This window comes from Phyllobates terribilis, unplaced genomic scaffold (assembly GCF_046119375.1).
Source record: "Phyllobates terribilis strain yellow unplaced genomic scaffold, ASM4611937v1 Scaffold_11__3_contigs__length_659146591, whole genome shotgun sequence".
NCBI lineage: Eukaryota > Metazoa > Chordata > Amphibia > Anura > Dendrobatidae > Phyllobates > Phyllobates terribilis.
In genome coordinates this window covers 571,524,375-571,596,116 of record NW_027362771.1, presented here as the reverse complement: position 1 = coordinate 571,596,116, position 71,742 = coordinate 571,524,375, and the positions used below count along the sequence as shown (strand labels likewise).

Below are 71,742 nucleotides of genomic sequence, written 5' to 3'. Positions count from 1 at the left end.
TTTCTAGATACCAGGCAGATTTCAGCATATACTTAAAAATAAAATAAAATAGTAGGTTGATACAGGGATTTATTCTGACTGCTGGTTTCAGAGTCGGGAGGGAATTTTTCCTCAGGTGAAGATTGGCTAAATCATTTGGGGTTTTTGCCCTCCTCTGGATCAACTTTAGCAATTACAGAACTAACAGGTCGAACTTGAGGGACGCAAGTCTTTAATCGGCTTTACAAACTATACTATACTATACTTTAGTGTAAAAAGGGGTGGTTGAGAATGAGTTGAGCTACGAATCCAAATTAAATCTTGTGTGAAGGGTCAGAATGAAATGCCAAAACGCGGGCGTTCAGCATTTTTGCCTGAAAAAAACAAATCCTACTTGAAATACATTTGACTTAAAAACATGCGTCAGTTTTTGAATGTTGGCAACGCTGCAGAGAAGGATGCGCTCCCATACTGGGAGTCGAACCCGGGCCGCCTGGGTGAAAACCAGGAATCCTAACCGCTAGATCATATGGGAAAAGATGCACTAATGTCTCAGTGACATTATGAAAAAAAAAAGTTTTCTGCTATGCACAATAAACTTCTGCAGATCTGTAGGTAAACTTGCCTTGTTAGCGCAGTAGGTAGCGCGTCAGTCTCATAATCTGAAGGTCGTGAGTTCGAGCCTCACACGGGGCACTGTTCCCTCCTTTTCTCGAGAGATTTTGTCACCAACTTAGAACTTTTCCATTCAATTCTACAACTTTTTCCATTAGAAAGGAAATGGGAATCCAAATAACTTACCGGACCCATGAGTTGTTGAGTCCCTTGACACTTTAGTGTAAAAAGGGGTGGTTGAGAATGAGTTGAGCTGCGAATCCAAATTGAATCTTGTGTGAAGGGTCAGAATGACGTGCGAAAACGTGGGCGTTCAGCATTTATGCCTGAAAAAAACAAATCCTACTTGAAATACGTTTGACTAAAAAACACGCGTCAGTTTTTCAATGTTGGCAACGGTGCAGAAAAGGATGCGTTCCCATACCTGGAGTTGAACCCGGGCCACCTGGGTGAAAACCAGGAATCCTAACCGCTAGACCATATGGGAGAAGATGAACTGCCAGCTCACTTACAATATGAAAAAAAAGAGGTGTACTGCTTTGCACAAGCAAGTTCCGCAGATTATTACGTGCATTTTGCCTCGTTAGCGCAGCAGGTAGCGCGTCAGTCTCGTAATATGAAGGTCGTGAGTTTGATTCTCACATGGGGCACTGGTACCGTGTTTCCTTAACTGATTTTGCCACCATCTTGGCTAGAGAGTCACAGCTCTTTTCCATTCAGTAGCAAAACATCACCAATTGATGGAAGGGGAGCTCCAATGACAAACAGGGATAAAGGCTTGTTGAGTCCCTTAACACCCGGGAATTAAAAGTGAGAGATATGAATGGTTTGAGATATGACATCAAATAAGCTTTTGTGCAAATAAATATCCAAAAAATCTGGTGGTCTGCATTTTTGGCTGCAAAGAGCAGTTCCAACCTAAACTGATTCTGTCTGCAAGGCACGTGTCGGCTTTGGAATGTGGACACTAGTCCCAAAAAAAAAGTCTCTCCCATAGCAGGAATCGAACCAGTCAACCAGGAATACTAACTAAGTCTTTCTCCACATGGTGTAAGCAGTACAGTAAACAGCAAGACAGGTGTAAAAAAAAATAAAAAAAGAGTGTTTTGCTTTGAATACAAAACATCAACATTACAAGAGCTGAAACACACTACATGGTCAAAGTTTTTGGCACGTCAGTTGAATAATTTGAATATCATGAGTTTTTTGCTCACACGTGGCATCCTCCTTTTCTCAAGAGATTTTGTCACTAACTCTGAACTTTCCAATTCAGTTCTAAACTGTTTCCGATTAGAAAGAACATGGGAGCCCTAATGACAGACAGGACACATGGCTTGTTGAGTCCCTTGACACTTTTTTGTAAAACTGTGTAGTTGAAAAAAGCTTAAGCTATGAAACAAAAGGAAATCTTTTGCAAAAGTCATAATGCATCGCCAATGTTAAGTATTTTTGCTGCAAAGTGAAAATCTACCAGAAACATTTTTGATTGAAAAACACATGTCAGTCTTTGAATGGTGGCAGTAGCTAAGATAAACATGCATTCCCATACCAGGAGTTGAACCTGGGCCAACTGGGTGAGAACCAGGATTCCTAACCACTAGACCATATGGGAAAAGATGCACTAATGTCTCAGTGACATTATGAAAAAAAAAAGTTTTCTGCTATGCACAATAAACTTCTGCAGATCTGCATGTACAACTTGCCTCGTTAGCGTAGTAGGTAGCGTGTCAGTCTCATAATCTGAAGGTCGTGAGTTCGAGCCTCACACGGGGCACTGATCCCTCCTTTTCTCGAGAGATTTTGTCACCAACTTAGAACTTTTCCATTCAATTCTACAACTTTTTCCATTAGAAAGGAAATGGGAATCCAAATAACTTACCGGACCCATGAGTTGTTGAGTCCCTTGACACTTTAGTGTAAAAAGGGGTGGTTGAGAATGAGTTGAGCTACGAATCCAAATTGAATCTTGTGTGAAGGGTCAGAATGAAGTGCCAAAACGCGGGCGTTCAGCATTTTTGCCTGAAAAAAACAAATCCTACTTGAAATACGTTTGACTAAAAAACACGCGTCAGTTTTTCAATGTTGGCAACGGTGCAGAAAAGGATGCGTTCCCATACCGGGAGTTGAACCCGGGCCACCTGGGTGAAAGCCAGGAATCCTAACCGCTAGACCATATGGGAGAAGATGAACTGCCAGCTCACTTACAATATGAAAAAAAAGAGGTGTACTGCTTTGCACAAGCAACTTCGACAGATTGTTACTTGCATTTTGCCTCGTTAGCGCAGCAGGTAGCGTGTCAGTCTCGTAATCTGAAGGTCGTGAGTTCGATTCTCACATGGGGCACTGGTACCGTGTTTCCTTAACTGATTTTGCCACCATCTTGGCTAGAGAGTCACAGCTCTTTTCCATTCAGTAGCAAAACATCACCAATTGATGGAAGGGGAGTTCCAATGACAAACAGGGATAAAGGCTTGTTGAGTCCCTTAACACCCGGGAATTAAAAGTGAGAGATATGAATGGTTTGAGATATGACATCAAATAAGCTTTTGTGATAATAAATATCCAAAAAATCTGGTGGTCTGTAGTGTTGAGCCACCCCCGTAGTGTTCGAGTTCGGTTCGGTTCGTCGAACACCCGTGTGTTCGCCGAACTGTTCGTCGAACACCTTCGAACACCGTTAAAACCAATGGCAGGCAAACAAAAACACATAGAAACACATAGAAAACACCTTCAAAGGTGTCCAAAAGCTGACAAACTGCTCAGAAGACACAACTAACACATGGAAAAGTGACAAGTGCATATAGTCATGCGAAAAGAAAAGAGGTGGAGGAGTAATAGGAGGGGGAGACACAGATATAGGCATGTCATGCCCTTCTAAAATCCAAAAAGTGAGAAGCCGAGACGGCCAGTCCGCTCCTGCCCGTGCCACCTCCGTGTCGCCGGGTTTGTGCCAGAGCCGCGGTGAACCCTGACGGCCAGCCCCCCTCTCCCAATACTGGTGCCTGTCCGCTGGTGGGTCGAGCGAGCCCCCCTGTGGTGGAGTCAGCTCTAAGCTTTTTAATTTAAATTGTCCCTCTAATTTGAATGAATACACTTTAAATCCATTTACAAGGATCTATTGGAGGCCAAGTCTCATGCCAGCAGCCGCGTAATTCCAGCTCCAGTAGCGTCCACTAAAGCTGCTGCAGTTAAAAAGCTTTTATAAGGATCGAGCTCGGCTGTCCACCGCAAGGCATCCTAGTGCCAGTCCCAGCCCCTATGCCTTGGGGTGCCTCCTGATGCTCTTCACTGAGTATCCCGTGGTCCCGAAGCATTTCCTTTGAAAAAATTAAGTGTCCAAACTACAGGTGGTGTAGCTTGCTTAACAGCCGGGATAATCCGCTGACTAGCAGACACTGCTACTAGGCACAAAGTATTTCCTGGGCTAGATGCAGTTAAAAATTTGTAAGTAGATACTCTCGTTGGATGCTGAGAAAGCATTCCATAGAGTCTCCTGGCACGCCATATATGATTCTCTTAAAAAGCTTGGGGTAGGGGTCTAGGGGACCCTTTTATAGCCAAAATCACGGCCCTGTATCACAATACGTCACCTAGGCTGAAGATAAATGGAACTGTAGCACCGAGGGCTCGGTTGCTACAGACGTATTGCACCTCACCCAGAGGTGTGATATCTCACTCTCAGATAAGGATGGAGTGTGGATCAGGACCCGACACCTGCATGCATTACACCACATTGCCGTGGGGCAAGGCAACCAATATGCCCCTGAGATGGGCACGACAGTCCCTGTCCCTGGCTGGAGTGGGGGGAGGGAACACTGAGGAAGGGGAACCCTGCAGTGCAGGAGCAGGGAGGAAGCAGTTCCTGGGTGCATTGAGAAGGGAGTATAAAAGGTGGGCACCATCTTAGTTCAGTGCAGAGAAGTCTGAGCAGAAGTGGCAGGGAGCAGGGGCTCTGCATGAGCTCTGCTCCGGAGGCGGGCCTAGTAACAGAGGCCCAGGCCTGCAAGAGGGAGAAGGAAGGAAGAGGAGCGGAGAAGGCTCCAGGAACGAGGAATGAAGGGATCCCAGGGGTGCGGACGGGCGAGTCGCCACTGCACGCCCGAATCCACCTGCGTGGAGGGGTCAGGCCAAAGGGGGAGACCGGTCCCCGAACTAGTGGAGGCAGGAAACGACCCTCAGCTAGAAACCGGAGGCTCTGACATTTTATGTGGCGCAGCCCCTTGCTCCACCCGCTAGGAAGGCACCACATAGGGTCAGGGAAACTGGCGCCAAGTTTACCAAGATGAGGCCCGAGGCAGCCGGACAGAAGTGTTGGTAAGAAAGGCCAGACAAAGGACACACAAAGGGGGTCCTGTGAAGCGCTCCAAAGTTATCTGGGAGTTGTCTGAGCCCCTCACCTGGTGAGCACAGTACGACGTGGGCAGCCGTTACCTGCAGACGTGGTCTGGATAATAAGAACTGTGAGTAAAGGCCCTGAACTGCATCACTGACTCCGTGTCGTTACTGCTGCTGCCCTGCACCATCACCCCCATCCTCCGCATACACTGCCCTGAGGCTATACTCCTCCCGTGGGGAGTTATGCTACGCTCTGCTGCACCCACAACACCAGCCTTAGCGGTCTGCCCTGTAGCGGCGGTTCACTCTGACCGCAATCCACGGGTGGCGTAGTCGGACATTTAAACATCAAAACCACATAAATAGTTCCGCCACTGGTTTGACCGCCCTGAGCCACGGAACCGGATCGCCGCCACGAAGACTACAACCACCAGCATCCACCAAAAAGGGTCCGGCTCCGGGTGTCCCAAGGCCCAGGGGGTGCGTCAGAACATTTTCATCACCTTTCACAATCACCAATGGGACAAGGCAGGGATGTCCTCTGTCCCCTCTCTTATACATCCTAGTGACGGAGCACCTGCTCTCATCAATTCGCCATAACCCCAATATTAGGTGGATTGAGGTGGGAGGCACCGAGTACAAGTGCTCTCTATTTGCTGATGATGTCCTAGTATATATCACTCAATCACATATATCCATCCCTGCTGTTATGGCTGAAATAGATCACTTTGTTACATGGTAAAATTTTAAAATCAATGCAGCGAAGTCTGAGGCCCTAGATGTCTCCCTCCCTAAATCCATATAGGATTCCATCCAGTCCAACTTTCCCTTTGCCTGGCCCTCACAGGGTATCAAATACTTAGGAATTCCTATTCATAGAGACCTCTCCCATCTATGTTATCTTAATTTTGGGCCCTTTATTGAACAATTCCATACAGACCACGGTTGGCAAGTTAGAACTGTAAGATTCACTACGTGAACCACTGGTGTTTTGTGGAAAAGCACATGTACACCGCGTTCCAAATTATTATGCAAAAAGTGTTTAGGAGTGATAAGGGAAGAATTTGTTTGTTTGTCAGTTAAACTCATTGATGGTGATGTGTGTCAGGGCTCTTTATATCACTGTAAGCAATTGCAGACACCTGTGCTAATTAGTTTGGCAGGTGTGTCCAATGAAAGGCAAGACTACTTAAGAAGGCTCTCTCACATTATTAAGCAGCCTACATTTTCTGTCAAAATGGGAAAGAAAAAGGATGTGTCGGCTGCTGAGAAGCAACAAATTGTGGAGTGTTTAGGTCAAGGCATGACTACTGTTATGCACACGCCCGGGCTAAGCGGCGTGTGCGTGTGATTGGTAGTGATTCCACTGGACCGTGCCGGAGAGTGAATGCCTGGAGGGGCGTGACTAAGTATTCACACGATCCGACCAGGGTCGCACGACGGCATACGACGCCAGTGCACCAAGGAGGAACCGAGCAGAGGGACCAGGTGCTACTCCAGGACAGACCCCGGACACGGCTGTTGACCCACACAGGGGAATACAGGAACAGGCTGGTAGGCTGGCACACAGACTGGAGGGTATAGGCAGGCACGACTGGTATGCAGGCAGGCGGGTATGCAGGCAGGGGGGTAAAGGCAAGCACAGCTAGAGTGCAGACAGGGAGGCACTAGCAGGTAGGAACACAGGCGGGATAGGACCCAGTACACACCGGGACTCAGGAACAATACAGGCAGAGGGTAACAGGCAAGCACAGCTAGAGTGCAGACAAGGCTGAGCAGGGAGGACAGGGCTCTGTTCACACGGAACAGACAGGAAGGGAAAGACAGAGCCAGATACTCACACAGTACTTGCAGAGACAACAAGCAGGAGTTAGGTACGAGTTCAGACTCTGCAGAAAAAGGAAGGGAACGGACATAGAGGCAAAACAGGTAAAGGACAGGAGAGAGTTCAGACTGGAACTGAGTGTACGGAGGAGACCGACACTGCAGAGGGATACAGGAGCGGGTCTGGGAATACGGCCCCCAGAGAGGCGGAACGAACAGGCAAGGAGCGTGTTCAGACAGGACAGACCAGACGCAGGAGCGGGTCTAGGAAATCGGCCACTAGAAGGCGGAACGAACAGGCAAGGAGCGTGTTCAGACAGGACAGACCAGACACAGGAGCGGGTCTAGGAAATCGGCCACTAGAAGGCGAGAGGAACAGGCTAGGAGCGTGTTCAGACAGGACAGACAAGAGAACACAGAAAGGAGTCAGTTCAGACACGGGAGCTGATACCGCAAAGCAGGAGACATACAGGACTCAGTTCAGACACGGGAGCTGATACCGCAAAGCAGGAGACATACAGGACACAGTTCAGACACGGGAGCTGATACCGCAAAGCAGGAGACATACAGGACTCAGTTCAGACACGGGAACTGATACAAAAAGCAGGAGACAAGAGACGGGACCTGGCACCTTCAGAGTGCAAGCACACACTGAAGGAAACACTATGCTCAGGCAGGGATAGAAGGGAGCTGCTGAGCTATATACCAAGTGACAGACAGCAATAGGCTGAGGACGCACAAGGGGTGTGACCCACAGCAGGTACAAAAGGCAGGAAGTGATCGGGCGCCGCCCTTAAGCAGCAGAAACAGACACAAACAGACAGCATGGAGGGAAGCCAGAGAGACATTCTGGACAGGAGATCAAGTGCGCCCTCTTGCACAGTGGGAGATGGACCACCATGCAAGGACGCCGCCAGGTATGTTACAGTACCTCCCCCCTTACGCCCCTCTTCTTCAGGCCTGCCAGAATCTTCCGCAGGGAATTCGAGGGCCAGTCGTTCACTGGGTTGGAGGGGGACAGAGACTTAAGGGTAATCTCTGCTTCGAGGTACATCTTGTCAAGCTCACAGGAAGAAATAGACGGGTTATCACGTACATAATGAGGAAAAGTCACTGTCTCTTTGTTATCTGGTGGTATCCCGGAGGATTCAGGAAACAACTGGAGGTCCTCCGCCGGGTCAGAAGAGTGCAGAGGCTCAGAGAAAACAACTGCTTCAGAGTACACTAGGTCGGACTCACTGGAGGAAGCAGGCGAGGTATCGGGTACCGAGTATAGGAAAGTCTCTGTCCATTCACCACCAGGTGGCACCCCGAAGGGTTCTGGAGACAGCTGGCGGTCCTCCGCCTGGTCAGAGGGGTGTAGAGACTCACGGGTAACCTCTGCTTCAGAGTACACTAGGTCGGACTCACTGGAGGAAGCAGGCGAGGTATCGGGTACCGAGTATAGGAAAGTCTCTGTCCATTCACCACCAGGTGGCACCCCGAAGGGTTCTGGAGACAGCTGGCGGTCCTCCGCCTGGTCAGAGGGGTGTAGAGACTCACGGGTAACCTCTGCTTCAGAGTACACTAGGTCGGACTCACTGGACGAAGCAAGCGAGGTATCAGATCCAGGATATAGGAAAGTCTCTGTCCATTCACCACCAGGTGGCACCCCGAAGGATTCTGAACACAACTGGAGGTCCTCCGCCTGGTCGGAGGGGTGTAGAGACTCAGGAGTAACCTCTGCTTCGGAGTACACTAAGTTGGACTCACTGGACGAAGCGAGCGAGGTATCAGGTACAGAGTATAGGAGAGTCTCTGTCCTTTCGCTACCAGGTAGCACCCCGAAGGGTTCAGGAGACAACTGGAGATCCTCCGCCTGGTCGGAGGGGTGTAGAGACTCGGAGGTAACTACCACTTTGGGGTACCCATTGTCAGGCTCACAGGACGAAGCGGACAAAGTATTGAGTACTGGGTGTAGAGAAGTCTCTCTCCATTTGTCATCGAGTGGTATCCCGGAGGGTTCAGGAGGCAACAGGGGATCCTCCGCCAGGTAGTAGAGGTGCACAGACTCTGAGGTAACCACAGCTTTGGAGCATCCTTGGACATGCACACCGGTTAAAGAGAAAGAAGCATCTGATGCCGGGTGCAGGAAGTTCTCCTGTGTGGAGTCTGGATGGGCAGAAGTCTCTTCGGCCAGGAGAACTGGTGCACTACCCACGCACATTACCCATTGGGGTTTCTCCGGGATACAGGGAGATGAAGCTTCAGTAGGGACTTCAAGGTTGGGGTCAGGAGGTCTCAGGGAGGACAGACCCTGGTGTGACGGCTTGCCTCTAAGTCTAGCACGTCTGGACTGCCTCTTGAGGTTGAGAGAAGTATTCCGGAAAGCGTAGTCACCCTGTGAGGATTCTGGGTGGGCAGTAGTCTCATTGGGCTGGAGGACTATTGCGCTACCCACACACATTACCCGTCGGGGCTGCTCCGGGATATTGGGAAGTGAAGCTTCAGCAGGGGCTTCAGAGTTAGGGTCCTCGAAGACCATACGAAAGGCCACCAGGAAGGCCTGCAGGTCAAGGATGACAGGATCCCATGCTTCCCATAGGGGGGTGACCCATTTCAAGGCATCACCCGCTAGGTAGTCAATCATAAAGGCCACTTTAGCCCAATCGGAAGGAAAATAGAGAGGGTAGGCCTTAAAGTGTAGCATGCATTGCTCCACAAATGCACGACACTGTCTTGGATCCCCATAGTAACGTGGCGGATCCGCAGGAACGAGGGCTGATAGATCCATCTGGACGGGTGCGTAACTCGCCTGGAACTCAGCTAAAGGGGGAAAAAAATTTATTTATTTTATTTTAATGCATGTATTCGCTGGAAAAACTTCTCAAAGAGCGAAGGCCGTGGGGCTCAACGGGAACCATGGCCTGAGCATGCTGTTATGCACACGCCCGGGCTAAGCGGCGTGTGCGTGTGATTGGTAGTGATTCCACTGGACCGTGCCGGAGAGTGAATGCCTGGAGGGGCGTGACTAAGTATTCACCCGATCCGACCAGGGTCGCACGACGGCATACGACGCCAGTGCACCAAGGAGGAACCGAGCAGAGGGACCAGGTGCTACTCCAGGACAGACCCCGGACACGGCTGTTGACCCACACAGGGGAATACAGGAACAGGCTGGTAGGCTGGCACACAGACTGGAGGGTATAGGCAGGCACGACTGGTATGCAGGCAGGCGGGTATGCAGGCAGGGGGGTAAAGGCAAGCACAGCTAGAGTGCAGACAGGGAGGCACTAGCAGGTAGGAACACAGGCGGGATAGGACCCAGTACACACCGGGACTCAGGAACAATACAGGCAGAGGGTAACAGGCAAGCACAGCTAGAGTGCAGACAAGGCTGAGCAGGGAGGACAGGGCTCTGTTCACACGGAACAGACAGGAAGGGAAAGACAGAGCCAGATACTCACACAGTACTTGCAGAGACAACAAGCAGGAGTTAGGTACGAGTTCAGACTCTGCAGAAAAAGGAAGGGAACGGACATAGAGGCAAAACAGGTAAAGGACAGGAGAGAGTTCAGACTGGAACTGAGTGTACGGAGGAGACCGACACTGCAGAGGGATACAGGAGCGGGTCTGGGAATACGGCCCCCAGAGAGGCGGAACGAACAGGCAAGGAGCGTGTTCAGACAGGACAGACCAGACGCAGGAGCGGGTCTAGGAAATCGGCCACTAGAAGGCGGAACGAACAGGCAAGGAGCGTGTTCAGACAGGACAGACCAGACACAGGAGCGGGTCTAGGAAATCGGCCACTAGAAGGCGAGAGGAACAGGCTAGGAGCGTGTTCAGACAGGACAGACAAGAGAACACAGAAAGGAGTCAGTTCAGACACGGGAGCTGATACCGCAAAGCAGGAGACATACAGGACTCAGTTCAGACACGGGAGCTGATACCGCAAAGCAGGAGACATACAGGACACAGTTCAGACACGGGAGCTGATACCGCAAAGCAGGAGACATACAGGACTCAGTTCAGACACGGGAACTGATACAAAAAGCAGGAGACAAGAGACGGGACCTGGCACCTTCAGAGTGCAAGCACACACTGAAGGAAACACTATGCTCAGGCAGGGATAGAAGGGAGCTGCTGAGCTATATACCAAGTGACAGACAGCAATAGGCTGAGGACGCACAAGGGGTGTGACCCACAGCAGGTACAAAAGGCAGGAAGTGATCGGGCGCCGCCCTTAAGCAGCAGAAACAGACACAAACAGACAGCATGGAGGGAAGCCAGAGAGACATTCTGGACAGGAGATCAAGTGCGCCCTCTTGCACAGTGGGAGATGGACCACCATGCAAGGACGCCGCCAGGTATGTTACAACTACAATCAACATTGTGCGATGATCAGGATGAAGTGTCTTGGCAATCAAGAAGTATGTAGCTGATTCACAGTACACACGTGTGCGTGCTGATAAGGGCAAATTGAGGACTCTTTCCTACAGGCAATTACGTCAGGTTGAAAGAGCAGCGGCAAAAAAGCCTTGTCATAGCAGCAGACAAGTTTTTGAAGCTGCTTGTGCCTCCAACGTCCCCCGAACAACAAGATGCAGGGTCCTTCAGAGGTTTGCAGCTGTGCATACGCCATCCTGTCGACCTCCTCTATCCACTTCACACAAGCAGAAACGGCTCCAGTGGGCCAAACATTACATGAAGACTGATTTCAAAACTGTTTTGTTCACGGATGAGTGCCGTGCAGCGCTCGATGGTCCAGATGAATGGAGTGGAGGATGGCTGGTTGATGGACACCCCACGCAAACACGGCTACAGCGCCAACAAGGAGGAGGTGGAGTAATGTTTTGGGCTGGAATCATGGGGAGAGAGATTGTCGGCCCCTTTAGGATCCCTGAAGGCGCTAAAGATGAACTCCATAATGTATGTGGATTTTCTCAAACAGCACTTCCTGCCATGGTTCAAGAAGAAGAACCGTGTATTTCACAGCAAGATCATTTTTCTGCATGATAATGCACCATCTCATGCTGCACATAAAACATCTGCATCTCTGGCTGATATGGGCATAAAAGGGGACAAACTTATGGTGTGACCCCCATGCTCCCCTGACCTCTACCCCATTCAGAACCTTTGGAGCATCATTAAAAGGAGTGTCTATGATGGCGGGAGGCAGTTCACATCTAAGCAACAGCTCTGGGAGGGTATTCTGTCCTCATGCAAAACAATTGAAGCAGAAACCATCCAAAACCTGACAAATTCAATGGACGAGAGAGTTCAGAAGCTCCTTTCGAACAAGGGGTCCTATGTGAAAATGTAACATCACCTAGAATAAAGTTTTGAGTTGAAAACTGTTTGATTTCAGTTTCTAACAACCTGCTAATGCTTATAATTTCAAAAATGACCATTTTTTTGGTCTTTATTAAAATGAAAAGGTTGATCGAAAAGTTTGGGGGATCTAAGAGTGTGGCAACCCAGTAGTCATGATTACTTCGAATTCTGACAATATGAGGGTCATGCTGCAGGTAGTGCAGCAAGAAGGCACTTATGTGTCTTGCGCATCTCGGAGCCCCAAAATTATTTTCCGGGCTAGATGCAGCTAAAAATTATTTTTAATTTTAAATCTGGTGAAGCTTATTATAGATGGCCTAATAGGATCAGTGCTGCACACTGCTACAAAGCCCAAATTATTTTCCAGTCAAGATACAGATAAACATGATTAGTAATTTGAAAGCTTAAAACGGTTGGTAGGGTGATTTTAACCAATCATCAAGCTTTTACTCTCCCCAGGATGACACAGGGGTAGAAAAGTCGTTTCGGATCCATGATTTGTTCATCTTTATGAACGTGAGTCTGTCTACATTATCAGTGGAGAGCCGTGTGCGCTTATCTGTCAGCACACCACCAGCAGCGCTGAACACACGTTCAGACAGAACGCTGGCTGCGGGGCATGACAAGATCTCCAAGGCGTAAGTGGCTAGCTCCGGCCATTTATCCAGATTGGAAGCCCAAAAAGAGCAAGGGTCCAGTGACACAGTCGTGGCTTCAATGTTTACTTGGAGATACTCCTGTACCATCGTCTCTAGGCGTTGACTATGTGTCAGACTTCTTGTCTCCTGTGGCCTTGCAAAGGATGGGCTAAAAAAGTGGTGAAATGATTCCGCAAAATTGATGTTACCAGCAGATACTGTGGTTCTGTTACGGTTTGAGTGCTGAACACTTGACGGTCCCACGGTTGGCAAGTTGGAACTGTGAGATTCACTACGTGCACCACTGGTATTTTGTGGAAAAGCACATGTAAGATTCTGCAACAGTCTCTGCTGATACTCCTGCATGCGTGCATCCCTTTCTATGGCAGGAATAATTTCTGCAAATTTACTTTTGTACCGGGGATCTAACAGTGTGGCAACCCAGTAGTCAGGATTATTTCTAATTCTCACAATTCGAGGGTCATGTTGCAGGTAGTGCAGCAAGAAGGCACTCATGTGTGTTGCGCATCCAGGAGCACCAAGTCCCTGTTGTGTTGGTGGCGAGGTAACAATCATGCTTCCTTCCTCTGTCCTCTCCCCCCAACCTCGCACAACAGAAATGTGATCAAGGTCTCCCTCATCTGATGAGTCTTCCATCAGTTCGTCCTCCACTTCTTCCTGGGCTCCTGCACCTTCCTCACTAGTTTGGCTGCTACCATGCGCCCTGGTAAAATCATCTCCCCCACCCTCACATGCCTGCCGCCTTGGTGCTGCCGACCGTCTGGACCTTGCAGATGTTAGCCCTTCCGCATACAACTCCTCCTCCTCTACTTCCTCCACCTCCTCTTGTGCCACCACCTGACTCCGAATTCTGTTTAACATGTGCTCCAACATGTAAATCACCGGAATAGTCATGCTGATAATGGCATCGTCAGCACTAAACATCTTCGTCGCCATTTCAAAACTGTGCAGAAGGGTGCATAGGTCCCTGATCTGAGACCACTCCTCCAGCGTGATTTGCCCCACCTCTGAATCTCGTTGGCCCAGGCTATACGTCAGAACGTATTGCACCAGGGCTTGTCGGTGCTGCCACAGTCGCTGCAACATGTGCAGAGTTGAATTCCACCGGGTAGGCACATCGCATTTTAGCCGGTGAAGTGGCAGGCCCAACGACTTCTGTAGAGATGTAAGTCGCTGAGCTGCGGGATGCGAACGGCGGAAGTGAGCACACAGCGACCGTGCCCTCTGCAGAAGGCCATCTAGTCTGGGATAGTGGGCTAAAAATTGCTGGACAACCAGGTTCAACACGTGAGCCATACAAGGCACGTGTGTGACATTGCCCCGGCGAAGGGCCGCACCCAGGTTTGCAGCATTGTCGCACACGGCCTTCCCTGGTTTCAGGTCCAGTGGAGACAACCATTCATGAAATTGGTTCTCCAGAGCTGACCACAACTCCTCAGCTGTGTGACTCACATTTCCCAGACATTTCAATGTAAAAACGGCCTGATGATGTTGAGCCCTACTGCCAGCATAGTAAGGAGGTGTGCAGGATCCCTTCTGCGCAGTTAGAAAGCTTGTGGCATGACCAGACAGGCTTTGGGTGCAGGTGGAAGACCGAGAGGAGGTTGAGGAGGCAGAAGCAGTGGAGGAACTTTGACATAAAGAGGATTGACGCACAACTCGTGGGGACGGCAAGACTTGGACAGCAGCCCCTTGTCCTGCTGTCACCATAGTTACCCAGTGCCCAGTCAGCGACATGTAACGCCCCTGTCCATGCCTACTCGTCCAAGTGTCTGTGGTGAAATGCACCCTGTCACACACAGAGTTTCTCAAAGAAGCGGTGATGTTGTGTGCGACATGCTGGTGGAGCGCAGGCACACCTTTCTTTGAGAAGTAGTGCCGACTGGGCATCTGGTACTGGGGCACTGCGACGGACATAAGGTCTCGAAAATCCTCTGTGTCCACCAGGCGGAAAGGCAGCATTTCTGTAGCCAAGAGCTTGCAGATGGTGAAATTCAACCTCTTAGCTTTCTCATGGCTAGGAGGAAATGGTCTTTTACTTGTCCACATCTGAGGGACCGAGGGCTGGCTATTGTGCTTAGACGGGGTTGATAAGGGTGTCCCCGGCAAACTGCCGGTCTGTGAGGAAGATGCAGGCGGACATGTTAGGTTGCCTTGATCCAAAGGTGGTGCTATCGATGTCGGACAGCGCTCAAGACCAGCTGGTGTTACCACCTCCAAAGAAAATGATGACCTGCCAATCACGCTGGCTGTTGCGGGTAAAGAGGTGGCAGGTCTGCGCCCCAAAACAGGTGTGACTGCTGTCCCCCCAGTCACAGAGGATGAAGAGGCCGCGGATGCACAAGATATGGCAGACGGTGGTTGGCCCGGCCGGCTAGGCCGCATTGTAGCACACTGAGCTTCCCACTGCAACTTATGCTTCATGTCCATGTGCCGGTTCATGCATGAAGTACTCAAACTATGTATTTTTTGGCCTCTACTTAGCTTTTGCTGACAAATGTTACAGATAACACGAGTTGGGTCATCTTTATCGATCTGAAAAAATGCCCAGGCTATGCAAGGCTTAGCACCCATGCGACCTGAAGAGCCACCACGACTTGTGGTGAGAGGCAGAGTTGTGTTTGAGGATGCAGTTGTTGACGTGCTTCCAGTACTACGTCTCTGTCCAGGAAGGCACAACCTGACCTCGTCGTCACTAGCATCTTCCTCCACCTCCTCTGCTGACCTCATCTCTTGGCTGACTGTGGGTTGACAGTAAGTGGGATCTCCGACCTCATCATCATCACCCTGTGCGTTATCACACCCGTCGTCCTCAGAGCCAACCTGTTCCTGCCCTGACAAAAAACTAAAGTTGTCGCTCCAATCAGGTATTTGAGTCTTATCATCATCTTCCTCATTGTCTCCACCAACAGGAGTTACAGTTTGGGAATGAGGGTCTACATTATGGTCAGAACCTTCTGCGTCTGGTCCTGAATCCGACTCATAAAGATTCTGGGCATCAGTGCAGATCATTTCCTCGTCTGGATTCACAGAAGCGCTGGAGTCGACCTCTGATTCCCAGGCTATAATATGAGTAAACAGCTCTGCAGACTCAACCATCTGTTCTACCTCATACTCAGACGGGCAGCTGGAGATTTGGGAGCTGTGAGGAAGCAAGTGCGATTTGGGTGACACCTTTGAGGACTGGAGTATTTGTGATGTTGAAGTTGATGTGGAGGAGAGCCCACTTAAAGGATCACTTGATATCCGTTGAAGCACCTGCTGTTTTTGTGCCTCATCTGGAATTTGTAGCGATTGGCGTGGCCGTAAGAAAGGGATCTTATCACATTGTCCGCTAAAAGAAGTAGACATTTTAGTTTGGCTGGAAGATGGTCTTTCTTCTGCACCTACCCCACGGACACAACCTTTTTTCCCCTTCCCAACACGCCTATTCCCCTTTCCACCAGCAGCAGGCCTTTTTCCACTCATTTTGGTGGTTAACTAATTCACAACTCTGGAGTTGTTTGCACAAAAAAACAATGGATGGTAACCGAGCAGAGCTGAGAGGCCAAACTGTGGTATTAGGCCAAAACTATTGGCTGGGTTAGATGCAGAAAAAAATTATTTTTAATTTGGAACCTGATGGAGGTCAGTATAGATGGACTAATAGACCAAGTCCCACACACCGCTAGAAGCCCAAATATTTTTTCAGAGCTAGATGCAGAAAATTTTTTTATTCAATTTGCAACCTGATGGAGGTCAGTATAGATGGACTAATAGACCAAGTCCCACACACTGCTAGAAGCCCAAATATTTTTTCAGAGCTAGATGCAGAAAAAAATTATTTTTAATTTGCAACCTGATGGAGGTCAGTATAGATGGACTAATAGACCAAGTCCCACACACCGCTAGAAGTCCAAATATTTTTTCAGAGCTAGATGCAGAAAAAAATTATATTCAATTTGCAACCTGCTGGAAGTCAGTATAGAAGGACTAATAGAACAAGTCCCACACACTGCTAGAAGCCCAAATATTTTTTCAGAGCTAAATGAAGAAAAAAATTATTTTTAATTTGCAACCTGATGGAGGTCAGTATAGATGGACTAATAGACCAAGTCCCACACACTGCTAGAAGCCCAAATATTTTTTCAGAGCTAGATGCAGAAAAAAATTATTTTTAATTTGCAACCTGATGGAGGTCAGTATAGATGGACTAATAGAACAAGTCCCACACGCTGCTAGAAGCCCAAATATTTTTTCAGAGATAAATGAAGAAAAAAATTATTTTTAATTTGCAACCTGATGGAGGTCAGTATAGATGGACTAATAGACCAAGTCCCACACACTGCTAGAAGCCCAAATATTTTTTCAGAGCTAGATGCAGAAAAAAATTATTTTTAATTTGCAACCTGATGGAGGTCAGTATAGATGGACTAATAGAACAAGTCCCACACGCTGCTAGAAGCCCAAATATTTTTTCAGAGATAAATGAAGAAAAAAATTATTTTTAATTTGCAACCTGATGGAGGTCAGTATAGATGGACTAATAGACCAAGTCCCACACACTGCTAGAAACACTGGTACCGTGTTTCCTTAACTGATTTTGCCACCATCTTGGCTAGAGAGTCACAGCTCTTTTCCATTCAGTAGCAAAACATCACCAATTGATGGAAGGGGAGCTCCAATGACAAACAGGGATAAAGGCTTGTTGAGTCCCTTAACACCCAGTAATTAAAAGTGAGAGATATGAATGGTTTGAGATATGACATCAAATAAGCTTTTGTGCAAATAAATATCCAAAAAATCTGGTGGTCTGTATTTTTGGCTGCAAAGAGCAGTTTCAACCTAAACTGATTCTGTCTGCAAGGCACGTGTCGGCTTTGGAATGTGGACACTAGTCCCAAAAAAAAAGTCTCTCCTATAGCAGGAATAGAACCAGTCAACCAGGAATACTAACTAAGTCTTTCTCCACATGGTGTAAGCAGTACAGTAAACAGCAAGACAGGTGTAAAAAAAAAAAAGAGTGTTTTGCTTTGAATACAAAACATCAACATTACAATAGCTGAAACACGCTACATGGTCAAGATTTTTGGCACGTCAGTTGAATAATTTGAAGATCATGAGTTTTTTGCTCACACGTGGCATCCTCCTTTTCTCAAGAGATTTTGTCACTAACTCTGAACTTTCCAATTCAGTTCTAAACTGTTTCCGATTAGAAAGAACATGGGAGCCCTAATGACAGACAGGACACATGGCTTGTTGAGTCCCTTGACACTTTTGTGTAAAACTGTGTAGTTGAAAAAGGCTTAAGCTATGAAACAAAAGGAAATCTTTGGCAAAAGTCATAATGCATCGCCAATGTTAAGTATTTTTGTTGCAAAGTGAAAATCTACCAGAAACATTTTTCATTGAAAAACACGTGTCAGTCTTTGAATGGCGGCAGTAGCTAAGATAAAGATGCATTCCCATACCAGGAGTCGAACCCAGGCCACCTGGGTGAGAACCAGGAATCCTAACCGCTAGACCATATGGGAAAAGATGCACTAATGTCTCAGTGACATTATGAAAAAAAAAAGTTTTCTGCTATGCACAATAAACTTCTGCAGATCTGCAGGTACAACTTGTCTCGTTAGCGCAGTAGGTAGCGTGTCAGTCTCATAATCTGAAGGTCGTGAGTTTGAGCCTCACACGGGGCACTGTTCCCTCCTTTTCTCGAGAGATTTTGTCACCAACTTAGAACTTTTCCATTCAATTATACAACTTTTTCCATTAGAAAGGAAATGGGAATCCAAATAACTTACCGGACCCATGAGTTGTTGTGTCCCTTGACACTTTAGTGTAAAAAGGGGTGGTTGAGAATGAGTTGAGCTACGAATCCAAATTGAATCTTGTGTGAAGGGTCAGAATGAAGTGCCAAAACGCGGGCATTCAGCATTTTTGCCTGAAAAAAACAAATCCTACTTGAAATACGTTTGACTAAAAAACACGCATCAGTTTTTGAATGCTGGCAACGGTGCAGGAAAGGATGCATTCCCATAACAGGAGTCGAACCCAGGCCGCCTGTGTGAAAACCAGGAATCCTAACCGCTAGACCATATGGGAGAAGATGTACTGCCAGCTCACCTACAATATGAAAAAAAAGAGGTGTACTGCTTTGCACAAGCAACTTCCGCAGATTATTGCGTGCATTTTGCCTCATTAGCGCAGCAGTTAGTGCGTCAGTCTCGTAAGCTGAAGGTCGTGAGTTCGATTCTCACATGGGGCACTGGTACCGTGTTTCCTTAACTGATTTTGCCACCATCTTGGCTAGAGAGTCACAGCTCTTTTCCATTCAGTAGCAAAACATCACCAATTGATGGAAGGGGAGCTCCAATGACAAACAGGGATAAAGGCTTGTTGAGTCCCTTAACACCCAGGAATTAAAAGTGAGAGATATGAATGGTTTGAGATATGACATCAAATAAGCTTTTGTGCAAATAAATATCCAAAAAATCTGGTGGTCTGTATTTTTGGCTGCAAAGAGCAGTTTCAACCTAAACTGATTCTGTCTGCAAGGCACGTGTCGGCTTTGGAATGTGGACACTAGTCCCAAAAAAAAAGTCTCTCCCATAGCAGGAATAGAACCAGTCAACCAGGAATACTAACTAAGTCTTTCTCCACATGGTGTAAGCAGTACAGTAAACAGCAAGACAGGTGTAAAAAAAAAAAAGAGTGTTTTGCTTTGAATACAAAACATCAACATTACAAGAGCTGAAACACGCTACATGGTCAAGGTTTTTGGCACGTCAGTTGAATAATTTGAAGATCATGAGTTTTTTGCTCACACGTGGCATCCTCCTTTTCTCAAGAGATTTTGTCACTAACTCTGAACTTTCCAATTCAGTTCTAAACTGTTTCCGATTAGAAAGAACATGGGAGCCCTAATGACAGACAGGACACATGGCTTCTTGAGTCCCTTGACACTTTTGTGTAAAACTGTGTAGTTGAAAAAGGCTTAAGCTATGAAACAAAAGGAAATCTTTTGCAAAAGTCATAATGCATAATGTTAAGTACTTTAGTTGCAAAGTGAAAATCTACCAGAAACATTTTTGATTGAAAAACACGTGTCAGTCTTTGAATGGTGCCAGTAGCTAAGATAAAGATGCATTCCCATACCGGGAGTCAAACCCAGGACACCTGGGTGAGAACCAGAAATCCTAACCGCTAGACCATACGGGAAAAGATGCACTAATGTCTCAGTGACATTATGAAAAAAAAAAGTTTTCTGCTATGCACAATAAACTTCTGCAGATCTGCAAGTACAACTTGCCTCGTTAGCGCAGTAGGTAGTGCGTCAGTCTCATAATCTGAAGGTTGTGAGTTCGAGCCTCACACGGGGCACTGTTGCCTCCTTTTCTCGAGAGATTTTGTCACCAATTTAGAACTTTTCCATTCAATTCTACAACTTTTTCCATTAGAAAGGAAATGGGAATCCAAATAACTTACCGGACCCATGAGTTGTTGAGTCCTTTGACACTTTAGTGTAAAAAGGGGTGGTTGAGAATGAGTTGAGCTACGAATCCAAATTGAATCTTGTGTGAAGGGTCAGAATGACGTGCGAAAACGTGGGCGTTCAGCATTTTTGCTTGAAAAAAACAAATCCTACTTGAAATACGTTTGACTAAAAAACACGCGTCAGTTTTTGAATGTTGGCAACTGTGCAGAAAAGGATGCATTCCCATACAGGGAGTCAAACCCGGGCCACCTGGGTGAAAACCAGGAATCCTAACCGCTAGACCATATGGGAGAAGACATACTGCCAGCTCACTTACAATATGAAAAAAAAGAGGTGTACTGCTTTGCACAAGCAACTTCCGCAGATTATTACGTGCATTTTGCCTCGTTAGCGCAGCAGGTAGCGCGTCAGTCTCGTAATCTGAAAGTCGTGAGTTCGATTCTCACATGGGGCACTGGTACCGTGTTTCCTTAACTGATTTTGCCACCATCTTGGCTAGAGAGTCACAGCTCTTTTCCATTCAGTAGCAAAACATCACCAATTGATGGAAGGGGAGCTCCAATGACAAACAGGGACAAAGGCTTGTTGAGTCCCTTAACACCCAGGAATTAAAAGTGAGAGATATGAATGGTTTGAGATATGACATCAAATAAGCTTTTGTGCAAATAAATATCCAAAAAATCTGGTGGTCTGCATTTTTGTCTGCAAAGAGCAGTTCCAACCTAAACTGATTCTGTCTGCAAGGCACGTGTCGGATTTGGAATGTGGACACTAGTCCCAAAAAAAAAGTCTCTCCCATAGCAGGAATCGAACCAGTCAACCAGGAATACTAACTAAGTCTTTCTCCACATGGTGTAAGCAGTACAGTAAACAGCAAGACAGGTGTAAAAAAAAAAAAAAAGAGTGTTTTGCTTTGAATACAAAACATCAACATTACAAGAGCTGAAACACACTACATGGTCAAGGTTTTTGGCACGTCAGTTGAATAATTTGAAGGTCATGAGTTTTTTGCTCACACGTGGCATCCTCCTTTTCTCAAGAGATTTTGTCACTAACTCTGAACTTTCCAATTCAGTTCTAAACTGTTTCCGATTAGAAAGAACATGGGAGCCCTAATGACAGACAGGACACATGGCTTGTTGAGTCCCTTGACACATTTGTGTAAAACTGTGTAGTTGAAAAAGGCTTAAGCTATGAAACAAAAGGAAATCTTTTGCAAAAGTCATAATGCATCGCCAATGTTAAGTATTTTTGTTGCAAAGTGAAAATCTACCAGAAACATTTTTGATTGAAAAACACGTGTCAGTCTTTGAATGGTGGCAGTAGCTAAGATAAAGATGCATTCCCATACCGGGAGTCGAACAAAGGCCACCTGGGTGAGAAAAAGGAATCCTAACCGCTAGACCATATGGGAAAAGATGCACTAATGTCTCAGTGACATTATGAAAAAAAAAAGTTTTCTGCTATGCACAATAAACTTCTGCAGATCTGTAGGTACAACTTGCCTCGTTAGCGCAGTAAGTAGCGCGTCAGTCTCATAATCTGAAGGTTGTGAGTTCGAGCCTCACACGGGGCACTGTTCCCTCCCTTTCTCGAGAGATTTTGTCACCAACTTAGAACTTTTCAATTCTACAACTTTTTCCATTTGAAAGGAAATGCGAATCCAAATAACTTACCGGACCCATGAGTTGTTGAGTCCCTTGACACTTGAAAAGGTACAAAGGAGGGCAACAAAATTAATAAAGGGAATGGAGGGACTGCAATACCCTGAGAGGTTGGCAAAACTAGGACTATTCAGCTTGGAAAAGAGAAGGTTGAGGTGGGACATAATAAATGTGTACAAATATGTTAGGGGACAGTATAGAGATCTTGCCCGGGATTTGTTCAAAAGGAGGGATATTACAGTAACAAGAGGGCACTCACTAAGACTGGAAGAGAAAAGGTTTCAGCACCAGCATAGTAAGGTGTTCTTTACGGTAAGAGCAGTGAGAATATGGAATTCACTGAGTGAGGAGACGGTAATGTCGGATTCACTACACCAGTTCAAGAGGGGACTGGATGCATTTCTAGATACCAGGCAGATTTCAGCATATACTTAAAAATAAAATAAAATAGTAGGTTGATACAGGGATTTATTCTGACTGCTGGTTTCAGAGTCGGGAGGGAATTTTTCCTCAGGTGAAGATTGGCTAAATCATTTGGGGTTTTTGCCCTCCTCTGGATCAACTTTAGCAATTACAGAACTAACAGGTCGAACTTGATGGACGCAAGTCTTTAATCGGCTTTACAAACTATACTATACTATACTTTAGTGTAAAAAGGGGTGGTTGAGAATGAGTTGAGCTACGAATCCAAATTAAATCTTGTGTGAAGGGTCAGAATGAAATGCCAAAACGCGGGCGTTCAGCATTTTTGCCTGAAAAAAACAAATCCTACTTGAAATACATTTGACTTAAAAACATGCGTCAGTTTTTGAATGTTGGCAACGCTGCAGAGAAGGATGCGCTCCCATACTGGGAGTCGAACCCGGGCCGCCTGGGTGAAAACCAGGAATCCTAACCGCTAGATCATATGGGAAAAGATGCACTAATGTCTCAGTGACATTATGAAAAAAAAAAGTTTTCTGCTATGCACAATAAACTTCTGCAGATCTGTAGGTAAACTTGCCTTGTTAGCGCAGTAGGTAGCGCGTCAGTCTCATAATCTGAAGGTCGTGAGTTCGAGCCTCACACGGGGCACTGTTACCTCCTTTTCTCGAGAGATTTTGTCACCAACTTAGAACTTTTCCATTCAATTCTACAACTTTTTCCATTAGAAAGGAAATGGGAATCCAAATAACTTACCGGACCCATGAGTTGTTGAGTCCCTTGACACTTTAGTGTAAAAAGGGGTGGTTGAGAATGAGTTGAGCTGCGAATCCAAATTGAATCTTGTGTGAAGGGTCAGAATGACGTGCGAAAACGTGGGCGTTCAGCATTTATGCCTGAAAAAAACAAATCCTACTTGAAATACGTTTGACTAAAAAACACGCGTCAGTTTTTCAATGTTGGCAACGGTGCAGAAAAGGATGCGTTCCCATACCTGGAGTTGAACCCGGGCCACCTGGGTGAAAACCAGGAATCCTAACCGCTAGACCATATGGGAGAAGATGAACTGCCAGCTCACTTACAATATGAAAAAAAAGAGGTGTACTGCTTTGCACAAGCAAGTTCCGCAGATTATTACGTGCATTTTGCCTCGTTAGCGCAGCAGGTAGCGCGTCAGTCTCGTAATATGAAGGTCGTGAGTTTGATTCTCACATGGGGCACTGGTACCGTGTTTCCTTAACTGATTTTGCCACCATCTTGGCTAGAGAGTCACAGCTCTTTTCCATTCAGTAGCAAAACATCACCAATTGATGGAAGGGGAGCTCCAATGACAAACAGGGATAAAGGCTTGTTGAGTCCCTTAACACCCGGGAATTAAAAGTGAGAGATATGAATGGTTTGAGATATGACATCAAATAAGCTTTTGTGCAAATAAATATCCAAAAAATCTGGTGGTCTGCATTTTTGGCTGCAAAGAGCAGTTCCAACCTAAACTGATTCTGTCTGCAAGGCACGTGTCGGCTTTGGAATGTGGACACTAGTCCCAAAAAAAAAGTCTCTCCCATAGCAGGAATCGAACCAGTCAACCAGGAATACTAACTAAGTCTTTCTCCACATGGTGTAAGCAGTACAGTAAACAGCAAGACAGGTGTAAAAAAAAATAAAAAAAGAGTGTTTTGCTTTGAATACAAAACATCAACATTACAAGAGCTGAAACACACTACATGGTCAAAGTTTTTGGCACGTCAGTTGAATAATTTGAATATCATGAGTTTTTTGCTCACACGTGGCATCCTCCTTTTCTCAAGAGATTTTGTCACTAACTCTGAACTTTCCAATTCAGTTCTAAACTGTTTCCGATTAGAAAGAACATGGGAGCCCTAATGACAGACAGGACACATGGCTTCTTGAGTCCCTTGACACTTTTGTGTAAAACTGTGTAGTTGAAAAAGGCTTAAGCTATGAAACAAAAGGAAATCTTTTGCAAAAGTCATAATGCATAATGTTAAGTACTTTAGTTGCAAAGTGAAAATCTACCAGAAACATTTTTGATTGAAAAACACGTGTCAGTCTTTGAATGGTGCCAGTAGCTAAGATAAAGATGCATTCCCATACCGGGAGTCAAACCCAGGACACCTGGGTGAGAACCAGAAATCCTAACCGCTAGACCATACGGGAAAAGATGCACTAATGTCTCAGTGACATTATGAAAAAAAAAAGTTTTCTGCTATGCACAATAAACTTCTGCAGATCTGCAAGTACAACTTGCCTCGTTAGCGCAGTAGGTAGTGCGTCAGTCTCATAATCTGAAGGTTGTGAGTTCGAGCCTCACACGGGGCACTGTTGCCTCCTTTTCTCGAGAGATTTTGTCACCAATTTAGAACTTTTCCATTCAATTCTACAACTTTTTCCATTAGAAAGGAAATGGGAATCCAAATAACTTACCGGACCCATGAGTTGTTGAGTCCTTTGACACTTTAGTGTAAAAAGGGGTGGTTGAGAATGAGTTGAGCTACGAATCCAAATTGAATCTTGTGTGAAGGGTCAGAATGACGTGCGAAAACGTGGGCGTTCAGCATTTTTGCTTGAAAAAAACAAATCCTACTTGAAATACGTTTGACTAAAAAACACGCGTCAGTTTTTGAATGTTGGCAACTGTGCAGAAAAGGATGCATTCCCATACAGGGAGTCAAACCCGGGCCACCTGGGTGAAAACCAGGAATCCTAACCGCTAGACCATATGGGAGAAGACGTACTGCCAGCTCACTTACAATATGAAAAAAAAGAGGTGTACTGCTTTGCACAAGCAACTTCGACAGATTGTTACGTGCATTTTGCCTCGTTAGCGCAGCAGGTAGCGTGTCAGTCTCGTAATCTGAAGGTCGTGAGTTCGATTCTCACATGGGGCACTGGTACCGTGTTTCCTTAACTGATTTTGCCACCATCTTGGCTAGAGACTCACAGCTCTTTTCCATTCAGTAGCAAAACATCACCAATTGATGGAAGGGGAGTTCCAATGACAAACAGGGATAAAGGCTTGTTGAGTCCCTTAACACCCGGGAATTAAAAGTGAGAGATATGAATGGTTTGAGATATGACATCAAATAAGCTTTTGTGATAATAAATATCCAAAAAATCTGGTGGTCTGTAGTGTTGAGCCACCCCCGTAGTGTTCGAGTTCGGTTCGGTTCGTCGAACACCCGTGTGTTCGCCGAACTGTTCGTCGAACACCTTCGAACACCGTTAAAACCAATGGCAGGCAAACAAAAACACATAGAAACACATAGAAAACACCTTCAAAGGTGTCCAAAAGCTGACAAACTGCTCAGAAGACACAACTAACACATGGAAAAGTGACAAGTACATATAGTCATGCGAAAAGAAAAGAGGTGGAGGAGTAAAAGGAGGGGGAGACACAGATATAGGCATGTCATGCCCTTCTAAAATCCAAAAAGTGAGAAGCCGAGACGGCCAGTCCGCTCCTGCCCGTGCCACCTCCGTGTCGCCGGGTTTGTGCCAGAGCCGCGGTGAACCCTGACGGCCAGCCCCCCTCTCCCAATACTGGTGCCTGTCCGCTGGTGGGTCGAGCGAGCCCCCCTGTGGTGGAGGCAGCTCTAAGCTTTTTAATTTAAATTGTCCCTCTAATTTGAATGAATACACTTTAAATCCATTTACAAGGATCTATTGGAGGCCAAGTCTCATGCCAGCAGCCGCGTAATTCCAGCTCCAGTAGCGTCCACTAAAGCTGCTGCAGTTAAAAAGCTTTTATAAGGATCGAGCTCGGCTGTCCACCGCAAGGCATCCTAGTGCCAGTCCCAGCCCCTATGCCTTGGGGTGCCTCCTGATGCTCTTCACTGAGTATCCCGTGGTCCCGAAGCATTTCCTTTGAAAAAATTAAGTGTCCAAACTACAGGTGGTGTAGCTTGCTTAACAGCCGGGATAATCCGCTGACTAGCAGACACTGCTACTAGGCACAAAGTATTTCCTGGGCTAGATGCAGTTAAAAATTTGTAAGTAGATACTCTCGTTGGATGCTGAGAAAGCATTCCATAGAGTCTCCTGGCACGCCATATATGATTCTCTTAAAAAGCTTGGGGTAGGGGTCTAGGGGACCCTTTTATAGCCAAAATCACGGCCCTGTATCACAATACGTCACCTAGGCTGAAGATAAATGGAACTGTAGCACCGAGGGCTCGGTTGCTACAGACGTATTGCACCTCACCCAGAGGTGTGATATCTCACTCTCAGATAAGGATGGAGTGTGGATCAGGACCCGACACCTGCATGCATTACACCACATTGCCGTGGGGCAGGGCGACCAATATGCCCCTGAGATGGGCACGACAGTCCCTGTCCCTGGCTGGAGTGGGGGGAGGGAACACTGAGGAAGGGGAACCCTGCAGTGCAGGAGCAGGGAGGAAGCAGTTCCTGGGTGCATTGAGAAGGGAGTATAAAAGGTGGGCACCATCTTAGTTCAGTGCAGAGAAGTCTGAGCAGAAGTGGCAGGGAGCAGGGGCTCTGCATGAGCTCTGCTCCGGAGGCGGGCCTAGTAACAGAGGCCCAGGCCTGCAAGAGGGAGAAGGAAGGAAGAGGAGCGGAGAAGGCTCCAGGAACGAGGAATGAAGGGATCCCAGGGGTGCGGACGGGCGAGTCGCCACTGCACGCCCGAATCCACCTGCGTGGAGGGGTCAGGCCAAAGGGGGAGACCGGTCCCCGAACTAGTGGAGGCAGGAAACGACCCTCAGCTAGAAACCGGAGGCTCTGACATTTTATGTGGCGCAGCCCCTTGCTCCACCCGCTAGGAAGGCACCACATAGGGTCAGGGAAACTGGCGCCAAGTTTACCAAGATGAGGCCCGAGGCAGCCGGACAGAAGTGTTGGTAAGAAAGGCCAGACAAAGGACACACAAAGGGGGTCCTGTGAAGCGCTCCAAAGTTATCTGGGAGTTGTCTGAGCCCCTCACCTGGTGAGCACAGTACGACGTGGGCAGCCGTTACCTGCAGACGTGGTCTGGATAATAAGAACTGTGAGTAAAGGCCCTGAACTGCATCACTGACTCCGTGTCGTTACTGCTGCTGCCCTGCACCATCACCCCCATCCTCCGCATACACTGCCCTGAGGCTATACTCCTCCCGTGGGGAGTTATGCTACGCTCTGCTGCACCCACAACACCAGCCTTAGCGGTCTGCCCTGTAGCGGCGGTTCACTCTGACCGCAATCCACGGGTGGCGTAGTCGGACATTTAAACATCAAAACCACATAAATAGTTCCGCCACTGGTTTGACCGCCCTGAGCCACGGAACCGGATCGCCGCCACGAAGACTACAACCACCAGCATCCACCAAAAAGGGTCCGGCTCCGGGTGTCCCAAGGCCCAGGGGGTGCGTCAGAACATTTTCATCACCTTTCACAATCACCAATGGGACAAGGCAGGGATGTCCTCTGTCCCCTCTCTTATACATCCTAGTGACGGAGCACCTGCTCTCATCAATTCGCCATAACCCCAATATTAGGTGGATTGAGGTGGGAGGCACCGAGTACAAGTGCTCTCTATTTGCTGATGATGTCCTAGTATATATCACTCAATCACATATATCCATCCCTGCTGTTATGGCTGAAATAGATCACTTTGTTACATGGTAAAATTTTAAAATCAATGCAGCGAAGTCTGAGGCCCTAGATGTCTCCCTCCCTAAATCCATATAGGATTCCATCCAGTCCAACTTTCCCTTTGCCTGGCCCTCACAGGGTATCAAATACTTAGGAATTCCTATTCATAGAGACCTCTCCCATCTATGTTATCTTAATTTTGGGCCCTTTATTGAACAATTCCATACAGACCACGGTTGGCAAGTTAGAACTGTAAGATTCACTACGTGAACCACTGGTGTTTTGTGGAAAAGCACATGTACACCGCGTTCCAAATTATTATGCAAAAAGTGTTTAGGAGTGATAAGGGAAGAATTTGTTTGTTTGTCAGTTAAACTCATTGATGGTGATGTGTGTCAGGGCTCTTTATATCACTGTAAGCAATTGCAGACACCTGTGCTAATTAGTTTGGCAGGTGTGTCCAATGAAAGGCAAGACTACTTAAGAAGGCTCTCTCACATTATTAAGCAGCCTACATTTTCTGTCAAAATGGGAAAGAAAAAGGATGTGTCGGCTGCTGAGAAGCAACAAATTGTGGAGTGTTTAGGTCAAGGCATGACTACTGTTATGCACACGCCCGGGCTAAGCGGCGTGTGCGTGTGATTGGTAGTGATTCCACTGGACCGTGCCGGAGAGTGAATGCCTGGAGGGGCGTGACTAAGTATTCACACGATCCGACCAGGGTCGCACGACGGCATACGACGCCAGTGCACCAAGGAGGAACCGAGCAGAGGGACCAGGTGCTACTCCAGGACAGACCCCGGACACGGCTGTTGACCCACACAGGGGAATACAGGAACAGGCTGGTAGGCTGGCACACAGACTGGAGGGTATAGGCAGGCACGACTGGTATGCAGGCAGGCGGGTATGCAGGCAGGGGGGTAAAGGCAAGCACAGCTAGAGTGCAGACAGGGAGGCACTAGCAGGTAGGAACACAGGCGGGATAGGACCCAGTACACACCGGGACTCAGGAACAATACAGGCAGAGGGTAACAGGCAAGCACAGCTAGAGTGCAGACAAGGCTGAGCAGGGAGGACAGGGCTCTGTTCACACGGAACAGACAGGAAGGGAAAGACAGAGCCAGATACTCACACAGTACTTGCAGAGACAACAAGCAGGAGTTAGGTACGAGTTCAGACTCTGCAGAAAAAGGAAGGGAACGGACATAGAGGCAAAACAGGTAAAGGACAGGAGAGAGTTCAGACTGGAACTGAGTGTACGGAGGAGACCGACACTGCAGAGGGATACAGGAGCGGGTCTGGGAATACGGCCCCCAGAGAGGCGGAACGAACAGGCAAGGAGCGTGTTCAGACAGGACAGACCAGACGCAGGAGCGGGTCTAGGAAATCGGCCACTAGAAGGCGGAACGAACAGGCAAGGAGCGTGTTCAGACAGGACAGACCAGACACAGGAGCGGGTCTAGGAAATCGGCCACTAGAAGGCGAGAGGAACAGGCTAGGAGCGTGTTCAGACAGGACAGACAAGAGAACACAGAAAGGAGTCAGTTCAGACACGGGAGCTGATACCGCAAAGCAGGAGACATACAGGACTCAGTTCAGACACGGGAGCTGATACCGCAAAGCAGGAGACATACAGGACACAGTTCAGACACGGGAGCTGATACCGCAAAGCAGGAGACATACAGGACTCAGTTCAGACACGGGAACTGATACAAAAAGCAGGAGACAAGAGACGGGACCTGGCACCTTCAGAGTGCAAGCACACACTGAAGGAAACACTATGCTCAGGCAGGGATAGAAGGGAGCTGCTGAGCTATATACCAAGTGACAGACAGCAATAGGCTGAGGACGCACAAGGGGTGTGACCCACAGCAGGTACAAAAGGCAGGAAGTGATCGGGCGCCGCCCTTAAGCAGCAGAAACAGACACAAACAGACAGCATGGAGGGAAGCCAGAGAGACATTCTGGACAGGAGATCAAGTGCGCCCTCTTGCACAGTGGGAGATGGACCACCATGCAAGGACGCCGCCAGGTATGTTACAACTACAATCAACATTGTGCGATGATCAGGATGAAGTGTCTTGGCAATCAAGAAGTATGTAGCTGATTCACAGTACACACGTGTGCGTGCTGATAAGGGCAAATTGAGGACTCTTTCCTACAGGCAATTACGTCAGGTTGAAAGAGCAGCGGCAAAAAAGCCTTGTCATAGCAGCAGACAAGTTTTTGAAGCTGCTTGTGCCTCCAACGTCCCCCGAACAACAAGATGCAGGGTCCTTCAGAGGTTTGCAGCTGTGCATACGCCATCCTGTCGACCTCCTCTATCCACTTCACACAAGCAGAAACGGCTCCAGTGGGCCAAACATTACATGAAGACTGATTTCAAAACTGTTTTGTTCACGGATGAGTGCCGTGCAGCGCTCGATGGTCCAGATGAATGGAGTGGAGGATGGCTGGTTGATGGACACCCCACGCAAACACGGCTACAGCGCCAACAAGGAGGAGGTGGAGTAATGTTTTGGGCTGGAATCATGGGGAGAGAGATTGTCGGCCCCTTTAGGATCCCTGAAGGCGCTAAAGATGAACTCCATAATGTATGTGGATTTTCTCAAACAGCACTTCCTGCCATGGTTCAAGAAGAAGAACCGTGTATTTCACAGCAAGATCATTTTTCTGCATGATAATGCACCATCTCATGCTGCACATAAAACATCTGCATCTCTGGCTGATATGGGCATAAAAGGGGACAAACTTATGGTGTGACCCCCATGCTCCCCTGACCTCTACCCCATTCAGAACCTTTGGAGCATCATTAAAAGGAGTGTCTATGATGGCGGGAGGCAGTTCACATCTAAGCAACAGCTCTGGGAGGGTATTCTGTCCTCATGCAAAACAATTGAAGCAGAAACCATCCAAAACCTGACAAATTCAATGGACGAGAGAGTTCAGAAGCTCCTTTCGAACAAGGGGTCCTATGTGAAAATGTAACATCACCTAGAATAAAGTTTTGAGTTGAAAACTGTTTGATTTCAGTTTCTAACAACCTGCTAATGCTTATAATTTCAAAAATGACCATTTTTTTGGTCTTTATTAAAATGAAAAGGTTGATCGAAAAGTTTGGGGGATCTAAGAGTGTGGCAACCCAGTAGTCATGATTACTTCGAATTCTGACAATATGAGGGTCATGCTGCAGGTAGTGCAGCAAGAAGGCACTTATGTGTCTTGCGCATCTCGGAGCCCCAAAATTATTTTCCGGGCTAGATGCAGCTAAAAATTATTTTTAATTTTAAATCTGGTGAAGCTTATTATAGATGGCCTAATAGGATCAGTGCTGCACACTGCTACAAAGCCCAAATTATTTTCCAGTCAAGATACAGATAAACATGATTAGTAATTTGAAAGCTTAAAACGGTTGGTAGGGTGATTTTAACCAATCATCAAGCTTTTACTCTCCCCAGGATGACACAGGGGTAGAAAAGTCGTTTCGGATCCATGATTTGTTCATCTTTATGAACGTGAGTCTGTCTACATTATCAGTGGAGAGCCGCGTGCGCTTATCTGTCAGCACACCACCAGCAGCGCTGAACACACGTTCAGACAGAACGCTGGCTGCGGGGCATGACAAGATCTCCAAGGCGTAAGTGGCTAGCTCCGGCCATTTATCCAGATTGGAAGCCCAAAAAGAGCAAGGGTCCAGTGACACAGTCGTGGCTTCAATGTTTACTTGGAGATACTCCTGTACCATCGTCTCTAGGCGTTGACTATGTGTCAGACTTCTTGTCTCCTGTGGCCTTGCAAAGGATGGGCTAAAAAAGTGGTGAAATGATTCCGCAAAATTGATGTTACCAGCAGATACTGTGGTTCTGTTACGGTTTGAGTGCTGAACACTTGACGGTCCCACGGTTGGCAAGTTGGAACTGTGAGATTCACTACGTGCACCACTGGTATTTTGTGGAAAAGCACATGTAAGATTCTGCAACAGTCTCTGCTGATACTCCTGCATGCGTGCATCCCTTTCTATGGCAGGAATAATTTCTGCAAATTTACTTTTGTACCGGGGATCTAACAGTGTGGCAACCCAGTAGTCAGGATTATTTCTAATTCTCACAATTCGAGGGTCATGTTGCAGGTAGTGCAGCAAGAAGGCACTCATGTGTGTTGCGCATCCAGGAGCACCAAGTCCCTGTTGTGTTGGTGGCGAGGTAACAATCATGCTTCCTTCCTCTGTCCTCTCCCCCCAACCTCGCACAACAGAAATGTGATCAAGGTCTCCCTCATCTGATGAGTCTTCCATCAGTTCGTCCTCCACTTCTTCCTGGGCTCCTGCACCTTCCTCACTAGTTTGGCTGCTACCATGCGCCCTGGTAAAATCATCTCCCCCACCCTCACATGCCTGCCGCCTTGGTGCTGCCGACCGTCTGGACCTTGCAGATGTTAGCCCTTCCGCATACAACTCCTCCTCCTCTACTTCCTCCACCTCCTCTTGTGCCACCACCTGACTCCGAATTCTGTTTAACATGTGCTCCAACATGTAAATCACCGGAATAGTCATGCTGATAATGGCATCGTCAGCACTAAACATCTTCGTCGCCATTTCAAAACTGTGCAGAAGGGTGCATAGGTCCCTGATCTGAGACCACTCCTCCAGCGTGATTTGCCCCACCTCTGAATCTCGTTGGCCCAGGCTATACGTCAGAACGTATTGCACCAGGGCTTGTCGGTGCTGCCACAGTCGCTGCAACATGTGCAGAGTTGAATTCCACCGGGTAGGCACATCGCATTTTAGCCGGTGAAGTGGCAGGCCCAACGACTTCTGTAGAGATGTAAGTCGCTGAGCTGCGGGATGCGAACGGCGGAAGTGAGCACACAGCGACCGTGCCCTCTGCAGAAGGCCATCTAGTCTGGGATAGTGGGCTAAAAATTGCTGGACAACCAGGTTCAACACGTGAGCCATACAAGGCACGTGTGTGACATTGCCCCGGCGAAGGGCCGCACCCAGGTTTGCAGCATTGTCGCACACGGCCTTCCCTGGTTTCAGGTCCAGTGGAGACAACCATTCATGAAATTGGTTCTCCAGAGCTGACCACAACTCCTCAGCTGTGTGACTCACATTTCCCAGACATTTCAATGTAAAAACGGCCTGATGATGTTGAGCCCTACTGCCAGCATAGTAAGGAGGTGTGCAGGATCCCTTCTGCGCAGTTAGAAAGCTTGTGGCATGACCAGACAGGCTTTGGGTGCAGGTGGAAGACCGAGAGGAGGTTGAGGAGGCAGAAGCAGTGGAGGAACTTTGACATAAAGAGGATTGACGCACAACTCGTGGGGACGGCAAGACTTGGACAGCAGCCCCTTGTCCTGCTGTCACCATAGTTACCCAGTGCCCAGTCAGCGACATGTAACGCCCCTGTCCATGCCTACTCGTCCAAGTGTCTGTGGTGAAATGCACCCTGTCACACACAGAGTTTCTCAAAGAAGCGGTGATGTTGTGTGCGACATGCTGGTGGAGCGCAGGCACACCTTTCTTTGAGAAGTAGTGCCGACTGGGCATCTGGTACTGGGGCACTGCGACGGACATAAGGTCTCGAAAATCCTCTGTGTCCACCAGGCGGAAAGGCAGCATTTCTGTAGCCAAGAGCTTGCAGATGGTGAAATTCAACCTCTTAGCTTTCTCATGGCTAGGAGGAAATGGTCTTTTACTTGTCCACATCTGAGGGACCGAGGGCTGGCTATTGTGCTTAGACGGGGTTGATAAGGGTGTCCCCGGCAAACTGCCAGTCTGTGAGGAAGATGCAGGCGGACATGTTAGGTTGCCTTGATCCAAAGGTGGTGCTATCGATGTCGGACAGCGCTCAAGACCAGCTGGTGTTACCACCTCCAAAGAAAATGATGACCTGCCAATCACGCTGGCTGTTGCGGGTAAAGAGGTGGCAGGTCTGCGCCCCAAAACAGGTGTGACTGCTGTCCCCCCAGTCACAGAGGATGAAGAGGCCGCGGATGCACAAGATATGGCAGACGGTGGTTGGCCCGGCCGGCTAGGCCGCATTGTAGCACACTGAGCTTCCCACTGCAACTTATGCTTCATGTCCATGTGCCGGTTCATGCATGAAGTACTCAAACTATGTATTTTTTGGCCTCTACTTAGCTTTTGCTGACAAATGTTACAGATAACACGAGTTGGGTCATCTTTATCGATCTGAAAAAATGCCCAGGCTATGCAAGGCTTAGCACCCATGCGACCTGAAGAGCCACCACGACTTGTGGTGAGAGGCAGAGTTGTGTTTGAGGATGCAGTTGTTGACGTGCTTCCAGTACTACGTCTCTGTCCAGGAAGGCACAACCTGACCTCGTCGTCACTAGCATCTTCCTCCACCTCCTCTGCTGACCTCATCTCTTGGCTGACTGTGGGTTGACAGTAAGTGGGATCTCCGACCTCATCATCATCACCCTGTGCGTTATCACACCCGTCGTCCTCAGAGCCAACCTGTTCCTGCCCTGACAAAAAACTAAAGTTGTCGCTCCAATCAGGTATTTGAGTCTTATCATCATCTTCCTCATTGTCTCCACCAACAGGAGTTACAGTTTGGGAATGAGGGTCTACATTATGGTCAGAACCTTCTGCGTCTGGTCCTGAATCCGACTCATAAAGATTCTGGGCATCAGTGCAGATCATTTCCTCGTCTGGATTCACAGAAGCGCTGGAGTCGACCTCTGATTCCCAGGCTATAATATGAGTAAACAGCTCTGCAGACTCAACCATCTGTTCTACCTCATACTCAGACGGGCAGCTGGAGATTTGGGAGCTGTGAGGAAGCAAGTGCGATTTGGGTGACACCTTTGAGGACTGGAGTATTTGTGATGTTGAAGTTGATGTGGAGGAGAGCCCACTTAAAGGAGCACTTGATATCCGTTGAAGCACCTGCTGTTTTTGTGCCTCATCTGGAATTTGTAGCGATTGGCGTGGCCGTAAGAAAGGGATCTTATCACATTGTCCGCTAAAAGAAGTAGACATTTTAGTTTGGCTGGAAGATGGTCTTTCTTCTGCACCTACCCCACGGACACAACCTTTTTTCCCCTTCCCAACACGCCTATTCCCCTTTCCACCAGCAGCAGGCCTTTTTCCACTCATTTTGGTGGTTAACTAATTCACAACTCTGGAGTTGTTTGCACAAAAAAACAATGGATGGTAACCGAGCAGAGCTGAGAGGCCAAACTGTGGTATTAGGCCAAAACTATTGGCTGGGTTAGATGCAGAAAAAAATTATTTTTAATTTGGAACCTGATGGAGGTCAGTATAGATGGACTAATAGACCAAGTCCCACACACCGCTAGAAGCCCAAATATTTTTTCAGAGCTAGATGCAGAAAATTTTTTTATTCAATTTGCAACCTGATGGAGGTCAGTATAGATGGACTAATAGACCAAGTCCCACACACTGCTAGAAGCCCAAATATTTTTTCAGAGCTAGATGCAGAAAAAAATTATTTTTAATTTGCAACCTGATGGAGGTCAGTATAGATGGACTAATAGACCAAGTCCCACACACCGCTAGAAGTCCAAATATTTTTTCAGAGCTAGATGCAGAAAAAAATTATATTCAATTTGCAACCTGCTGGAAGTCAGTATAGAAGGACTAATAGAACAAGTCCCACACACTGCTAGAAGCCCAAATATTTTTTCAGAGCTAAATGAAGAAAAAAATTATTTTTAATTTGCAACCTGATGGAGGTCAGTATAGATGGACTAATAGACCAAGTCCCACACACTGCTAGAAGCCCAAATATTTTTTCAGAGCTAGATGCAGAAAAAAATTATTTTTAATTTGCAACCTGATGGAGGTCAGTATAGATGGACTAATAGAACAAGTCCCACACGCTGCTAGAAGCCCAAATATTTTTTCAGAGATAAATGAAGAAAAAAATTATTTTTAATTTGCAACCTGATGGAGGTCAGTATAGATGGACTAATAGACCAAGTCCCACACACTGCTAGAAGCCCAAATATTTTTTCAGAGCTAGATGCAGAAAAAAATTATTTTTAATTTGCAACCTGATGGAGGTCAGTATAGATGGACTAATAGAACAAGTCGCACACGCTGCTAGAAGCCCAAATATTTTTTCAGAGATAAATGAAGAAAAAAATTATTTTTAATTTGCAACCTGATGGAGGTCAGTATAGATGGACTAATAGACCAAGTCCCACACACTGCTAGAAGCCCAAATATTTTTTCAGAGCTAGATGCAGAAAAAAATTATTTTTAATTTGCAACCTGATGGAGGTCAGTATAGATGGACTAATAGACCAAGTCCCACACACCGCTAGAAGCCCAAATATTTTTTCAGAGCTAGATGCAGAAAAAAATTATATTCAATTTGCAACCTGCTGGAGGTCAGTATAGAAGGACTAACAGAACAAGTCCCACACACTGCTAGAAGCCCAAATATTTTTTCAGAGCTAAATGAAGAAAAAAATTATTTTTAATTTGCAACCTGATGGAGGTCAGTATAGATGGACTAATAGACCAAGTCCCACACACTGCTAGAAGCCCAAATATTTTTTCAGAGCTAGATGCAGAAAAAAATTATTTTTAATTTGCAACCTGATGGAGGTCAGTATAGATGGACTAATAGAACAAGTCCCACACGCTGCTAGAAGCCCAAATATTTTTTCAGAGATAAATGAAGAAAAAAATTATTTTTAATTTGCAACCTGATGGAGGTCAGTATAGATGGACTAATAGACCAAGTCCCACACACTGCTAGAAGCCCAAATATTTTTTCAGAGCTAGATGCAGAAAAAAATTATTTTTAATTTGCAACCTGATGGAGGTCAGTATAGATGGACTAATAGAACAAGTCCCACACGCTGCTAGAAGCCCAAATATTTTTTCAGAGATAAATGAAGAAAAAAATTATTTTTAATTTTCAACCTGATGGAGGTCAGTATAGATGGACTAATAGACCAAGTCCCACACACTGCTAGAAGCCCAAATATTTTTTCAGAGCTAGATGCAGAAAAAAATTATTTTTAATTTGCAACCTGATGGAGGTCAGTATAGATGGACTAATAGAATGATGCTATGCCCAAAAGATTTTACTTCATTAGGTGCAGTAAAAAAATTGGTATTCTATACACAGGTGGTATATCTTGCAACACAGATAGGCTACTCCACTGACTAACACACTCTGCAATAGGCCAAAAAGGATTAGCTTTGCTAGATTCAGCCAAATGCTGTGAAAAAAACTTGCACAGCACTGGCACAGACCTGCCTGGCAAAAACTGATAGGAACTGATGTAACCTAGTCCTGAAAAGGACTCCAATTACAATTAGTCTTTACTCCCACAATCTATCTATTTAAGAGCACAGACCTGCTTGATAAAAGTCGTAGGAAATGCTGTAACCTAGTCCTTAAAAGGACTGCAATCACAACTATTCCCTACTCCCAAGCTATCTGTATATTTGTGCGAAAATTGGCTTGAAATTAACAAGGTATAGCGCACACAGCAACAGCGGTGCCGTCTAACACGCAGCTGCAGCAGTGAGAAAATGGTGGCGACGGGGAAAATGGCTTGGTCTTATAGGGCAAGGACATGTGACATACACTGCCAATCACACATGCCCTTGCTTGTGTGAAAAAAAGCACTTCGCTCCGTGTGTGCGCTGCTGATAGGCTGACAGATTGCACCTCCCCACTGCAAATGCGGGAAAGAGAAAAAAAAATGGAGATCTTCATTGTTCCTGCAGAGATCCATCCCCTGCCCCTCCCCCCGCCCCCCCTGTACACTCAAACTGCGTATTAACATTAATTTTCATCATTACTGAGAAAAAATCCAGTTATGATTTTGGTGCACGAACAGTTATCGAACATAACCTCGAACAGCCGAATTTTTCTCAAATTGTTCGTGTTCGCCGACCGGCTCGAACACCGCCCAAAACAGCTCGAATTTGAGATTGGCGAACAGTTCGAGTAGAACAACGCTCATCTCTAGTGGTCTGCATTTTTGGCTGCAAAGAGCAGTTCCAACCTAAACTGATTCTGTCTGCAAGGCACGTGTCAGCTTTGGAATGTGGACACTAGTCCCAAAAAAAAAGTCTCTCCCATAGCAGGAATCGAACCAGTCAACCAGGAATACTAACTAAGTCTTTCTCCACATGGTGTAATCAGTACAGTAAACAGCAAGACAGGTGTAAAAAAAAATAAAAAAAGAGTGTTTTGCTTTGAATACAAAACATCAACATTACAAGAGCTGAAACACGCTACATGGTCAAGGTTTTTGGCACGTCAGTTGAATAATTTGAAGATCATGAGTTTTTTGCTCACACGTGGCATCCTCCTTTTCTCAAGAGATTTTGTCACTAACTCTGAACTTTCCAATTCAGTTCTAAACTGTTTCCGATTAGAAAGAACATGGGAGCCCTAATGACAGACAGGACACATGGCTTGTTGAGTCCCTTGACACTTTTGTGTAAAACTGTGTAGTTGAAAAAAGCTTAAGCTATGAAACAAAAGGAAATCTTTTGCAAAAGTCATAATGCATCGTCAATGATAAGTATTTTTGTTGCAAAGTGAAAATCTACCAGAAACATTTTTGATTGAAAAACACGTGTCAGTCTTTGAATGGTGGCAGTAGCTAAGATAAACATGCATTCCCATACCGGGAGTCGAACCCAGGCCACCTGGGTGAGAACCAGGAATCCTAACCGCTAGACCATATGGGAAAAAATGCACTAATGTCTCAGTGACATTATGAAAAAAAAAAGTTTTCTGCTATGCACAATAAACTTCTGCAGATCTGCAGTTACAACTTGCCCCATTAGCGCAGTAGGTATCGTGTCAGTCTCATAATCTGAAGGTCGTGAGTTCGAGCCTCACACGGGGCACTGTTCCCTCCTTTTCTCGAGAGATTTTGTCACCAACTTAGAACTTTTCCATTCAATTCTACAACTTTTTCCATTAGAAAGGAAATGGGAATCCAAATAACTTACCGGACCCATGAGTTGTTGAGTCCCTTGACACTTAAGTGTAAAAGGGGTGGTTGAGAATGAGTTGAGCTACGAATCCAAATTGAATCTTGTGTGAAGGGTCAGAATGAAGTGCCAAAACGCGGGCGTTCAGCATTTTTGCCTGAAAAAAACAAATCCTACTTGAAATACGTTTGACTAAAAAACACTCGTCAGTTTTTGAATGTTGGCAACGGTGCAGAAAAGTATGCGTTCCCATACCGGGAGTCAAACCCAAGCCGCCTGGGTGAAAACCAGGAATCCTAACCGCTAGACCATATGGGAGAAGATGAGCTGCCAGCTCACTTACAATATGAAAAAAAAGAGGTGTACTGCTTTGCACAAGCAACTTCCGCAGATTACTACGTGCATTTTGCCGCGTTAGCGCAGCAGGTAGCGTGTCAGTCTTGTAATCTGAAGGTCGTGAGTTCCATTCTCACATGGGGCACTGGTACCGTGTTTCCTTAACTGATTTTGCCACCATCTTGGCTAGAGAGTCTCAGCTCTTTTCCATTCAGTAGCAAAACATCACCAATTGATGGAAGGGGAGCTCCAATGACAAACAGGGATAAAGGCTTGTTGAGTCCCTTAACACCCAGGAATTAAAAGTGAGAGATATGAATGGTTTGAGATATGACATCAAATAAGCTTTTGTGCAAATAAATATCCAAAAAATCTGGTGGTCTGCATTTTTGTCTGCAAAGAGCAGTTCCAACCTAAACTGATTCTGTCTGCAAGGCACGTGTCGGCTTTGGAATGTGGACACTAGTCCCAAAAAAAAAGTCTCTCCCATAGCAGGAATCGAACCAGTCAACCAGGAATACTAACTAAGTCTTTCTCCACATGGTGTAAGCAGTACAGTAAACAGCAAGACAGGTGTAAAAAAAAAAAAAAAAAAAAAAAAAGTGTGTTTTGCTTTGAATACAAAACATCAACATTACAAGAGCTGAAACACGCTACATGGTCAAGGTTTTTGGCACGTCAGTTGAATAATTTGAATATCATGAGTTTTTTGCTCACACGTGGCATCCTCCTTTTCTCAAGAGATTTTGTCACTAACTCTGAACTTTCCAATTCAGTTCTAAACTGTTTCCGATTAGAAAGAACATGGGAGCCCTAATGACAGACAGGACACATGGCTTGTTGAGTCCCTTGACACTTTTGTGTAAAACTGTGTAGTTGAAAAAGGCTTAAGCTATGAAACAAAAGGAAATCTTTTGCAAAAGTCATAATGCATCGCCAATGTTAAGTATTTTTACTGCAAAGTGAAAATCTACCAGAAACATTTTTGATTGAAAAACACATGTCAGTCTTTGAATGGTGGCAGTAGCTAAGATAAACATGCATTCCCATACCAGGAGTCAAACCTGGGCCAACTGGGTGAGAACCAGGAATCCTAACCACTAGACCATATGGGAAAAGATGCACTAATGTCTCAGTGACATTATGAAAAAAAAAAGTTTTCTGCTATGCACAATAAACTTCTGCAGATCTGCATGTACAACTTGCCTCGTTAGCGCAGTAGGTAGCGTGTCAGTCTCATAATCTGAAGGTCGTGAGTTCGAGCCTCACACGGGGCACTGTTCCCTCCTTTTCTCGAGAGATTTTGTCACCAACTTAGAACTTTTCCATTCAATTCTACAACTTTTTCCATTAGAAAGGAAATGGGAATCCAAATAACTTACCGGACCCATGAGTTGTTGAGTCCCTTGACACTTTAGTGTAAAAAGGGGTGGTTGAGAATGAGTTGAGCTACGAATCCAAATTGAATATTGTGTGAAGGGTCAGAATGAAGTGCCAAAACGCGAGTGTTCAGCTTTTTTGCCTGAAAAAAACAAATACTACTTGAAATACGTTTGACTAAAACACACGCGTCAGTTTTGGAATGTTGGCAACGGTGCAGAAAAGGATGCGTTCCCATACCGAGAGTCGAACCCGGGCCGCCTGGGTGAAAACCAGGAATCCTAACCGCTAGACCATATGGGAGAAGATATACTGCTAGCTCACTTACAATATGAAAAAAAAGAGGTGTACTGCTTTGCACAAGCAACTTCCGCAGATTATTACGTGCATTTTGCCTCGTTAGCACAGCAGGTAGCGCGTCAGTCTCGTAATCTGAAGGTCGTTAGTTCGATTCTCACATGGGGCACTGGTACCGTGTTTCCTTAACTGATTTTGCCACCATCTTGGCTAGAGAGTCACAGCTCTTTTCCATTCAGTAGCAAAACATCACCAATTGATGGAAGGGGAGCTCCAATGACAAACAGGGATAAAGGCTTGTTGAGTCCCTTAACACCCAGGAATTAAAAGTGAGAGATATGAATGGTTTGAGATATGACATCAAATAAGCTTTTGTGCAAATAAATATCCAAAAAATCTGGTGGTCTGCATTTTTGGCTGCAAAGAGCAGTTCCAACCTAAACTGATTCTGTCTGCAAGGCACGTGTCGGCTTTGGAATGTGGACACTAGTCCCAAAAAAAAAGTCTCTCCCATAGCAGGAATCGAACCAGCCAACCAGGAATACTAACTAAGTCTTTCTCCACATGGTGTTAGCAGTACAGTAAACAGCAAGACAGGTGTAAAAAAAAAGAGTGTTTTGCTTTGAATACAAAACATCAACATTACAAGAGCTGAAACACGCTACATGGTCAAGGCTTTTGGCACATCAGTTGAATAATTTGAAGATCATGAGTTTTTTGCTCACACGTGGCATCCTCCTTTTCTCAAGAGATTTTGTCACTAACTCTGAACTTTCCAATTCAGTTCTAAACTGTTTCCGATTAGAAAGAACATGGGAGCCCTAATGACAGACAGGACACATGGCTTGTTGAGTCCCTTGACACTTTTGTGTAAAACTGTGTAGTTGAAAAAGGCTTAAGCTATGAAACAAAAGGAAATCTTTTGCAAAAGTCATAATGCATCGCCAATGTTAAGTATTTTTGTTGCAAAGTGAAAATCTACCAGAAACATTTTTGATTGAAAAACACGTGTCAGTCTTTGAATGGTGGCAGTAACTAAGATAAAGGTGCATTCCCATACCGGGAGTCGAACCCAGGCCACCTGGGTGAGAAGCGGGAATCCTAACCGCTAGACCATATGGGAAAAGATGCACTAATGTCTCAGTGACATTATGAAAAAAATAAGTTTTCTGCTATGCACAATAAACTTCTGCAGATCTGCAGGAACAACTTGCCTCGTTAGCGCAGTAGGACGTGCGTCAGTCTCATAATCTGAATGTCGTGAGTTCGAGCCTCATACAGGGCACTGTTCCCTCCTTTTCTCGTGAGATTTTGTCACCAACTTAAAACTTTTCCATTCAATTCTACAACGTTTTCCATTAGAAAGGAAATGGGAATCCAAATAACCTACAGGACCTATGAGTTGTTGAGTACCTTGACACTTTGGTGTTAAAAGGGGTGGTTGAGAATGAGTTGAGCTACGAATCCAAATTGAAGCTTGTGTGAAGGGTCAGAATGAAGTGCCAAAACGCGGGCGTTCAGCATTTTTGCCTGAAAAAAACAAATCCTACCTGAAATACGTTTGTCTAAAAAACACGCGTCAGTCTTTGAATGTTGGCAACAGTGCAGAAAAGGATGCATTCCCATACCAAGAGTCTACTCCAGGCCACCTGGGTGAAAACCAGGAATCCTAACCGCTAGACCATATGGGAGAAGATGTACTGCCAGCTCACTTACAATATGAAAAAAAAGAGGTGTACTGCTTTGCACAAGCAACTTCCGCAGACTATTACGTGCATCTTGCCTCATTAGCGCAGCAGGTAGCGCGTCAGTCTCGTAATCTGAAGGTTGTGAGTTCGATTCTCAAATGGGGCACTGGTAGCTTGTTTCCTTAATTGATTTCGCCACCATCTTGGCTAGAGAGTCACAGCTCTTTTCCATTCAGTAGCAAAACATCACCAATTGATCGAAGGGGAGCTCCAATGACAGACAGGGATAAAGGCTTGTTGAGTCCCTTAACACCCAGGAATTAAAAGTGAGAGATATGAACGGTTTGAGATATGACATCACATAAGCTTTTGTGCAAGTAAATATCCAAAAAATCTGGTGGTCTGCATTTGTGGTTGCAAAGAGCAGTTCCAACCTAAACTGATTCTGTCTGCAAGGCACGTGTCGGCTTTGGAATTTGGACCCTATTCCCAAAAAAAAGTCTCTCCCATAGCAGGAATCGAAGCAGTCAACCAGGAATACTAACTAAGTCTTTCTCCACATGGTGTAAACAGCAAGACAGGTGTAAAAAAAAAAAAAAAAAGAGTTTTTTGCTTTGAATACAAAACATCAACATTACAAGAGCTGAAACACGCTACATGGTCAAGGTTTTTGGCACGTCAGTTGAATAATTTGAAGATCATGAGTTTTTTGCTCACACGTGGCATCCTCCTTTTCTCAAGAGATTTTGTCACTAACTCTGAACTTTCCAATTCAGTTCTTAACTGTTTCCGATTAGAAAGAACATGGGAGCCCTAATGACAGACAGGACACATGGCTTGTTGAGTCCCTTGACACTTTTGTGTAAAACTGTGTAGTTGAAAAAGGCTTAAGCTATGAAACAAAAGGAAATATTTTGAAAAAGTCATAATTAGTGTTGAGCGAACATGCTCGACACTGCTCGGTACTCGCCCGAGCATCACGCTACTCGGGATGTTCGGCGAGCACGGAGCATTTCCGGGTTACTCGGGCAGGAGCTCGGGTCTCCGCCCTGCATGTCTGGCGCTCTTTACAGAGCCAATGAACATGCAGGGATTGCCAGCCAGTCACTGTAATGCCGCAGTCATGTTGTTTGTGGGCATTACAGTGATGGGCTGGCCGCACAGCGTCACCTCGAGTATTTAAAACCGGGCGCCGCCATCTTGGACACAGTCGCTCCGGATCAGACAGTGTAGGGACAGCGCTGCTGATTTAGGGTGAGATATATCCTACAAAATAGTTAGTGTAGGGTCTGTAAAGGCTGCCAGATCAAACAAACAGTCCTTCTCAGGACTAATATCCATCCCAGGTATATCAGGCAGGCAGGCAGGCAGGCTGTATAGGAGACGCAGTAGTTATACCAGCAAACGCTGCATTACAGTCCTCTGTGCTGCTCCTGTTGCTGAAATTGCTGGACTTAGCTCCAGGTCCCGGGGGCCAGGAAAAATCCTTTTTTTTTATCTAAATCCTCTTTTTTTTTTCCTCCTTCACAATGTACAAATACCCATCTTATTAACCTTTTGGTGCCCCCCCTCCCCCCCAAAAAAAAGTGTGCCTCTGATTTTTCAGACACAAATATATCTGTTGAAAATAGTCTGGTGTAGGCCAGAGAAATAGAAGTGTGGTTTTGCAGTTCTATGGGCCATTTGTATCTAAAAAAAACAGTTTGAGTGTGTCGCACACTGTTCAGCCGCAAATATTTATATATTTTAAAAAGCCTGGTATACACCAGTAAATTATTACTGTGGTTTTGATGTTCCACGGTAAAACATCTCTATTATCCTGTTTTTGGCATTTTTTGCTGTATAAAAATAATAATAGTGTCTCCCTGATTTTTCAGACACAAATATATCTGTTAAAAATAGTCTGGTGTAGGCCAGAGAGACAGAAGTGTGCTTTTGCTGTTCCACGGTAAAAAATCTCTATTATCCTGCTTTTTGCATTTTTTGCTGTAAAAAAAAAAAAAATAGTGTCTCCCTGATTTTTCAGACACAAATATATCTGTTGAAAATAGTCTGGTGTAGGCCCGAGAAATACAAGTGTGGTTTTGCAGTTCCACAGTACAAACCTCTGTATTATCCACTTTTGGGCCATTTGTATCTAAAAAAAACAGTTTGAGTGTGTCGCTCACTGTTCAGCCGCAAATATATATATATTTTAAAAAGCCTGGTATACACCAGTAAATTATTACTGTGGTTTCGATGTTCCACGGTAAAACATCTCTATTATCCTGTTTTTGGCATTTTTTGCTGTATAAAAATAATAATATTGTCTCCCTGATTTTTCAGACACAAATATATCTGTTGAAAATAGTCTGGTGTACGCCAGAGAGACAGAAGTGTGCTTTTGCTGTTCCACGGTAAAAAATCTCTATTATCCTGCTTTTTGCATTTTTTGCTGTAAAAAAGAAAAAAAAATAGTGTCTCCCTGATTTTTCAGACACAAATATATCTGTTGAAAATAGTCTGGTGTAGGCCCGAGAAATACAAGTGTGGTTTTGCAGTTCCACGGTACAAACCTCTGTATTATCCACTTTTGGGCCATTTGCATCTAAAAAAAACAGTTTGAGTGTGTCGCTCACTGTTCAGCCGCAAATATATATATATTTTAAAAAGCTTGGTATACACCAGTAAATTATTACTGTGGTTTTGCTGTTCCACGGTAAAACATCTCTATTATCCTGTTTTTGGCATTTTTTGCAGTATAAAAATAATAATAGTGTCTCCCTGATTTTTCAGACACAAATATATCTGTTAAAAATAGTCTGGTGTAGGCCAGAGAGACAGAAGTGTGCTTTTGCTGTTCCACGGTAAAAATCTCTATTATCCTGCTTTTTGCTTTTTTTGCTGTAAAAAAAAAAAAAATAGTGTCTCCCTGATTTTTCAGACACAAATATATCTGTTGAAAATAGTCTGGTGTAGGCCCAAGAAATACAAGTGTGGTTTTGCAGTTCCACGGTACAAACCTCTGTATTATCCACTTTTTGGCCATTTGTATCTAACAAAAACAGTTTGAGTGTGTCGCTCACTGTTCAGCAGCAAATATATATATATTTTAAAAAGCCTGGTATACACCAGTAAATTATAACTGTGGTTTTGCTGTTCCACGGTAAAAAATCTCTATTATTCAGGTTTGGTAGTTTTTTCCGTAAAGAAAAACAGTAGTGTCTCCTGACTGTTGTGACACAAAAATATATCTGTTGAAAATAGTCTTGTGTAGGCCCGACATCCCAGTGTGGTTTTGCAGTTCCACGGGTCAAATCGCTGTACTATCCAGTTTTGGGCCTTTGGTATCTAAAAGAAAGCAGTTTGAGTGTGTTGCTCACTGTTCAGCCGCAAATATCTCTATTTAAAAAAGTGTGGTATACTCCAGTAAGCAATAACTGTGGTTTTCCTCTTCCACGGTTCTAATCTACTCTTTATTACCCTTTTTCCATTGATAGTGCAAGTGTAAGCTATTTTACTTCATTTACAATGGGCAAGGCGCGTGACAAGGGACGTGGAAGTGGACGTTCTGGTGATGGTTCGTGCAGAGGACGGGGCCGTGGCCAAGGTGAAAATGTGCCACAACCAACAGCCACATCTTCTCGCTCCCACTTCTTGACCGAATTACTAGGGAAGCACAGAACAACACCAGTATTGAGAACTGATCAGTGTGAACAGGTTATTAATTGGATAGCAGACAATACTTCCAGTTACCTGGGCACCACCACCTCCGGTCTGTCTTCCACACGGTCAACTCTTAGTAGCCGTGAGTCTCGACCGCATACTCCTCCTCACCCTGATGCTCCTTCCTCCCACCATGCCGAGTGTCGTCAGACAGCAAGTGATCCCACACTTGGACACTCTGAAGAGCTGTTCACTGGTCCATTTCCATATTTGGGCCCCTCGCCTGATACGCTTGAAGTGGTGGAAGAGGAGATCCCATGTTGCGATGCCCAAATATTTGAACAGCCACGGCCACAGGAAGTCGACGTTGGCAATCTGTCACAAGAGGTGGACGATGACGAGACACAATTGCCAGGAAGTGAGGAGGAGGATCGTGGTGCGCAAGTGGAAGAGGAGGAGGTGGTGGATGATCTAGTAACTGTCCCAACGTGGAAGGAGGACATGCAGAGTGAGGCCAGCAGCACACAGGGGGAGGGAGGCAGAGTACCCCAACAGGCAGGAAGAAGCAGTGTGGTGGCCGCAGACAGAAGGCAGGCAACCGTTCCCCGTAACACCAACACGAGGGACGTTGCCAGTACAAGCGGTAGGTCTTCCAGAGTCTGGAATTTTTTTAAAGACTCTGCTGATAACCCCAAAAAGGCCATATGTTCCACCTGCCATGCCAGCATCAGCAGGGGTGACAAAACTACCAGCCTGACCACCACCAGCATGATCAGGCACATGGCAGCAAAGCACCCGACTTTGTGGGGCGAAACCCAGGGTCCACGACCAGTGTCAGCGGGTGTCACCACTGCTTCTTCCACTGTTGTGCATGCAATAGAACCCCCTGTTGCATGCAATCCCCTGTCCATACTGCATGTAAAGATGCCCCCTCCTCTCAGTCTTCACTTGTTATGGCAGTTTCTCAAGAAACAGCATCAACGTCCACGTCCACGTCCCACCGCAGCGTTCAATTGTCCATATCCCAGACCTTTGAACGAAAGCGGAAATTCGCAGCTAACGCCCCACAGGCCACAGTCCTAAATTCGCACATTTCACGACTGCTTGCATTGGAAATACTGCCTTTTAGGCTGGTGGAGACGGAATCCTTCCGCAATCTTATGGCGGTGGCCGTCCCTCGGTACTTGGTCCCCAGCCGACACTATTTTGCCCGGTGTGCCATCCCCGCACTACACAAGCACGTGTCCCAAAGCATCTGCCATGCCCTCAACAACGCAGTTACTGGGAGAGTCGAGTCCACCTGACAACGGACACGTGGACAAGTGCTTGTGGCCAGGGACGGTACATCTCTCTGACGGCACACAGGGTAAACATAGTGGAAGCCGGGACCCAGTCGGACCTTGGGACGGAACACATCCTCCCCACACCGAGGATTGCGGGCCCTATGTCATTCAGAGTTGTCCCCACAGTGTACAGCTCCTGTGCATCCTCCTCTTCCTCCTCCTCCTCATGTTCAGCCTCCATCTCAGATATCACCACATCAGTTACAAGCTGGAAGCATTGCAGTACTGCCTCCGCCAAGCGGCAACAGGCTGTGCTGAAACTCATAAGCTTAGGTGATAAACCTCACACTGCTTGTGAGTTGTGGACAGCTGTGAAAGAGCAGGCAGATCTGTGGCTGAGACCGCTGAACCTACATCCCGGCATGGTCGTGTGTGACAATGGCCGTAACCTGGTGGCGGCTCTGAGGCGAGGTGAGATCACACACGTACCATGCCTGGCTCATGTGCTTAACCTCGTGGTTCAGCGGCTTCTTAAATCGTACCCCGAGTTGCCAGATCTGCTCGTGAAAGTACGCCGCCTGTCAGCTCATTTTCGCAAGTCGGCTACAGCTTCCGCCGCCCTTGCTGTGTTGCAGCAGCGTTTGCAGCTTCCGGCACACCGACTGGTATGTGATGTCCCCACACATTGGAACTCTACCCTCCACATGTTGCAAAGGATTTGTGAGCAGAAGAGAGCAGTTGTGGAGTACCAGCTGCAACAAGGCCGTCGATATTCAAGTCAGACTCCACACATAAGACCTCAGGAGTGGACCTGGATGTCTGACATATGTACCATCCTGACAAACTTTGAGGAGGCCACCAAGATGGTGAGTGGCGATGACGCCATCATTAGTGTCAGCATCCCACTTGTCTGTCTTTTGCAACGCTCTCTGCAGAGAATTAAAGAGGAGGCATTGCAGCCAGAGTATGATGAGATGGATCAAGAATCCGTAGCGGGCGATTACACACAGCCCAGCCTCATCTCATCCCAACGTGCATTGGGGGACAATGAGGGAGAGGAGGAGGAGGAGGAGGAGGAAGAACAGGAGCTGCTATCATGTGTTGTAGACGGTAGTACCTGTACAAGTGTCATACCGTCGGTTCAGCGTGGGTGGCCTGAGGACAGGGGGGAGGAGGAAGAGGAGGAGGAGGAGGAGGAGAGCATGGTCAGTCGTCATCTTTGTGAGGACACGGAAATCTTGCCCGTTACCAGTCTGGCACGCATGGCTGACTTTATGTTACGCTGCCTTAATCGTGACCCTCGCGTTGTCAAAATTTTGGGTGACAGTCATTACTGGTTGGTGACACTTGTAGACCCCCGCTACAAGGAAAACTTTCACTCTCTTATTCCTGAGGTGGAGAGGTCTACAAAAATGGGGCAATACCAGAAGGCCCTTGCTGCAGAACTCTTAAAAAAATTCCCATCTGAACACGCTAGCGGCAGAGGTCACAGTTCGTTGCCCAACCAAGGCGTACAGGCGAGAGAGATGCAACTCCAATCGAGCAGAGGCAGGGGAACACTGTCAACATTCTGGGACAGTTTTCTGACACCCGCCCAGCTTACAGGCCCTGAGGCGCGGGGTACTCTCACAAGGAGTGGAAAGTTTCAAAAGATGGTGAGGGAGTACCTTGCCGATCGTACCAGCATCCTCCGTGATTCCTCTGTGCCTTTTAATTATTGGGTATCCAAGCTGGACACTTGGAATGAACTCGCTCTGTACGCCTTGGAGGTCCTGGCCTGCCCTGCCGCTAGTGTGCTATCGGAGCGTGTTTTTAGTGCCGCTGGGGGAATTATAACTGATAAGCGCACTCGCCTGTCAACTGACAATGCTGACAAGCTGACCCTTATCAAAATGAACAAGGGCTGGATTGGGCCAGACTTCTCATCACCACCAAATGACAGCAGGGTAACATAAAGTCAAATCCACTGTGTTATTTCGGGAGGTGTATTCACATGCACCGCTTCACACCCACACATGGGTATACGCTTCCTCGTTTTGGCTGTTTAATCTTCTTCTCCTTATCCTCAGCCTCCACCACCACTATACCACCAGGGTGCCAGCATTGCAAGTTCCTCCGTCCTAATTTTTGGCAGCTTTTGCTGGGAAAGCATAAGCAAATACTATGGGAGACCCACTCCCCAATAATGGGACTTATGTTTGTAATATGCTGTACTGCATGGCTCTTGTAAGGGGCATTGCAAGTTGCTCCATCCTAATTTTTGGCAGCTTTTGCTGGGAAAGCATAAGAAAATACCATGGGACACCCACTCCCCAATAATGGGACTTATGTTTGTAATATGCTGTACTGCATGACTCTTGTAAGGGGCATTGCAAGTTGCTCTGTCCTAATTTTTGGAAGCTTTTGCTGGGAAAGCATAAGCAAATACTATGGGAGACCCACTCCCCAATAATGGGACTTATGTTTGTAATATGCTGTACTGCATGGCTCTTGCAAGGGGCATTGCAAGTTGCTTCGTCCTAATTTTTGGCAGCTTTTGCTGGGAAAGCATAAGCAAATACTATGGGAGACACACTCCCCAATAATGGGACTTATGTTTGTAATATGCTGTACTGCATGGCTCTTGTAAGGGGCATTGCAAGTTGCTCTGTCCTAATTTTTACCATTTTTTACTGGGAAAGCATAAGCAAATACTATGGGAGACCCACTCCCCAATAATGGGACTTATGTTTGTAATATGCTGTACTGCATGGCTCTTGTAAGGGGCATTGCAAGTTGCTCCATCCTAATTTTTACCATTTTTTACTGGGAAAGCATAAGCAAATACTATGGGAGACCCACTCCCCAATAATGGGACTTATGTTTGTAATATGCTGTACTGCATGGCTCTTGTAAGGGGCATTGCAAGTTGCTCCGTCCTAATTTTTGGCAGCTTTTGCTGGGAAAGCATAAGCAAATACCATGGGACACCCACTCCCCAATAATGGGACTTATGTTTGTAATATGCTGTACTGCATGGCTCTTGTAAGGGGCATTGCAAGTTGCTCTGTCCTAATTTTTGGCAGCTTTTCCTGGGAAAGCATAAGCAAATACTATGGGAGACCCACTCCCCAATAATGGGACTCATGTTTGTAATATGCTGTACTGCATGGCTCTTGTAAGGGGCATTGCAAGTGGCTCCGTCCTAATTTTTGGCAGCTTTTGCTGGGAAAGCATAAGCAAATACTATGGGAGACCCACTCCCCAATAATGGGACTTATGTTTGTACTATGCTGTACTGCATGGCTCTTGTAAGGGGCATTGCAAGTTGCTCCGTCCTAATTTTTGGCAGCTTTTGCTTGCAAGGCATAAGCAAATACTATGGGACACCCACTCCCCAATAATGGGACTCATGTTTGTAATATGCTGTACTGCATGGCTCTTGTAAGGGGCATTGCAAGTTGCTCCGTCCTAATTTTTGGCAGCTTTTGCTGGGAAAGCATAAGCAAATACTATGGGAGACCCACTCCCCAATAATGGGACTTATGTTTGTATTATGCTGTACTGCATGGCTCTTGTAAGGGGCATTGCAAGTTGCTCCGTCCTAATTTTTGGCAGCTTTTGCTTGCAAGGCATAAGCAAATACTATGGGACACCCACTCACCAATAATGGGACTTATGTTTGTAATATGCTGTACTGCATGTGACGCGCCCCCTGGGCCATGTGTACACATCTGTGGGATACCCGGTGCCGGGTCTCTGGGGTCTGTAGTCTCCGTGGCGGTGACCCGGTCCCGTGGCTCAGGCTGGTCAAACCAGTGGCAGTCTTTCTTAGGTTTTGAGGTTAATTGTCCGACTGCGCCACCCGTGGATTGCGGTCAGGGAGTACCACCGCTGCGAGGCAGACCGCTGAGGCTGGTGTTGTGTGCGCAGCATAGAATGGGATAACTCCCCTCGTGAGGAGTATAGCCTCATGGCAGTGAGTGTGGATGATGGGGGTGATGGTGCACGAGCGCAGCAGGAACGACTCAGAGTCTTTGCAGTGCAGTTCAGGGTCTTTACTGATGATTATAAGGTAGACCCTCCCGGGAGTACTGGCTAGCATAAGAGGCCTGGTCAGTCTGTGAGCAAATAGGAGTTCCCCTGGCCAGGTGGAGTGGTAGGCCTCCCCGTCTGTCTGCACTCTTCCTGGCTACCTTGCTGTAAGCGGGTAGAAGTAGCCCACGTCCCTGAGTGTACCGTGTAGTGCTCACCCGTATGGCTGGTGACTTGGGGCCTTCTGTTAGCCTCCGCTCCACGACGGCGGTGCTGGTCCCTTGCTTGTGACTGAGCCTCCGGGCTTCTATCGCCAGAGGACCTGAAATCCCCTGCCGGCTGGTTTCTGCTGCTGGATATAAAAGTCCTCACAGCTTCGGACTCCTGTGTCCGGTTCCTATTGTCTTCTTCCAGGGCGAGCTCTGCTCAGCTTCCAGCCCCTGGTCTTTAGCTCCTAGATCCTACAGAGCTCCTTGCTGTTACTTTCCCTTGCTCTCACTCTGACTCTGACTGTTCTCTGACTCACTCAACCCTGCCTCAGATCCAGTTTATAAGGACAGAATTCTCCCCTCTCAGGACTGGGGCAGGAGGATGTTGCATGTTTAAGGGATCCTGACCAGGAAACCTCCCACTTGCTCTCCGACGTAATATCTCTATTACTGTGGTGACCAGACCCCTGGGGTGCCACACATGGCTCTTGTAAGGGGCATTGCAGTTCCTCATAATTTTTGGAAAGCCTTCCATTCACTGCTTAGGCCAACAGTGCACGGGAGACCCAGTTGCTATAAATCGAAAAAAAAGGTTTAGTTAACGCCCTCTGACCTCCATGTCATTTCCAAGGGGCATTGGAGTGGCTCGAAATTTTTGGTAGGCATTGCACTCACTGTATGCCCTATAACTGTGTAGCCGAACCGCTCCTTTTGTTCCAGAAACATATCCTACAAGACATATCTGGTTGACTGGCCTGATATTGATGTGAATGGTCCCTGTTCCTCCTGCTCTTTCTCCTTTGCCACCACCTCATCCATCATTTATCAACTGAAGCTTTGTTTTAACGGGAGTCATAGAACTGGGATAGTAGCAGGAAAACATCCAGCAATCCTCGGAGGAGGTAGGATATGCGCCAAAACGCGGACCACCTCAGGCCTAGCCGCTACTACATACATGCGCTTGCATTCCAAGAAAACAAAGCAGATGCTAACTTCTATCATCATCATCATGCTCCTCACCTAGGCACTCTCAACTTCCCTGATGGAGAAGCCAGGGCCCACCGGAGGAGTCTGGTTCTCTGGTGGGCTCGTCCAATGCTGCCCTAAAGCAGGCCAGGCTAAGAAAAGTGTGGGGGAAGGTGACAGGAGAAATCAGGGTGGCTGGGGACCGAGTATGGACACCTGGCCGCCACCTGGCGGCTGGGGACCGAGCGTGGACACCCGGCCGCGGGGCGGCTGGGGACAGAGTATGGATACCTCGCTGCCGAAGCGGCCAGGAGGTAGTGGCCAGCTTCGGCCTCCTCCAAACTAAAAGGCCCCATTTCAAGTGAAAGCTAGCAGTATGGTATTGCAGCCTGCGGGTGGGTGGTTGGCTTCATATTTTCGCTTGCATTGCAAGGAATGGGGGAGGTACAATTGAACACTGCCCTGGGACAAGGACTTGCACGGGGATAGTTGCAAGTCTGCATCTTCTGATGCGGCAAGGGTCACTTCTGATGGGCACACTTTTAGACAGTGACCTGGGGGTCAGAGATGCTTCCAGGGGTCTTCCTCATGCTGATCCCTTGTCTTTTCAGCAATGTATGCATGTGTCACACAGCACATGGCCAGATAAGGTTGTAAAATATTAAAATGACATTTCCCGGTGAACGCATTTGTCACGGTTGAAAGCAACCGTTCCCTGTTAAGAGGAACAGAGGCCGCTATCTGCAGACCAGACATAACCTCAAGAGAAATGTGCTGTCTTCCAGGAGCAAAAATTAAAGATGTGTCTGACAGGATATCAAGACTCTTCAGACCTACAGATCACTACCCATTCCTGCTAATACATGTGGGGACAAATGACACCGCAAGAAAGGACCTGGAAACCATCTGCAGTGACTTTGAAGACTTAGGCAAGAAAGTGAAAGAATTGGGAGCGCAGGTGGTCTTCTCATCCATCCTCCCAGTGGATGGCCATGGAACAATGAGGTGGAATAAGATTCTACAGGTGAACAACTGGCTACGTCGATGGTGCCGTCAACAAGGATTTGGATTTCTGGATCACGGAATGAATTACCTATACGATGGACTACTTGCTAGAGATGGGGTGCACCTTACGAAGACTGGAAAACATGTATTTGGAAGTCGCCTTGCTACACTCATCAGAAGAGCTTTAAACTAGAACAATGTGGGAAGGGAAGCAAAAGGCCAGAAAAAGCCATACAGCTGACAAATACTATTGAGATCTCTGCTACTGGAAGTGGAAAAGAAGAACAAAGACAAAAAAATCTAAATAATAAAAATATGGGAGGAAGAGAAACCAATCACAAACTAAAATGTTTTTATACAAATGCACAAAGCATGGGCAACAAACAAGGAGAATTGGAACTACTAATGCAGGAAAAGGAATATGATGTCATTGGAATCACTGAAACTTGGTGGGACGATACACATGATTGTAATAAAACGCTAAAAGGATACAACTTATTTGCAAGAAACAGACTTGATAAACGAGGAGGAGGTGTTGCATTGTATGTTAGAAAAGCGTATATCTGCACAGAGATTGAAGCTTCAGAGACTGGGAGTTCTGTGGAAACTGTTTGGGTAAGAATACAAGGAGAGAACAACGGAAAGGACACCATTGTAGGCATTTACTACAGGCCACCTGGGCAAGCTGAAGATATGGATGAACTCTTTATGTATCAAATGACCAAGTTCTCCAAAAAATATGACGTAGTGGTCATGGGAGATTTCAACTATCCAGACATTTGTTGGGAATCTCTCTCAAGTAAAACTAACAGGTCAAGCAAATTCTTATCCTCTCTTGCTGACAACTTTATCTTCCAAAAGGTAGGGGAGAAAACAAGGGGATCTGCTACTTTGGATCTAATCCTTATAAACAGGGAGGAAATGGTTGAGGAGGTAAAGGTGGCTGGGACCCTAGGAGGCAGCGATCATGCTATTATAGAATTTTGGATAACTAGAGGAGGAAGACATGTGAAGACTCAAACTTCAAGGTTAGATTTTAGAAAGGCAGATTTTAAGAGACTCAGAAAGAGAATAGGAGGGATCCAATGGCTGGATGTCCTTAAGGACAAAAATGTCCAGGAAGGATGGGAAATTTTTAAAAATGAGATTCTCAAAGCACAATCGTTAACAATCCCGAAAAGTAGGAAGAATGGGAAGCATTTAAGGAAACCAGGATGGATGAACACAGAACTTAAACACATGCTAAAAAGAAAGAAAGAAATGTTTATTAAATGGAAAGAGGGAGGCATATCTAAAGAAGATTATAATGCAGTCTGCAGATCCTGCAGGGCACGTATCAGGTTAGCTAAAGCTGACAATGAATTAAGGCTTGCAAGAGATGTCAAAAGCAATAAAAAAGGATTTTGGGGGTATGTCAAAAGTAAAAGAAAAGTCAAAGATGCTATAGGATTTTTACAGGATGAAAATGGAGAAATGGTAAGAGAGGATGTTGAGAAGGCCGAACTTTTTAATTCCTATTTTGCATCTGTTTTCTCTCAGAAAGAAAATGTAACATCAACTGATCTTCACTGTCCTTTTAAAGGAATAGAGGAATCCAAGTTATCAGTAAACAGAAAGATTGTGAGGGAATATTTAGCTAACATAAATGAGTTCAAGTCTCCAGGTCCAGATGAATTACACCCCAGAGTACTGAAGGAGATTGTAGAAGAAATTTTAGAACCACTCTCCATAATCTTTGAAAATTCTTGGAGAACAGGAGAAGTCCCAGAAGACTGGAGAAGAGCAAATGTTGTTCCTATCTTCAAAAAGGGGAAGAAGGTGGACCCAGGGAACTATAGGCCGGTGAGTCTGACTTCTATACCAGGAAAGATCTTTGAACAAATTATTAAACAAAATGTATGTAAGTACATGGATAAGAATGAAGTGATTAACCAGAGTCAGCATGGGTTTGTAACTAACAAGTCATGTCAGACTAACTTAATTTCCTTCTATGACAGAATCACTGACTGGGTGGATCAGGGAAATGCTGTAGATATAGTATATCTTGACTTCAGCAAAGCATTTGACAAAGTATCTCACATCATCCTTATTGAAAAAATGACCAAGTATGCAATGGACCAGGCAACTGTTAGGTGGATTCATAACTGGCTTAGTGATCGGACTCAAAGGGTGGTTGTAAATGGCTTCACATCCAGCTGGATGAATGTCTCAAGTGGGGTACCACAGGGCTCCGTCCTGGGACCTGTATTGTTCAACATCTTTATCAATGATTTAGATGAAGGAATTGAGGGTAAACTGATTAAATTTGCTGATGACACAAAGCTAGGAGGGATAGCTAATACTAGAGAAGAGAGAGAGAGGATTCAAAAAGACCTAAATAAACTGGAGCAGTGGGCAGCAACCAACAGAATGGTTTTTAACAGGGAAAAATGCAAAGTACTACATCTGGGCAATAAAAATGAAAAAAGCATATACAGAATGGGAGGAATAGAGCTAAGCAACAGTACATGTGAAAAAGACTTAGGTATACTAATAGATCATAGACTGAACATGAGTCAACAGTGTGATGCAGCAGCAAAAAAGGCAAATACAATTCTGGGATGTATTAACAGAAGCATACAGTCTAGATCACGTGAAGTCATTATCGGTCTTTACTCCTCTTTGGTCAGACCTCATCTGGAATACTGTGTACAGTTTTGGGCACCACATTTTAAAAAAGACATCGACAAACTGGAGCAAGTTCAGAGAAGAGCGACCAGAATGGTGACTGGTCTGCAAACCATGTCCTATGAGGAACGGTTGCAGGATTTGGGAATGTTTAGCTTGCAAAAAAGAAGACTGAGAGGAGACTTAATAGCTGTCTACAAATATGTCAAGGGCTGTCACATTGTAGAAGGATCATCTTTATTCTCATTTGCACAAGGAAAGACTAGAAGCAATGGGATGAAACTAAATGGGAGGAGACACAGATTAGATATTAGAAAAAACTTTTTGACAGTTAGGGTGATTAATGAGTGGAACAGGCTGCCACGAGAGGTGGTGAGTTCCCCTTCAATGGACGTCTTCAAACAGAGGCTGGACAGACATCTGTCTGAGATGATCTAGTGAATCCTGCTTTGAGCAGGGGGTTGGACCAGATGACCCAGGAGGTCCCTTCCAACTCTACCATTCTATGATTCTATGATTCTATGATTCAATACAAAAGTGCAAAAACGCATGAAAAATGCTACTTGTGAACATAGCCCAAGGTGTGGAGGAGTATTTTTGTTTTTGGTTATTTATTTTACCTTATACACAAGTTTTTACCCTGGAAAGGAAATTCCTTAACATATTTCACAGGAAAACCGTTTCAGTTTCGTTTTTGAACGTTTTATTGTGAGCCCGCAAAAGTGGCTTAACCCCTTAAGCCCCGCGGGTGGTTTGCACGTTAATGACCGGGCCAATTTTTACAATTCTGACCACTGTCACTTTATGAGGTAATTACTCTGGAACGCTTCAACGGATCCCCCTGATTCTGAGATTGTTTTTTCGTGACATATTGTACTTCATGATTGTGGAAAAATTTCTTCGATATCACTTGCGTTTATTTGTGAAAAAAACGGAAATTTGGCAAAAATTTTGAAAATTTTGCAATTTTCAAAATTTGAATTTTTAAGCCCTGAAATCAGAGCGATATGTCACACAAAAGAGTTAATAAATAACATTTCCCACATGTCTACTTTACATCAGCACAATTTTGGAACCAAAATTTTTTTTTGTTAGGGAGCTATAAGGGTTAAAAGTTGACCAGCGATTTCTCATTTTTCCAACAAAATTTACAAAACCATTTTTTTAGGGACCACATCACATTTGAAGTCACTTTGAGAGGTCTTTATGACAGAAAATACCCAAAAGTGACACCATTCTAAAAACTGCACCCCTCAAGGTGCTCAAAACCACATTCAAGAACTTTATTAACCCTTCAGGTGCTTCACAGGAATTTTTTGAATGTGGAAGAAAAAAATGAACATTTAACTTTTTTCACAAAAATGTTACTTTAGACCCAATTTTTTTTATTTTCACAGGGGTAACAAGAAAAAATGGACCCCAAAATTTGTTGTGCAATTTCCCCTGGGCACGCAGATACCCAATATTTGGGGAAAAAATACTGTTTGGGCGCACGGCAGGGCTCGGAAGGGAAGGAGCGCCATTTGACTTTTTGATTGTAAAATTTGCTTGAATAATTAGCGGACGCCATGTTGTGTTTGGAGAGCCCCTGTGTGCCCAAACTTTGGAGCTCCCCCACAAGTGACCCCATTTTGGAAACTAGACCCCCCAAGGCACCTTTCTAGATGCATAGTGAGCACTTGGAACCCCCAGGTGCTTCACAAATTGATTCGTAACAATGAAAAAGTGAAAAAAAAAAACACTTTTTCATTTTTATGAATCAATTTGTGAAGCACCTGAGGGTTCCAAGTGCTCACAATGCATCTAGATAGGTGCCTTGGGGGGTCTAGTTTCCAAAATGGGGTCACTTGTGGGGGAGCTCCAATGTTTGGGCACACAGCGGCTCTCCAAACGCAACATGGTGTCGCTAACAATTTGAGCCGATTTTCCGTTAAATTTGTTAGAGGACACCATGTTGCATTTAGAGAGTCCCTGTGTGCCCAAACATTGGAGCTCCCCCACAAGTGACCCCATTTTGGAAACTAGACCTCCCAAGGCACCTATCTAGATGCATAGTGAGCACTTGGAACCCCCAGGTGCTTCACAAATTGATTCGTAACAATGAAAAAGTGAAAAAAAAAACACTTTTTCATTTGTATGAATCAATTTGTGAAGCACCTGAGGGTTCCAAGTGCTCACTATGCATCTAGATAGGTGCCTTGGGTGGTCTAGTTTCCAAAATGGGGTCACTTGTGGGGGAGCTCCAATATTTGGGCACACAGCGGCTCTCTAAATGCAACATGGTGTCCGCTAACAAATTTAACGCAAAATTGGCTCAAATTGTTAGCGACACCATGTTGCGTTTGGAGAGCTGCTGTGTGCCCAAACATTGGAGCTCCCCCACAAGTGACCCCATTTTGGAAACTAGACCCCCCAAGGCACCTATCTAGATGCATAGTGAGCACTTGGAACCCCCAGGTGCTTCACAAATTGATTCGTAACAATGAAAAAGTGAAAAAAAAAACACTTTTTCATTTTTATGAATCAATTTGTGAAGCACCTGGGGGTTCCAACTGCTCACTATGCATCTAGATAGGTGCCTTGGGGGGTCTAGTTTCCAAAATGGGGTCACTTGTGGGAGAGCTCCAATGTTTGGGCACACAGGGACTCTCTAAATGCAACATGGTATTCGCTAACAAATTGAATGGAAAATCGGCTCAAATTGTTAGCGGACACCACATTGCGTTTGGAGAGCCCCTCTGTGCCCAAACTTTGGAGCTCCCCCACAAGTGACCCCATTTTGGAAACTAGACCCCCCAAGGCACCTTTCTAGATGCATAGTGAGCACTTGGAACCCCCAGGTGCTTCACAAATTGATTCGTAATAATGAAAAAGTGAAAAAAAAAACACTTTTTCATTTTTACGAATCAATTTGTGAAGCACCTAGGGGTTCCAAGTGCTCACTATGCATCTAGATAGGTGCCTTGGGGGGTCTAGTTTCCAAAATGGGGTCACTTGTGGGGGAGCTCCAATGTTTGGGCACACAGGGACTCTCTAAATGCAACATGGTATCCGCTAACAAATTGAATGGAAAATCGGCTCAAATTGTTAGCGGACGCCACATTGCGTTTGGAGAGCCCCTCTGTGCCCAAACTTTTGAGCTCCCCCACAAGTGACCCCATTTTGGAAACTAGATCCCCCAAGGCACCTTTCTAGATGCATAGTGAGCACTTGGAACCCCCAGGTGCTTCACAAATTGATTCGTAATAATGAAAAAGTGAAAAAAAAAACACTTTTTCATTTTTACGAATTAATTTGTGAAGCACCTAGGGGTTCCAAGTGCTCACTATGCATCTAGATAGGTGCCTTGGGGGGTCTAGTTTCCAAAATGGGGTCACTTGTGGAGGAGCTCCAATGTTTGGGCACACAGGGACTCTCCAAATGCAACATGATATCCGCTAACAATTTGAGCCGACAATTTGTTAGCGGATATCATGTTGCATTTGGAGAGTCCCTGTGTGCCCAAACATTGGAGCTCCCCCACAAGTGACCCCATTTTGGAAACTAGACCCCCCAAGGCACCTATCTAGATGCATAGTGAGCACTTGGAACCCCCAGGTGCTTCACAAATTGATTCGTAACAATGAAAAAGTGAAAAAAAAAACACTTTTTCATTTGTATGAATCAATTTGTGAAGCACCTGAGGGTTCCAAGTGCTCACTATGCATCTAGATAGGTGCCTTGGGTGGTCTAGTTTCCAAAATGGGGTCACTTGTGGGGGAGCTCCAATATTTGGGCACACAGCGGCTCTCTAAATGCAACATGGTGTCCGCTAACAAATTTAACGCAAAATTGGCTCAAATTGTTAGCGACACCATGTTGCGTTTGGAGAGCTGCTGTGTGCCCAAACATTGGAGCTCCCCCACAAGTGACCCCATTTTGGAAACTAGACCCCCCAAGGCACCTATCTAGATGCATAGTGAGCACTTGGAACCCCCAGGTGCTTCACAAATTGATTCGTAACAATGAAAAAGTGAAAAAAAAAACACTTTTTCATTTTTATGAATCAATTTGTGAAGCACCTGGGGGTTCCAACTGCTCACTATGCATCTAGATAGGTGCCTTGGGGGGTCTAGTTTCCAAAATGGGGTCACTTGTGGGAGAGCTCCAATGTTTGGGCACACAGGGACTCTCTAAATGCAACATGGTATTCGCTAACAAATTGAATGGAAAATCGGCTCAAATTGTTAGCGGACACCACATTGCGTTTGGAGAGCCCCTCTGTGCCCAAACTTTGGAGCTCCCCCACAAGTGACCCCATTTTGGAAACTAGACCCCCCAAGGCACCTTTCTAGATGCATAGTGAGCACTTGGAACCCCCAGGTGCTTCACAAATTGATTCGTAATAATGAAAAAGTGAAAAAAAAAACACTTTTTCATTTTTACGAATCAATTTGTGAAGCACCTAGGGGTTCCAAGTGCTCACTATGCATCTAGATAGGTGCCTTGGGGGGTCTAGTTTCCAAAATGGGGTCACTTGTGGGGGAGCTCCAATGTTTGGGCACACAGGGACTCTCTAAATGCAACATGGTATCCGCTAACAAATTGAATGGAAAATCGGCTCAAATTGTTAGCGGACGCCACATTGCGTTTGGAGAGCCCCTCTGTGCCCAAACTTTTGAGCTCCCCCACAAGTGACCCCATTTTGGAAACTAGATCCCCCAAGGCACCTTTCTAGATGCATAGTGAGCACTTGGAACCCCCAGGTGCTTCACAAATTGATTCGTAATAATGAAAAAGTGAAAAAAAAAACACTTTTTCATTTTTACGAATTAATTTGTGAAGCACCTAGGGGTTCCAAGTGCTCACTATGCATCTAGATAGGTGCCTTGGGGGGTCTAGTTTCCAAAATGGGGTCACTTGTGGAGGAGCTCCAATGTTTGGGCACACAGGGACTCTCCAAATGCAACATGATATCCGCTAACAATTTGAGCCGACAATTTGTTAGCGGATATCATGTTGCATTTGGAGAGTCCCTGTGTGCCCAAACATTGGAGCTCCCCCACAAGTGACCCCATTTTGGAAACTAGACCCCCCAAGGCACCTATCTAGATTCATAGTGAGCACTTGGAACCCCAGGTGCTTCACAAATTGATTCATAAAAATGAAAAAGTGTTTTTTTTTTCACTTTTTCATTTTTACGAATCAATTTGTGAAGCACCTGGGGGTTCCAAGTGCTCACTATGCATCTAGAAAGGTGCCTTGGGGGGTCTAGTTTCCAAAATGGGGTCACTTGTGGGGGAGCTCCAAAGTTTGGGCACAGAGGGGCTCTCCAAACGCAATGTAGTGTCCGCTAACAATTTGAGCCGATTTTCCATTCAATTTGTTAGCGGATACCATGTTGCATTTAGAGAGTCCCTGTGTGCCCAAACATTGGAGCTCCCCCACAAGTGACCCCATTTTGGAAACTAGACCCCCAAGGCACCTATCTAGATTCATAGTGAGCACTTGGAACCCCAGGTGCTTCACAAATTGATTCATAAAAATGAAAAAGTGTTTTATTTTCACTTTTTCATTTTTACGAATCAATTTGTGAAGCACCTGGGGGTTTTAAGTGCTCACTATGCATCTAGATAGGTGCCTTGGGGGGTCTAGTTTCCAAAATGGGGTCACTTGTGGGGGAGCTCCAATGTTTGGGCACACAGGGGCTCTCCAAACGCAACATGGCGTCCGCTAACAATTTGAGCCGATTTTCCATTCAATTTGTTAGCGGACACCATGTCGCGTTTGGAGAGCCCGTGATGTGCCTAAACAGTGGAGCTCCCCCACAAGTGTCCCCATTTTGGAAACTATACCCCTCAAAGATTTTATTAAGGTGTATAGTGAACATTTTGAACCCAGAGGTACGGCACATTATTTGTTTACATTAGGTCATCATATTGAATAAGTTGTCATTATTCTTGAGCGCAAGTGCTCGCTACTTGAGTTTGCATCGGGTACTCAGGTATGCACCATGTACAGCGTGTGCTCGAGTGACATGCTCGAGTCCCTGCTCCGCATGTTTCACGGTTATTATACACCCAAAAAAAAACATGCGGGGATCGCTCGTGCATGGCAGGCAATCCCCGTAAAGTTTTTTGGCCGCGAAGCATATGGGGCAGAGACTCGAGCATGTCACTCAAATACCCACGATACTAAATGCATACCAGAGCACCCGATGCAAACTCAAGTAGCGAGCACTTGCTCTCAACACTAGTCGCCATATCGTCATCTTTTTTTTTTACTTTTGAAAAAAATCCCAACCCCAGCCCTAACCCTAGCACAACCCTAGCCCCAGCACAACCCTAGCCCCAGCACAACCCTAGCCCCAGCACAACCCTAGCCCCAGCACAACCCTAGCCCCAAACCCAGCCCTAACCCTAGCCCAATCCTAACTCAAGAGTTTATTTTTGACGCCGTTCCTTGTGCGGTATAAGTGATTAGACGACTTTATTCTTCGGGTCGGTGTGATTACAGCAATGCCAGAATCATATGGGGTTTTTATGACTGACAGCTGTCACACACTAAAAGACGCATTTTTTGTAAAATCTAGTTTTTGCATCGCCATATTTTGAGAGCTATAATTTTTCCAGATTTTGGCAGACAGTCATGTGATGGCTCGTTTTTTGCGGGATGACTTGACGTTGTTATTGGTGCCATTTTCAGGCACGTGACATTTTTTGATCGCTTTCTATTCCGATTTTTGGGAGGCAGAATAAACAAAAACCAACAATTCAGGAATTGTTTTTTTTTTTTTTTTTTTTATTCTGTTCCGCGCGTGGTAAAATTGATGAGGCAGCTTTACTCTTCGGGTCAGTACGTTTACAGCGGTACCACATTTGTATCATTTTTCTATGTTTTGGCGCTTATACACAATAAAAGCTATTTTATAGAAAAAAATATTTTTTAGTATCGCTTTATTCTGAGAGCTATAACTTTTTTATTTTTTGGCTGATGGAGCTATATGGTGGCTTGTTTTTTGCGGGACGAGATGATGTTTTCAGCGGTATCATTTTTATTTATATGCGTCTTTTTGATCACGTGTTATTCTACTTTTTGTTTGGCAGTATGGTGATAAAGCATTGTTTTTTGCTTGTTTTTTTTTTTTTTTTTTTTACCGTTTTCACTGAAGGGGTTAACTAGTGGGACAGTTTTATAGGTCAGGTTGTTCCGGACGCGGCGATACCAAATATGTGTACTTTTATTGTTTTTTTTTATTTTTTTTATAATAATATTTATTGATGGGTACATTATATTTTTATTTTTGGTGTATTATTTTTTTATTTTTTTATAATATTTTTGCACATTTTTTTTTTTTTTTTTTCCACTTTCACACAGTTTATACACTTTATTACTTTGTCCCACTCTGGGACTTTCACTTTTTTTTTTCTGATCGCCTGCATGGCACAGGAATGGAGCACCATCCCTATGTCATGAAGGCTGTCAGAAGTTCACAGTGTGAAGATTGCTTGGAGATGCACTGCGCATGTCCAAGCAATCTTCCTGCTCTCTGGTGACCCGGATGTTGTCATGACGACATCGGGTCGTCATGGCAACACCCGGGAAGCCTTTGCAGACTGCGCTGGAAGCCGGAAGAGGAGGTGAGTATCGCCGATCACCTCCCCTTGCCCCCGCAATGCCGCGATCGACTTCGATCGACTTCGATCGCAGCATCGCGGGGGTTAATGTGCTGGGAGCGGTGCGTGACCGCTCCCTGCACATAGTACCGGGTGTCAGCTGTGACAATCAGCTGACACCCGGCGGCGATCGCGCCCGCACAGCCTGTGTGCGCGCGCGATCGCGATGACGTACTAATACGGGTCTGGCTCTTAAGTCCCAGGGCACAGACGCGTATTAGTACGTCAGATGTTATTAAGGGGTTAATACCTCTGACCACGTTGTTGACAGCAGTGACCTGGGGGTCAGAAATGCTTCCAGGGGCGATCCCCATGCTGCCCCCATGTCTTTTGAGCACTGTCACTATCGTTTTGGGCACTTTTTAGGCTTTCTACAGACTGCCGGGGGTGCTGCCGCAAAAATGCTCAGGTCTCTCATAGACTAACATTGGGCTCGTTGCTCGGGTCGAGCACCCGACTATCACGGTAAGCTCGGCCCGAGCTTCGAGCACCCGAGCATTTTAGTGATTGCTCAACACTATCAGTCGTCATCTTGGTGAGGACACGGAAGTCTTGCCCGTTACCAGTCTGGCACCCATGGCTGACTTTATGTTACTCTGCCTTAACCGTGACCCTCGCATTGTCAAAATGTTGGGTGACAGTCATTACTGGTTGATGACACTTTTAGACCCCCTCTACAAGGAGAACTTTCACTCTCTTATTCCTGAGTTGGAGAGGTCTACAAAAATGGGGCAGTACCAGAAGGCCCTTGCTGCAGAACTATTAAAAAAATTCCCATCTGAACACGGTAGCGGCAGAGGTCACAGTTCGCTGCCCAACTAAGGCATACAGGCGAGAGAGACGCAACTCCAATCCAGCAGAGGCAGGGGAACACTGTCAATGTTCTAGGACAGTTTTCTGAGACCTGCACAGCTTACAGGCCCTGAGGCACAGGGTACACTCACAAGGAGAGGAAAGTTTCAAAAGATGGTGAGGGAGTACCAGCGTCCTCCGTGATTCCTCTGTGCCTTTTAATTATTGGGTATCCAAGCTGGACACTTGGAATGAACTCACTCTGTATGCCTTGGAGGTCCTGGCCTGCCCTGCCGCTAGCGTGTTATCTGAGCGTGTTTTTAGTGCCGCTGGGGGAATTATAACTGATAAGCGCACTCGCCTGTCAACTGACAATGCTGACAAGCTGACCCTTATCAAAATGAACAAGGGCTGGATTGGGCCAGACTTCTCATCACCACCAAATGACAGCAGAGTAACATAAAGTCAAATCCACTGTGTTATTTCGGGAGATGTATTCCCATGCATCGCTTCACACCCACACATGGGTATACGCTTCCTCATTTCGGCTGTTTTTTGCTCTTCTCCTTATCCTCAGCCTCCACGACCACTATACCACCAGGGTGACCGTGGTCCATGTTGCCAGCATTGCAAGTTCCTCTGTCCTAATTTTTGGCAGCTTTTGCTTGGAATGCATTGGCAAAGACTATGGGAGACCCACTCCCCAATAATGGGAATAATGTTTTTAATATGCTGTACTGCATGGCTCTTGTAAGGGACATTGCAAGTAGTGTTGAGCCACCCCCGTAGTGTTCGGGTTCGGTTCGGTTCGTCGAACACCGGGATGTTCGAGGAACTGTTCGTCGAACTGTTCGTCGAACACCTTAGAACACCGTCGAACACCGTTAAAACCAATGGCAGGCAAACAAAAACACATAGAAACACATAGAAAACACCTGCAAAGGTGTCCAAAAGCTGACAAACTGCTCAGAAGACACTCTCTTTAAAAAAGCCGGCCGGCAAATTCAGCAGCGGCATACACCGGTACCTGACAATTTAGACAAGAAGGAATAGAGCATCACACATAGATTAGATAGATAGAAACATGTCAGTCACACATATAAGAAGCACAGTGACAGTGTTGGTTACTGCTAGTGTTGAGCCACCCCCGTAGTGTTCGAGTTCGGTTCGGTTCGTCGAACACCCGTGTGTTCGCCGAACTGTTCGTCGAACACCTTCGAACACCGTTAAAACCAATGGCAGGCAAACAAAAACACATAGAAACACATAGAAAACACCTTCAAAGGTGTCCAAAAGCTGACAAACTGCTCAGAAGACACAACTAACACATGGAAAAGTGACAAGTACATATAGTCATGCGAAAAGAAAAGAGGTGGAGGAGTAAAAGGAGGGGGAGACACAGATATAGGCATGTCATGCCCTTCTAAAATCCAAAAGTGAGAAGCCGAGACGGCCAGTCCGCTCCTGCCCGTGCCACCTCCGTGTCGCCGGGTTTGTGCCAGAGCCGCGGTGAACCCTGACGGCCAGCCCCCCTCTCCCAATACTGGTGCCTGTCCGCTGGTGGGTCGAGAGAGCCCCCCTGTGGTGGAGGCAGCTCTAAGCTTTTTAATTTAAATTGTCCCTCTAATTTGAATGAATACACTTTAAATCCATTTACAAGGATCTATTGGAGGGCAAGTCTCATGCCAGCAGCCGCGTAATTCCAGCTCCAGTAGCGTCCACTAAAGCTGCTGCAGTTAAAAAGCTTTTATAAGGATCGAGCTCGGCTGTCCACCGCAAGGCATCCTAGTGCCAGTCCCAGCCCCTATGCCTTGGGGTGCCTCCTGATGCTCTTCACTAAGTATCCCGTGGTCCCGAAGCATTTCCTTTGAAAAAATTAAGTGTCCAAACTACAGGTGGTGTAGCTTGCTTAACAGCCGGGATAATCCGCTGACTAGCAGACACTGCTACTAGGCACAAAGTATTTCCTGGGCTAGATGCAGTTAAAAATTTGTAAGTAGTTACTCTCGTTGGATGCTGAGAAAGCATTCCATAGAGTCTCCTGGCACGCCATATATGATTCTCTTAAAAAGCTTGGGGTAGGGGTCTAGGGGACCCTTTTATAGCCAAAATCACGGCCCTGTATCACAATACGTCACCTAGGCTGAAGATAAATGGAACTGTAGCACCGAGGGCTCGGTTGCTACAGACGTATTGCACCTCACCCAGAGGTGTGATATCTCACTCTCAGATAAGGATGGAGTGTGGATCAGGACCCGACACCTGCATGCATTACACCACATTGCCGTGGGGCAGGGCAACCAATATGCCCCTGAGATGGGCACGACAGTCCCTGTCCCTGGCTGGAGTGGGGGGAGGGAACACTGAGGAAGGGGAACCCTGCAGTGCAGGAGCAGGGAGGAAGCAGTTCCTGGGTGCATTGAGAAGGGAGTATAAAAGGTGGGCACCATCTTAGTTCAGTGCAGAGAAGTCTGAGCAGAAGTGGCAGGGAGCAGGGGCTCTGCATGAGCTCTGCTCCGGAGGCGGGCCTAGTAACAGACGCCCAGGCCTGCAAGAGGGAGAAGGAAGGAAGAGGAGCGGAGAAGGCTCCAGGAACGAGGAATGAAGGGATCCCAGGGGTGCGGACGGGCAAGTCGCCACCGCACGCCCGAATCCACCTGCGTGGAGGGGTCAGGCCAAAGGGGGAGACCGGTCCCCGAACTAGTGGAGGCAGGAAATGACCCTCAGCTAGAAACCGGAGGCTCTGACATTTTATGTGGCGCAGCCCCTTGCTCCACCCGCTAGGAAGGCACCACATAGGGTCAGGGAAACTGGCGCCAAGTTTACCAAGAGGAGGCCCGAGGCAGCCGGACAGAAGTGTTGGTAAGAAAGGCCAGACAAAGGACACACAAAGGGGGTCCTGTGAAGCGCTCCAAAGTTATCTGGGAGTTGTCTGAGCCCCTCACCTGGTGAGCACAGTACGACGTGGGCAGCCGTTACCTGCAGACGTGGTCTGGATAATAAGAACTGTGAGTAAAGACCCTGAACTGCATCACTGACTCCGTGTCGTTACTGCTGCTGCCCTGCACCATCACCCCCATCCTCCGCATACACTGCCCTGAGGCTATACTCCTCCCGTGGGGAGTTATGCTACGCTCTGCTGCACCCACAACACCAGCCTTAGCGGTCTGCCCTGTAGCGGCGGTTCACTCTGACCGCAATCCACGGGTGGCGTAGTCGGACATTTAAACATCAAAACCACATAAATAGTTCCGCCACTGGTTTGACCGCCCTGAGCCACGGAACCGGATCGCCGCCACGAAGACTACAACCACCAGCATCCACCAAAAAGGGTCCGGCTCCGGGTGTCCCAAGGCCCAGGGGGTGCGTCAGAACATTTTCATCACCTTTCACAATCACCAATGGGACAAGGCAGGGATGTCCTCTGTCCCCTCTCTTATACATCCTAGTGACGGAGCACCTGCTCTCATCAATTCGCCATAACCCCAATATTAGGTGGATTGAGGTGGGAGGCACCGAGTACAAGTGCTCTCTATTTGCTGATGGTGTCCTAGTATATATCACTCAATCACATATATCCATCCCTGCTGTTATGGCTGAAATAGATCACTTTGTTACATGGTAAAATTTTAAAATCAATGCAGCGAAGTCTGAGGCCCTCGATGTCTCCCTCCCTAAATCCATATAGGATTCCATCCAGTCCAACTTTCCCTTTGCCTGGCCCTCACAGGGTATCAAATACTTAGGAATTCCTATTCATAGAGACCTCTCCCATCTATGTTATCTTAATTTTGGGCCCTTTATTGAACAATTCCATACAGACCACGGTTGGCAAGTTAGAACTGTAAGATTCACTACGTGAACCACTGGTGTTTTGTGGAAAAGCACATGTACACCGCGTTCCAAATTATTATGCAAAAAGTGTTTAGGAGTGATAAGGGAAGAATTTGTTTGTTTGTCAGTTAAACTCATTGATGGTGATGTGTGTCAGGGCTCTTTATATCACTGTAAGCAATTGCAGACACCTGTGCTAATTAGTTTGGCAGGTGTGTCCAATGAAAGGCAAGACTACTTAAGAAGGCTCTCTCACATTATTAAGCAGCCTACATTTTCTGCCAAAATGGGAAAGAAAAAGGATGTGTCGGCTGCTGAGAAGCAACAAATTGTGGAGTGTTTAGGTCAAGGCATGACTACAATCAACATTGTGCGATGATCAGGATGAAGTGTCTTGGCAATCAAGAAGTATGTAGCTGATTCACAGTACACACGTGTGCGTGCTGATAAGGGCAAATTGAGGACTCTTTCCTACAGGCAATTACGTCAGGTTGAAACAGCAGCGGCAAAAAAGCCTTGTCATAGCAGCAGACAAGTTTTTGAAGCTGCTTGTGCCTCCAACGTCCCCCGAACAACAAGATGCAGGGTCCTTCAGAGGTTTGCAGCTGTGCATATGCCATCCTGTCGACCTCCTCTATCCACTTCACACAAGCAGAAACGGCTCCAGTGGGCCAAACATTACATGAAGACTGATTTCAAAACTGTTTTGTTCACGGATGAGTGCCGTGCAGCGCTCGATGGTCCAGATGAATGGAGTGGAGGATGGCTGGTTGATGGACACCCCACGCAAACACGGCTACAGCGCCAACAAGGAGGAGGTGGAGTAATGTTTTGGGCTGGAATCATGGGGAGAGAGATTGTCGGCCCCTTTAGGATCCCTGAAGGCGCTAAAGATGAACTCCATAATGTATGTGGATTTTCTCAAACAGCACTTCCTGCCATGGTTCAAGAAGAAGAACCGTGTATTTCACAGCAAGATCATTTTTCTGCATGATAATGCACCATCTCATGCTGCACATAAAACATCTGCATCTCTGGCTGATATGGGCATAAAAGGGGACAAACTTATGGTGTGACCCCCATGCTCCCCTGACCTCTACCCCATTCAGAACCTTTGGAGCATCATTAAAAGGAGTGTCTATGATGGCGGGAGGCAGTTCACATCTAAGCAACAGCTCTGGGAGGGTATTCTGTCCTCATGCAAAACAATTGAAGCAGAAACCATCCAAAACCTGACAAATTCAATGGACGAGAGAGTTCAGAAGCTCCTTTCGAACAAGGGGTCCTATGTGAAAATGTAACATCACCTAGAATAAAGTTTTGAGTTGAAAACTGTTTGATTTCAGTTTCTAACAACCTGCTAATGCTTATAATTTCAAAAATGACCATTTTTTTGGTCTTTATTAAAATGAAAAGGTTGATCGAAAAGTTTGGGGGATCTAAGAGTGTGGCAACCCAGTAGTCATGATTACTTCGAATTCTGACAATATGAGGGTCATGCTGCAGGTAGTGCAGCAAGAAGGCACTTATGTGTCTTGCGCATCTCGGAGCCCCAAAATTATTTTCCGGGCTAGATGCAGCTAAAAATTATTTTTAATTTTAAATCTGGTGAAGCTTATTATAGATGGCCTAATAGGATCAGTGCTGCACACTGCTACAAAGCCCAAATTATTTTCCAGTCAAGATACAGATAAACATGATTAGTAATTTGAAAGCTTAAAACGGTTGGTAGGGTGATTTTAACCAATCATCAAGCTTTTACTCTCCCCAGGATGACACAGGGGTAGAAAAGTCGTTTCGGATCCATGATTTGTTCATCTTTATGAACGTGAGTCTGTCTACATTATCAGTGGAGAGCCGCGTGCGCTTATCTGTCAGCACACCACCAGCAGCGCTGAACACACGTTCAGACAGAACGCTGGCTGCGGGGCATGACAAGATCTCCAAGGCGTAAGTGGCTAGCTCCGGCCATTTATCCAGATTGGAAGCCCAAAAAGAGCAAGGGTCCAGTGACACAGTCATGGCTTCAATGTTTACTTGGAGATACTCCTGTACCATCGTCTCTAGGCGTTGACTATGTGTCAGACTTCTTGTCTCCTGTGGCCTTGCAAAGGATGGGCTAAAAAAGTGGTGAAATGATTCCGCAAAATTGATGTTACCAGCAGATACTGTGGTTCTGTTACGGTTTGAGTGCTGAACACTTGACGGTCCCACGGTTGGCAAGTTGGAACTGTGAGATTCACTACGTGCACCACTGGTATTTTGTGGAAAAGCACATGTAAGATTCTGCAACAGTCTCTGCTGATACTCCTGCATGCGTGCATCCCTTTCTATGGCAGGAATAATTTCTGCAAATTTACTTTTGTACCGGGGATCTAACAGTGTGGCAACCCAGTAGTCAGGATTATTTCTAATTCTCACAATTCGAGGGTCATGTTGCAGGTAGTGCAGCAAGAAGGCACTCATGTGTGTTGCGCATCCAGGAGCACCAAGTCCCTGTTGTGTTGGTGGCGAGGTAACAATCATGCTTCCTTCCTCTGTCCTCTCCCCCCAACCTCGCACAACAGAAATGTGATCAAGGTCTCCCTCATCTGATGAGTCTTCCATCAGTTCGTCCTCCACTTCTTCCTGGGCTCCTGCACCTTCCTCACTAGTTTGGCTGCTACCATGCGCCCTGGTAAAATCATCTCCCCCACCCTCACATGCCTGCCGCCTTGGTGCTGCCGACCGTCTGGACCTTGCAGATGTTAGCCCTTCCGCATACAACTCCTCCTCCTCTACTTCCTCCACCTCCTCTTGTGCCACCACCTGACTCCGAATTCTGTTTAACATGTGCTCCAGCATGTAAATCACCGGAATAGTCATGCTGATAATGGCATCGTCAGCACTAAACATCTTCGTCGCCATTTCAAAACTGTGCAGAAGGGTGCATAGGTCCCTGATCTGAGACCACTCCTCCAGCGTGATTTGCCCCACCTCTGAATCTCGTTGGCCCAGGCTATACGTCAGAACGTATTGCACCAGGGCTTGTCGGTGCTGCCACAGTCGCTGCAACATGTGCAGAGTTGAATTCCACCGGGTAGGCACATCGCATTTTAGCCGGTGAAGT

The 71,742-nt window shown here is 46.2% G+C and overlaps 10 non-coding genes across 10 annotated transcripts; 2 read left to right on the top strand and 8 right to left on the bottom strand.

The window, feature by feature from the left end:
* Positions 1-442: 442 nt before the first annotated feature.
* TRNAE-UUC (transfer RNA glutamic acid (anticodon UUC)) lies at positions 443-514 on the bottom strand. The gene has a single exon. It is a non-coding gene; the product is annotated as a tRNA-Glu (tRNA).
* Positions 515-1,009: 495 nt separating this feature from the next.
* Positions 1,010-1,081, bottom strand: TRNAE-UUC (transfer RNA glutamic acid (anticodon UUC)). The gene has a single exon. It is a non-coding gene; the product is annotated as a tRNA-Glu (tRNA).
* A 1,621-nt stretch (positions 1,082-2,702) lies between these two features.
* On the bottom strand, positions 2,703-2,774 carry TRNAE-UUC (transfer RNA glutamic acid (anticodon UUC)). Its single transcript has one exon. It is a non-coding gene; the product is annotated as a tRNA-Glu (tRNA).
* A 17,644-nt stretch (positions 2,775-20,418) lies between these two features.
* Positions 20,419-20,490, bottom strand: TRNAE-UUC (transfer RNA glutamic acid (anticodon UUC)). Its single transcript has one exon. It is a non-coding gene; the product is annotated as a tRNA-Glu (tRNA).
* Positions 20,491-22,704: 2,214 nt separating this feature from the next.
* Positions 22,705-22,776, bottom strand: TRNAE-UUC (transfer RNA glutamic acid (anticodon UUC)). Its single transcript has one exon. It is a non-coding gene; the product is annotated as a tRNA-Glu (tRNA).
* Positions 22,777-23,271: 495 nt separating this feature from the next.
* Positions 23,272-23,343, bottom strand: TRNAE-UUC (transfer RNA glutamic acid (anticodon UUC)). The gene has a single exon. It is a non-coding gene; the product is annotated as a tRNA-Glu (tRNA).
* A 1,617-nt stretch (positions 23,344-24,960) lies between these two features.
* Positions 24,961-25,032, bottom strand: TRNAE-UUC (transfer RNA glutamic acid (anticodon UUC)). Its single transcript has one exon. It is a non-coding gene; the product is annotated as a tRNA-Glu (tRNA).
* Positions 25,033-39,270: 14,238 nt separating this feature from the next.
* On the top strand, positions 39,271-39,343 carry TRNAT-UGU (transfer RNA threonine (anticodon UGU)). The gene has a single exon. It is a non-coding gene; the product is annotated as a tRNA-Thr (tRNA).
* A 1,059-nt stretch (positions 39,344-40,402) lies between these two features.
* On the top strand, positions 40,403-40,475 carry TRNAM-CAU (transfer RNA methionine (anticodon CAU)). Its single transcript has one exon. It is a non-coding gene; the product is annotated as a tRNA-Met (tRNA).
* Positions 40,476-40,809: 334 nt separating this feature from the next.
* TRNAE-UUC (transfer RNA glutamic acid (anticodon UUC)) lies at positions 40,810-40,881 on the bottom strand. Its single transcript has one exon. It is a non-coding gene; the product is annotated as a tRNA-Glu (tRNA).
* Between the last annotated feature and the right edge of the window lie 30,861 nt (positions 40,882-71,742).